The sequence below is a fragment of the Salvelinus fontinalis genome, chromosome 11, assembly GCF_029448725.1.
Source record: "Salvelinus fontinalis isolate EN_2023a chromosome 11, ASM2944872v1, whole genome shotgun sequence".
NCBI lineage: Eukaryota > Metazoa > Chordata > Actinopteri > Salmoniformes > Salmonidae > Salvelinus > Salvelinus fontinalis.
In genome coordinates, this window is record NC_074675.1 from 14,649,378 (window position 1) to 14,721,466 (window position 72,089).

Here is a 72,089-nt window from a genome sequence, read left to right on the forward strand (position 1 = left end):
GGTTAAATAAAGGTGAAATAAAAAAATAAAAAAAATAAAACTCCCAGACGGACAACCTGTTCTGTCTCAATGTGAGACAATGAAGACTGGCAGGAGCTTATGGCAACTCACCATAAGCTATTTGAAATTAACATTGAGTCACCATTAGTTACGTTTCACAGTGGTGGAGACACAGCTGCTATGAGAAGAAACTATTCATCATTGTCTACTTTAGTTTCAACCAGTTACACTGGTCCAGATAAATGTGTCAACGACCATAAGCTCCTGCCAATCTCCATTGTAACGGCTGTGAGAAGAAACGAATGGTGAATGGACTCAAGGGCGTTGCCACAGCAAGTGTTTGTGCGGGTCACAAGTAATACAGGTTGAAACGGATAATATAAATCAATACCAGCTCTCAAATTCATACCTTGACCATCAATGAGATCAAAATGATAGTTTTAACCATGTTTTGAGACAATACAGTGCTGTTGTTTTTATGATTACATTGTTTACAAAAGATGGAGAACAACAAGCTTATATTTTGGATTCTGATGCGGTACAGACGTTGAATTAAGGCAGGGCTCTCCAACCCTATTTCCGGAGAGCTACCCTCCTGTAGGTTTTTGCTCCAACCCCAGTTGTAACTAACCTGATTCAGCTTATCAACCAGCTAATTATTAGAATCAGGTGTGCTAGATTAGGGTTGGAGTGAACACCTACAGGATGATAGCTCTCCAGGAACAGGGTTGGAGACCCGTGAACTAAGGTCATGAGGCATTTATACTGTAAGTTATATTCTGCAAGAAGCAATGGCTATATATCATGAATTAAAAAGTCAAAAAATGTATGTACCAATCACATATTCCCCCTTTAATAATATATATATCCACCATATATTACAAAGAATGACACAAATAACACAAATATCATGTATTATCAGTATTAATTGCACATTCATTTCACAAACTCACCCTCCATCCACACTTCTGCTCCTATGACAAACATTTCTACATGGAAACAGCCCTTCATGTCTATAATACATCTTTAGCAGTAAAGGATATAAACTAATTGAGAGAAAAACGAAACAACATAAGCTTGTTTAGTGACCCGGCCACCTTCAATGTAAACAAACAGCAGCATCCTCCTCCCTGGCCTAGATCCTGAATCTTGGTGCAACAATGGCCACAGCATTACTTTCTTTTCTTCACGTTGGGCCGAACCTCTGCATAGTTCTTGTTGACCTGAGAGAAGCGGATTATTTGCACCTCGTTGTTCTTGGCCTTGAAGTCCTGCCACAGGTATTCCGGAGACAGAATCTTAGTGGGCTTGTTGTAAAGGAGATATCTGTTCAGGTGGCTTTCCTCCTGCCATGCCGCCTCGATGGAGTTGGCGGCATCAACCTCAAGCTGCTCACGGCAGTACTTTGCCAGCTTGTGCACGTCCCTAACATAGCCAGCAATGGTGGCGCCTCCATAGTAGTAGTCTCCTTCCCCCGCGGGGATGTAGGCCCGCGAGGCAGGACGGCGTTCGTAAGGGTAGTGCTCGTGGGTCTGCTCATAGTAACCTGGGTGAATAGTGGCCACCAGCCTGCTCAATGTTTCTGCCCCCCACCGTCCGTGGAACTTCGTGTCCACATCCAAGCAGAAGATGTAGTCCGCCTCCTTGCCTATCTGGTTCTCGATGGTGGTCTGGATCATCTCCATCCTCCTGGAGGAGATCTCCTGCCAGCGGTTGGAGCCAGGGACTGGGATGATGGTTACATTTCTACCGGGAGCGAGGACCACCGCTGGCACGTCTTCCCTTCGGTCAGTGAAGATGTAGTAGCGCACGTTGAAGTCCACCATGAAATGCTTCTCGGCAGTCTCTAGGAAGTCACGCAGGAAGCGCACATACCTAAGATATAAGGAGAACCAAGTAGGTTTCAGTTGCCCGTCTCATATGGCAAGAGGATAACTCAATTTTCTGTAATTATGACATAATGTACAGTCGTGGCCAAAAGTTTTGAGAATGACACAAATATACATTTTCACATAGTCTGCTGCCTCAGTTTGTATGATGGCAATTTGCATATACTCCAGAATGTTATGAAGAGTGATCAGATGAATTGCAAAGTCCCTCTTTGCCATGCAAATGAACTGAATCCCCCAAAAACATTTCCACTGCATTTCAGACATGCCACAAAAGGACCAGCTGACATCATGTCAGTGATTCTCTCGTTAACACAGGTGTGAGTGTTGACGAGGATAAGGCTGGAGATCACTCTGTCATGCTGATTGAGTTCGAATAACAGACTGGAAGCTTCAAAAGGAGGGTGGTGCTTGGAATCATTGTTCTTCCTCTGTCAATCATGGTTACCTGAAAAGAAACACGTGTCGTCACCATTGCTTTGCACAAAAAAGGATTCACAGGCAAGGATATTGCTGCCAGTAAGATTGCACCTAAATCCACCATTTATCGGATCATCAAGAACTTCAAGGAGAGCGGTTCAATTGTTGTGAAGAAGGCTTCAGGGTGCCCAAGAAAGTTCAGCAAGCGCCAGGACCGTCTCCTAAAGTTGATTCAGCTGTGGGATCGGGGCAACACCAGTACAGAGCTTGCTCAGGAATGGCAGCAGGCAGGTGTGAGTGCATCTGCACGCACAGTGAGGCAAAGACTTTTGGAGGATGGCCCTCAGGAAGGGCAGCGAAGAAGCCACTTCTCTCCAGGAAAAACATCAGGGACACACATATTCTGCAAAGGGTACAGGGATTGGACTGCTGAGGACTGGGGTAAAGTCATTTTCTCTGATGAATCCCCTTTCTGATTGTTTGGGGCATCCAGAAAAAAGCTTGTCCGGGGAAGACAAGGTGAGCGCTACCATCAGTCCTGTGTCATGCCAACAGTAAAGCATCCTGAGACCATTCATGTGTGGGGTTGCTTCTCAGCCAAGGGAGTGGGCTCACTCACAATTTTGCCTAAGAACACAGCCATGAATAAAGAATGGTACCAACACATCCTCCGAGAGCAACTTCTCCCAACCATCCAGGAACAGTTTGGTAACGAACAATGCCTTTTCCAGCATGTTGGAGCACCTTGCCATAAGGCAAAAGTGATAACTAAGTGGCTCGGGGAACAAAACAACGATATTTTGGGTCCATGGCCAGGAAACTCCCCAGACCTTAATCCCATTGAGAACTTGTGGTCAATCCTCAAGAGGCGGGTGGACAAACAAAACCCCACAAATTCTGACAAACTCCAAGCATTGATTATGCAAGGATGGGCTGCCATCAGTCAGGATGTGGCCCAGAAGTTAATTGACAGCATGCCAGGGCGGATTGCAGAGGTCTTGAAAAAGAAGGGTCAACACTGCAAATATTGACTCTTTGCATCAACTTCATGTAATTGTCAATAAAGCCGTTGACAGTTATGAAATGCTTGTAGTTATACTTCAGTATTCCATAGTAACATCTGACAAAAATATCTAAAGAAACTGAAGCAGCAAACTTTGTGGAAATTAATATTTGTGTCATTCTCAAAAAATTGGCCACGACTGTATAATCTAAATCAAGATATTTTTCAACTTTGAGGTAGGCCTGCTGAGACTGAGACTCACTAGTTTGGGAAAAGGGTGTAGTGGAGACTAAGGCACTCAAAGGTTGGCAGTCAAAGTGTGGAACTTACAGTGAGGAACATTTAATAACAAAATGTGTGGGTTGTACATTTTTTTAAACATTTCTTCTCAGCTAACCAGAGAAAGTGCAAACTAAATTTGAACCTATTTTTACTGGTCACTCTTGTACATGTCCATGTGACATGTATTTTTATGTACCCGGGAGGTAGAGAAAGGTAAAAAGAAGCGATGGTCTAGCAGGGGCCATGCTCTATGTGTAAGTTACTGTGAGTGTGAGTGAGTGACACAGGGAACAGGGAGGGAGAGACGAGAGCAACCAACCAAGCCGACTGGCGCTATAGTAGACTAATATCTGCCATAGCTAGGTTATTTAGCATCCAATATGATTACGTTGTACCTGTTTTGACAGCATCAAGCTGAGATCTACACCTCAGATGACTTAAAAAATATGGCCGCAGGAAGATGTTTTTCAATTTATCAGGGGGTGTTGCAGCACCCTCAGCACCCCTACTGCCCGTGGCTATGCCTAAGAAACAATAACATATAAAAACAGTTCTGTAGCAATGTGGTTTGTGCAATAGGCTTTAGGCCCAATACATTATCATCACTGCATATTGGCTATGCTTGAATTGCCCTGCCAATGCTGTTCTTCTCAGACCATTTTGAAATTATATTAAAAAATTATAGGTACATGATCGCACTGGCAATATATAATTTGTTGTATTACTTGAGGCACAGCTGAGTGAGCATAATCATTTGCTTTTTATTTATTTATTTTACTGGATTGATAATCTGCATCTGATGGGGCCATTCTGAGGGGAGGGAGGGAGGGAGAGAGCAGCGGTGAGGCTGTCTCTCATCCGACTTATCGTCCCTCCGCTCTCCCTCGCTCCGCTGACAAAAAGGGGACATTCTTCCAGCTGATGGCGAAACTCAAATTGCACTGCATTATTTCTGCCTCATGCACCAATTCATGTTGTTACTCATGGTAGCCTAGTGGTTAAGTAGTTGAAAGGTTACTTGCTCGAATCCCTGAGCAGACTGCGTGGAAAATATGTTGATGTGCCCTTGAGTCTCTCTCTAGTCATGACTTTACAGGTTTCGAAATTTCACAGTATCAACTTTGCTGTGTGCTTGAGGCTTCTTTATACAGCCTAAGGCTCGAGGAAACCATAAAGACATGGTGATATGAGGTATCTGATTGGCCAGCGGTAGACCTATACGTGCACTTGATTTTCTCTCTGGGCCTGCCGGATATGCGGAGTTCTACCTTCAGACACACGAAATGGTTCAAAATGGGAACACAATGAGAAAAAAATAGGAATGGAAGGCTTTATCATTGTTTTTTTACAGAAATGTTTGATGACCGACTACGAATGTTATTCTACATTTGAGGTTCAGTGCTACCAGACATCCTGGTAGGGACGGCTGATGTGTGTGAGACTACTTACTTGCCAACAGCAAAGACGGTTGTGGCAATGCTGAGGTGCATAGGCTTGTAAATGCTGTCAACAATCAAGGGATTAAAGGTGCCTTCCCAGACAATTGGTGCCAACCAAGGGGTAACAGTTACCACATTGGTGCGCCTAAAAAAACAAAAGATATGTTAAAAGCTTGTGAACGCCCAGAGATATTCAATGCATCATAAGCAACTCTTTCATAGTGACTACATTTCCTGTACTTCCAAATGCACCTTCTCCTACTGATACTATGTCTACTACTAACAATAATACATTCATAATAACTTACCCCATTAACAAACTGGGCTGCTTATACAGGAGTCTGAAAAGACCATGCAAAAAATGACATTGTAAAATAGCGTACTGCTTTCAAAATGGCTGCAGTTGGTGAGTTTTGCAAAGAGATGGTATCGGGTGAGATGATTATATTAGAGTAGACCAAAGAAGAGTCTCACCCCTGTGGGGACAGCATGTCCCGGGTCCTACAACTACAGTTTTCCCGCCTGAAATTGACAGGGTCCTGCTGACACAACCTTCAGAGGGGGTTCAATGTTAAAACTGTGTTAATACTGAATGATGGCATCAGGAGAGGTTGTGGAGGGTTAGGGATTCACAAAAAAAGTATACAAAAATAAGTTGTTTGTTTATTATGTCAGTAACACAAATTGTCTTACCCCAAAACTTCTACAATTCTGACATCCATATTTTTCATCTCACTGTTGAAGATAAAAAGTAACATTTTCGGTGACTTAACTAGTATGTCAAATCAAACAGAAAAGAAGAGTAAAATGTAATTATATACATATTTACAATGGTAATGTAATCAGAAAATGTGATCTCAAATTAGATCTTAATCTGTGGTCCTGACTCTCATTGTCATGGGCCCACGGGGCTTTTTTAGAAGGCTACATTTCAGCAATCACCTATAAAATAGATGATGGCATAGTGTCTTTCTGATGGGATTATATACGGGATGGGATTTCTATCAAGATTGGATTATATCATTGACAAAGTTACAAACAAATGAACACTAAAGAAGTTCCGATCTTACCCAAATGATGAGTAACAATATGTTAAAACCAGGGCTCTAAATAGGAGATAGAAAGAGGATTGATTAACACCATGTACATCAGCTATGATATCGACAATGCCCAAAAACATATATGTAAAAAGAAGTGGTATGCAGAGAAGCGTACATTTTGGTTAAATGCCATTATCAGCTCTGTGTTGACACACATACAGAAGAACAATGGTGCGTAATCAGAGTACATACACAACAAGTGGACGTAATTCAACAATGTGAGCAGAGCTAATAACAGAAGTATATTATAATTAAATATCATGATTATCAAAAGTGGACATCACAAAATTCATAGATTTACAAAATGAATGATAATATCATAATCGTGGAACCCATCAGTATGACAACACTCATACATTGTATTCTGATGTTGTTCTGATGTATTCAGAATGAGAACACTTGTATTCTGATGTTATTCTAAGATGAAGTTTCTCCAAAGATCAGATATCACTAATTTGACTTAATAAAAAAGTGTGATTCCAAGAACTGGCAGAGTGATGGAAGGACGGATTTTTGTAAAAAAACGCATTGTTCCTCCCAAAGTTTGCAATTCTATTAAATCAAACTTTGAGTATTTGAAGTAATGCACGACTGTATCCCAAAGCCAGTAGAAGCTGTGCCTTTTACTGTTTCACCAGCAAAAATGTAGAACTACACAGTGCCAGTGGACCATGTAAATATGGGTGTGACCAAAGCTCATGTATAAGGTAAGAAAAGCACCATATATCTATAGAACAACAAACACACTATGGAACAGGTTAAGCACCTTTTTTCTGTTGGAACAGGTTAAGCACATTTTTGTACATTTATTGAAAATGAAATACATAAATATCAATTTACACAAGTATTTACACCCCTGAGTCAAAACTTTGTAGAAGCACCTTTGGCAGCGATTACAGCTGAGAGTCTTTCTGGGTAAGTCTCTAAGGTACATTTTTTTCTAAATTCTTCAAACTCTGTCAAGTTCGTTTCTGATCATTGCTAGACATTTACATTTACATTTAAGTCATTTAGCAGACGCTCTTATCCAGAGCGACAACCATTTTCAGATCTTGCCATAGATTTTCAAATAGATTTAAGTCAAAACTGTAACTCAGCCACTCAGGAACAGTCATGGTTTCTTGGTAAGCAACTCCAGTGTTGTTTTGGGCTTGTGTTTTAGGCTATTGTCCTGCTGAAAGGTATATTCATCTCCCAGTGTCTGGTGGAAAGCAGACAAACAGGTTTTTCTCTAGGATTTTGACTGTGCTTAGCTCCATTCTGTTTCTTTATCCTGAAAACTCCTCAGTCCTTAACGATTACAAGCATACACATAACATGATGCAGCCACCAGTATGCTTGAAAATAAGGAGAGGGGTACTGAGTAATGTGTTATATTGGACTTGCCCCAAATATAACACTTTGTATTTTTGCAGTATTACTTTAGTGCCTTGGTGCAAACTGGATGCATGTTTTGGAATATTCGTATTCTGTACAGGCTTCCTTCTTTTGACTCTGTCCATTAGATGAGTTTGGGGCGTAATTACAATGTTGTTTTCTCTTATCATAGCCATTAAACTCTGTTTTGATGTCACCATTGGCCTCATGGTGAAATCCCTGAGCGGTTTCCTTCCTCTCCGGCAACTGAGTGGTATGCCTGTATCTTTGCAGTGACTGGGTGTATTGATACACCATCCAAAGTGTAATTAAAAATGTCACCATGCTCAAAGGGCTATTCACTGTCTGAATTTTTATTTAATTTTACCCATCAACCAATAGGTGCCCTTTGCGAGGCATTGGAAAACCTCCCTGGTCTTTGTGGTTGAATCTGTTGTTGAAATTCACTGCTCGACTGAGGGACCTTACAGATAATTTTATGCGTATGGTATAGAGATGAGGTAGTCTTTCAAAAATCATGTTAAACAATATTATTGCACACAGAATGAGTCCATGCAATTCATGTCATTTGTTAAGCACATTTTTACTCCTGCACTTATTTAGGCTTCCATTATAATTTTGGGGCAGCAGGTAGCCTAGTGGTTAGAGTGTTGGGCCAGTAACTGAAAGGTTGCTAGATCGAATCCCCAAGCTGACAAGGTAAAAATCTGTCGTTCTGCCCCTGAACAAGGCACTGTTACTAGGCTGTCATTGTAAATAAGAATTTGTTCTTAACTGACTTGCCTAGTTATTATAATTTTTTTAAATAACAGGGTTGAATACTTATTGACTCAAGACATTTCAGCTTTTCCTTGTTAATTATACTGAACAAAAATAAAAATGCAGCAAGAAACAATTTCTAAGATTTTGCTGAGTTACAGTTCATGTAAGGAAATCAGTCAATTTAAATAAATAAATTAGGCACTAATCTAGGGATTTCACATGACTGGGAATACAGATATGCATCTGTTGGTCACAGATACCTTAAAATAATGTAGGGGCGTGGATCCGAAACCCAGTCAGTATCTGGTGTAACCATCATTTGCCTGATGCAGCGTGACATCTCCTTCGCATAGAGTTGATCAGGCTGTTGATTGTGACCTGTGGAATGTTGTCCCACTCCCATCGAATGGCTGTGCGAAGTTGCTGGATATTGTCGGGAACTGGAACACACTTTCGTGTGTACTCACTAACAGGGATGTAAACAAATTTGTGCACAAAATTTGAGAGAAATAAAACATTTTGTGCGTATGGAACATTTCTGGGATCTTTTATTTCTGCTCATGAAACATGGGCCCAACAGTTTACATGTTGAGTTTATATTTTAGTTCAGTGTACTTAACACTTAAAAAATATATCTATATATCAAGTTTGACATTATGGGGTATTGTATGTAGGCCAGTGATAGAAAATCTAAATGTTATACATTTTCAACTCAGGCTGTAACACAACAAAATGTGGAATAGGTCAAGGGGTGTGAATACTTTCTGAAAGCACTATAATTCCTGTTCTAGAGCAGAACAACTTGTTTAGGTTCCACCTCCGAAGAATGATGCAGGCTACTTATAAATACTCAAGAATTGGGGGAAGAAAGAATGCATGTGTTATTTTATAAACACGTTTTTCTACATAGCTGCTGCTGCTTACACTCCCTTTATATTTCTCTCTTAAAACCTCATGTAAATTAGAGGACATTTTTGTGTACAGAGTGCTCTGTGAATCGTGCAACATCAATTACTGTGCACTCCTTGAAAGCTTGTCAGGCTTCACATGCTGCTCTCAACTGAGATGCAGTATGTGAAATAATTTGCATATAAGCCACACGTCACACTTTCTGGTCTATCCAGACAAAGGATCGATTTTCTCTGGCTGTGAACCTCACAGCTCCGTTTGCAATACCGCACATGAAACAGGGGAGATTTTTCTCGCTGTGATGTTCTCAGCATGAAAAAATACAACATAATTTCATAGAATTTAAACAAGATAACTTTCACTAGGTTACGGAGGGGCAAATTTGTATCTCTGAGTCGCTCAGACGCGGGGCAGAAAATTATCAATAGGCAGTTATATGAAATTGTGCCAATTTTGTATTTTCACTAAGGGCTCTATTTTAACAAACATAACCCAAATGGTAAATATTAGCACTAGCGGTAACACTAAAGGTTCGGGGGGTGTCTGGGTTTTGATGAATAAACAAGTTGTGACAAAATTATCTCCAAGGCTCATGACAAAATGTGTAGAATAGCATTATAAAACTGGACATTTTTCTCTCTGCCCCATGGGAAAATGTGTTGGAAAGCAGGAAGTTACCTGGGGCTGTGATGATACCTGCATCTTAGTCAGTTTTCCATGGTAAACACGGATCAGATCGAACGCTTTGGTCTTTAAAAACCTGCTGTCGGCTATCTAAAATAGTATGTGCTATGGCTTACAAAATAAATAAATGTGACTCTGGATGACACAATAATGATGTTCGTTTCCAACATTAGAAATATTAAACATTAGGAAGTGATTCTAATGTTAGTCCATTATAACCTAGTTTGTTAAATAACCTGCCCCATATTTGCTAAATATGTTGAACATGTTTGCGGTCCACATTTTTCAAACTGCATTGCTTCAATACGGAAATGCATGGTTCCATAGGCTATGGAATTCTCACTGATATGGATAGGGGCAAGGCCTACTGTTAATTGCCGTCGACATGCCAATTTCCAAACGTAGTCAATAAACAAGATAAAAATCACTAGGCTAATTGACAGTGTATAATTCTAAACGAAATTCTAATAAAAATGAAACATCTTGTTCTAAAAAGGATCGGATTAGAAGCATGATATCATAATTCGCATCTCTCCTTCAATGAGCATAAGGCAATGTGTGCACACCGCTGGCAGCTGGCACACGTTGGCTTCAACGTGGATATATTCCTTTATGGCATTTGCATTTCAAAAATGCACTGCATGTTCGACCCAAACGTTATAATAAAATGTGCCCACCATCGTCGTTGATATTGCCAGTCTATAGTAATAACTTGACGTCCCTTTAATGACTTCATACAGTTACTGACACCTTATATTCAATGTGCATTGCACATAGACCTAATGAGTCCAAAATCTTCACCGAAGCCACATGGACAAAACGAATTAAAAAAGTGAATGTCTGTTGACTGCTCGTGTTATTTTAATAAAACATTGGTTATAGACTACTAACTAAGCTACTTTGCCCCCTCAGCTTGCAAAATCGATGCCATAACCAATTACGTTACCGCTAAAACCATCTTTATGGTGAGTCTTAAATATCATCAATAGCGCTGCTTGAAATTGGCACGTTGGCGCACCTTGTTAAGCCCACACCTCAAATATTTCCACGCTTCCCAATCAGCAAACCAGTTGATCTAAAACTGGTAAATTACCAACCCTGGCGCCAGCGATGGAAAATAGCAGAGCGCTAGTTTAAACGAAATTGCCAAAGAGCATGCATTTGACACTAGCGCCTCCTTAATGCCAGACGAAAAATAAAGCACTAAGTATGATTATATGTATTTTACAGGTATAAGAAAGGTTTAATATTATAGTAATATATTTAGAAAGCATTTCAATCATTTCAAGCCCAATTCCCCCACTTTTGTTGAATAGGAAAGAAATCATATGATTTTTCATATCTTCATATCTTTATCATACTGTGTACTTGAGCTTGTGTCCTCAAAAGTGACTACACCTCAGAAAATGATAAAAACATTTTTACTAGAAAGATGAGATTTAAATCTTTCTTGCAGTGTAAGCATTACGAGGTACTCGCAAAATTCATAGATTGATATAATGAATGATAATATCGTCATCGTGGAAACCATCAGTATGACGACACTCATACATTGTATTCTGATTTTGTTCTGATGTATTCAGAATGAGAAGACTTGCATTCTGATGTTATTCTATGATGAAGTTTCTCCAAAGATCAGATATCACTAATTTGACTTAATAAAACACGTTAAACGCAACATACCCCAAAAGTAGGATTCCAACAAGTGGCAGAGTGATGGAAGGACGGATTTTTGTAAAAAAACGCATTGTTCCTCCCAAAGTTTGAAATTCTATTAAATCAAACTTTGAGTGTTTGAAGTAATGCACGACTGTATCCCAAAGCCAGTAGAATCTGTGCCTTTTACTGTTTCACCAGCAAAAATGTAGAACTACACAGTGCCAGTGGACCATGTAAATATGGGTGTGACCAAAGCTCATGTGTAAGGTAAGAAAAGCACCATATATCTATAGGACAACAAACACACTATGGAACAGGTTAAGCATGTTGTTTTTATGTTGAAGGGCGTTGAATGGCAGGGATAACATAGGCTGTTCCACTTTTTTTTGTTAAAGTGGCACTCCAGTCTCCTTTTCACCTGATTTGTCACCTGATTTACTTAACAAAATGTATTTTGTTCTATATTGCTTCTATATTGTTCCTCAAGCAAGGGTCGAGGCCGATGACGTAGCTGGAGGAAGTCTTTAAACAACTTTGACTTAAAGGAATGAACTGGAGGGTAATACCACCCATATTTCAACAAACAGTGCCTTCAGAAAGTATTCATACCCCTTGACTTATTCCACATTTTGTTGTGTTACAGCCTGAATTCAAATTGTTTTAAATGAATAAAAATCTCACATCTACACACAATACACCATAATGACGAAGTGAAAATATGTTTTTAGACATTTTTGCAAATGTATTGAAAATGAAATACATAAATATCTCATTTACATAAGTATTCACACCCCTGAGTCAATACTTTGTAGAATCACCTCTAGTGTAGATTTGGCCTTGCGTTTTAGGCTATTGTCCTGTTGAAAGGTGAATTCATGATAAAGATATGAAGATATGAAAAATCATATGATTTCTTTGTGTGTGGTGGAAAGCAGACTGTACCAGGTTTTCCCCTAGGATTTTGACTGTGCTTCGCTACATTCTGTTTCTTTTTTATCCTGAAAAACTCCCCAGTCCTTAACGATTACAAGCATACACATAACATGATATAGCCACCAGTATGCTTGAAAATAAGGAGATGGGTACTGAGTAATGTGTTGTATTGGACTTGTCCCAAACATAACACTTTGTATTTTTGCAGTATTACTTTAGTGCCTTGTTGCAAACTGGATGCATGTTTTGGAATATTCGTATTCTGTACAGGCTTCCTTCTTTTGACTCTGTCCATTAGATGAGTTTGGGGCGTAATTACAATGTTGTTTTCTCTTATCATAGCCATTAAACTCTGTTTTGATGTCACCATTGGCCTCATGGTGAAATCCCTGAGCGGTTTCCCTCCTCTCCGGCAACTGAGTGGGATGCCTGTATCTTTGCAGTGACTGGGTGTATTGATACACCATCCAAGTGTAATTAAAATCCATTAGATGAGTTTTGTGGAGTAACTGCAATGTTGTTTTCTCTTATCATAGCCATTAAACTCTGTTTTGAAGTCACCATTGGACTCGTTGGGCAAAATCCTTAGGTTTTCTTCCTCTCCGGCAACTGAGTGGGACGCCTGTATCTTTTTAGTGATTGATACACCATCCAAAGTGTAATTAATAACTTCACCATGCTCAAAGAGCTATACACTGTCTGCATTTTATTTAATTTTTAACCATCTAATAATAGGTGCCCTTCTTTATGAGGCACCGGTAAACCTTGCTGGTCTTTGTGGTTGAATCTGTTGTTGAAATTCACTGCTCGACGGAGAGACCTTACAGATAATTGTATGTGTGGGGTATAGAAATTAGGTAATCTTTTAAAAACGTTATATACTTTTATTGCACACAGAGTGAGTCCATGCAACTTGTGACTTGTTAAGCTAATTTTTAATCCTGAATTTATTTAGGCTTGCCATAACAAAGGGGTTGAATACTTATTGACTCAAGACATTTCAGCTTTTTATTGTTAAGTATCCTGAACAAATATATAAATGCAACATGCAACAATTTCAAAGATTTTGCTGAGTTAAGGAAATCAGTCAATTGAAATGAATAAATTAGGCCCTAATCTAGGGATTTCATTTGACTGGGAATACAGATATGCTGGTCACAGATACCTTAAAAAAAGTAGGGGCGTAGATCAAAAAAACAGTCAGTATCTGGTGTGACCACCATTTGCCTCATGCACCGCGACACATCTCCTTCGCATAAAGTTGTGCAAGGAGTTGATTGTGGCCTGTGGAATGTTGTCCCACTCCTCTTCAATGGCTGTGCGATGTTTCTGGATATTGGAACACGGTATTGTACACGTCAATCCAGAGTATTCCAAACATGCTCAATGGATGACATATCTGGTGAGCATGCAGGCCATGGAAAAACAAGGACATTTGTGTACAGATCCTTGTGTTGTGTGACAAAACATTTTAAAGTGGCCATTTTATGTCCCCAGCACAAGGTGCACCTGTATAATGATCACGCTGTTTAATCAGCTTTTTGATATGCCACACCTATCACTTGGTTTAGTGTATCATGCAGCCTTCAGGTTCATTACAAATCAAAAACGTCTAACACATCATTGTGATCTCTACAGCGCTGTTGGCTGGCCGTTATTGACCCTGCGTAGGCTTAAACACTTGTTACGGTTGTCATATTCCTCCTCCTCGGACGAGGAGAGGCGAAAAGGATCGGACCAATACGCGGAGTGATTAGTGCTCATTATGATTTAATGAAACGAAAACTGAACACTTACAAAAACAACAAACGTAACCAAACCGAAAACAGTCCAGTGAGGCACGAACACTGACACGAGATGCAAACACCCACAAAAACACACGTGAAACCCAGGCTGCCTAAGTATGATTCTCAATCAGGGACAACGATTGACAGCTGCCTCTGATTGAGAATCATACCCGGTCGAACACAAACATCCCAACATAGAAAATCACACAGACAAACCCACCCAACTCACGCCCTGACCAACTAAATAAATACAAGACAAAGGAAAACAGGTCAGGAACGTGACATAACCCCCCCCCCTTAAGGTGCGAACTCCGGGCGCACCAGCATAAAGTCTAGGGGAGGGTCTGGGTGGGCGTCTGTCCACGGTGACGGCTCTGGCGCTGGTCGTGGTCCCCAACCCACCATAGTCAAACCCCCCTTCCGTGGCCTCCTCCCAATGGCCACCCTCCATAGAAACCCATAGTATTAAAGGGCAGCACCGGACTAAGGGGCAGCTCCAGACTGAGGGGCGGATCCTGGCTGGCTGGCGGCCCTGGCGGATCCTGGCTGGCTGGCGGCCCTGGCGGATCCTGGCTGGCTGGCGGCCTTGGCTGCTCCTGGCTGGCTGGCGGAAGGCTCTGGCTGCTCCTGTCTGGCGGAAGGCTCTGGCTGCTCCTGTCTGGCGGAAGGCTCTCGCTGCTCCTGTCTGGCGGAAGGCTCTGGCTGCTCCTGTCTGGCGGAAGGCTCTGGCTGCTCCTGTCTGGCGGAAGGCTCTGGCTGCTCCTGTCTGGCGGAAGGCTCTGGCTGCTCCTGTCTGGCGGAAGGCTCTGGCTGCTCCTGTCTGGCGGAAGGCTCTGGCTGCTCCTGTCTGGCGGAAGGCTCTAGCGGCTCCTGTCTGGCGTGCGGCTCCTGTCTGGCGGGCGGCTCTGAAGGCTCAGTACAGACGGGCGGCTTTGAAGGCTCGGGACAGACAGACAGCGCTGGGCAGGCAGGCAGCTCAGACAGCGCTGGGCAGGGCAGGCAGGCAGCTCAGACAGCGCTGGGCAGGGCAGGCAGGCAGCTCAGACAGCGCTGGGCAGGGCAGGCAGGCAGCTCAGACAGCGCTGGGCAGGGCAGGCAGGCAGCTCAGACAGCGCTGGGCAGGGCAGGCAGGCAGCTCAGACAGCGCTGGGCAGGGCAGGCAGGCAGCTCAGACAGCGCTGGGCAGGGCAGGCAGGCAGCTCAGACAGCGCTGGGCAGGGCAGGCAGGCAGCTCAGACAGCGCTGGACAGGGCAGGCAGGCAGCTCAGACAGCGCTGGACAAGGCAGGCAGGCAGCTCAGACAGCGCTGGGCAGGCAGGCAGCTCATACACTGGCTGCGCTGGAGAGGAGGAAGGCTCTGACAGCGCTGGACAGGTGGGAGCAACTGGAGAGAGAAGACGGAGAGACAGCCTGGTGCGGGGGGCTGCCACCGGAGGACTGGTACCCGGAAAAACCGGACCGTGAAGGAGGACACGCGCTCTTGAGCACCGAGCCTGCCCAACCTTACCAGGTTGAATGGTCCCCGTAGCCCTGCCAGTGCGGCGAGGTGGAATAGCCCGCACTGGGCTATGCTGGCGAACCGGGGACACCATTTGTAAGGCTGGTGCCATGTACGCCGGCCCGAGGCGACGCACTGGAGGCCAGATGCGTTGGGCCGGCTTCATGACATCCGGCTCGATGCCCAACCTAGCCCTACCAGTGCGGCGAGGTGGAATAGCCCGCACTGGACTAAGCACGCGTACGACGCCCTCTCACTCCACGGTAAGCACGGGGAGTTGGCTCAGGTATCCTACCCGGCCTTGCCACACTCCGCGTGTCCCCCCCCCCCCCAATACATTTTTGGGTCTGACTCTCGGGCTCCCAACCGCGTCGCCGCGCTGCCTCCTCATACCCGCGCCTCTCTGCCTTTGCTGCCTCCAACTCAGCCTTGGGATGGCGATATTCTCCTGGCTGAACCCAGGGTCCTTTGCCGTCCAGGATCTCTTCCCAAGTCCACGAGTCCTGTGTCTTCTGTTGCTGCTGTCGCTGCCCTTTTCCACTCCGCTTGGTCCTTTGGTGGTGGGTGTTTCTGTTACGGTTGTCATATTCCTCCTCCTCGGACGAGGAGAGGCGAGAAGGATCGGACCAATACGCGGAGTGGTTAGTGCTCATTATGATTTAATGAAACGAAAACTGAACACTTACAAATACAAAAACAACAAACGTAACCAAACCGAAAACAGTCCCGTGAGGCACGAACACTGACACGAGATACAAACACCCACAAAAACACACGTGAAACCCAGGCTGCCTAAGTATGATTCTCAATCAGGGACAACGATTGACAGCTGCCTCTGATTGAGAATCATACCCTGCGCCGAACACAAACATCCCAACATAGAAAATCACACATAGACAAACCCACCCAACTCACGCCCTGACCAACTAAATAAATACAAGACAAAGGAAAACAGGTCAGGAACGTGACAACACTGGTATACACTGATTTATAAGGCCATATTGGGTAAAATGCCATTTTACCTGTTATTTTTTAGTCAGGTCGGTAAATAAATATAAATTACGGTCCCATTCTCATTTGCTTCTAACAGTACCAAAAATGAGAACAAGTCATGGTAGAAATAGTTTTAGCTACTTAGCACCATTGTCCTGGAATTCTCTCCTGAACATGTAAAAATGTGATGATCTAGTTTCGTTTGTGGAGTTTAAACACTTGATCGATGTATATATCATAGAAGAGTAATTGTTTTTAGGCCAGCTGTTTTTAGTCAAGACTGTCGTGTTTTTAATGTAAATTGTTTTTGTTGTATTGTATGTGTGTTTATAGTTTTGATTAATGATGTGTTAGTGTATGTAAGTTGTTTTGTCTGAAACGTTGTTCCCCCTGCTGCTATTGGACCAGGTCTCGCTTGGAAAAGAGATGTTATCTCAATGAGAAAAAGCTGTATAAATAAAGGTTAAAAACATTATTATTATTATTATTATTTTTTTTTTTAAATGTGGATGGATTATCTTTTCAAAGGAGAAATGCTCACCAACAGGGATGTAGACAAATTTGTGCACCAAATTTCAGAGAAATAAGCTTTTGTGCATATGGAAGATATCTGGGATCTTTTATTTCAGCTCATGAAACCAACACTTGTTGCATTTATATTTTTGTTCATTGTACATTACCTATAATACAATGAGATCAAGGACAAATACAAACACCTAACACAAATGTAAAAATCACTTCAGTCTGACAAAGATCCAATGAGTTATTTCTTACGAGTTTTCAAACATAGTCTCATGTTGCTCATCCGAGTAAATCCTTTCCCACACTTAATAAAAACTTTAAGTGTATGATGGATAATAAATGTAGCATCATGTACATAATAATATACATATATCATACACATGCTGTATTATTTGTTAATTTAGAAATGATTGAGTCATCACAGACAATTACTGAATGATCATTTATTACAATCAGACCTGGGTTCAAATATGTATTTCGATATCTGGTATTTAAAATACATTTTTCAGTGTATTTGCGTATTTTCAAAAACAAAACAAGTACTTATATTTGAGTATTTGAATGGCTATTTGTAAAAAAAAAAAACTAATAGTAAGAGTATTTTCAAACACTTATTTTAAATACTATTTTCAAATACCTGGGTTAAATGCATGGGAGTGGATTTGAGTCAGTGTATTTTAGTATTTTCAAATACATTAAAATATTCAACTACTTGTCTTCTGAAATAAAAGATAACTGAATATTGGACAATGTAGGTGAAAGTTGAGATATTTGAAATTGTATTTGAACCCAGGTCTGACTACAATGGAAAACAAAGTGTACCCAATTGCACTTCAGCTCAGCATGAACCAGAAGGGAATCAGGTACCTGACTGAGGGACTGAAAATAAAAATAAACATTCCTCAGACAAGGACACTTGAACGGGTGACTATGCAGGAGAAAAGGGAGGACTCCGTTCCAACATGCATCAAGAGCTTGCCCCAAAACACATGAACGATTATTAAAAGGACAACTTGATAGTTGCGTTAAAACATTTTCTTCTTCTTCATTATTTCAGGTACAGAACAGCTACACAACATGCTTACATCATGTTAACCCTACTGTGCTCACAGAGTACAGTACGGTTGGCAGTGCACTAAGTAAAACCTCAGTGTCATTGTGAAGTCTGTGCCCAAAGTTCCTTAACAACCGATCACCTTACCAAGGGGAAAATAACAGAATGGCTACTTAGTCAATAAATGGTGACAACTTTCTCAGGGCGATGTACAATATAATTATATAATATAATGCCAAGAATGTGCAAAGCTGTCATCAAGGCAAAGGGTGGCTACTTTGAAGAATCTCAAATATAACATATTTCCAGTTGTTTAACACTTTTTTGGTAACTACATGATTCCATATCTGTTACTTCATTGTTTTGATGACTTCACTATTATTCTACAATGTAGAACATTTTTAAAATAAAGAAAAACCCTGGAATGAGCAGGTGTGTCCAAACTTTTGACTGGTACTATATATATATATATATAATATATATATTACCGTTCAAAAGTTTGGAGCCACTTAGAAATATCCTAGTTTTTGAAAGAAAATATTTTTTTTGTCCATTAAAATAACATCAAATTGATCAGAAATACAGTGTTGACATTGTTAATGTTGTAAATGACTATTGTAGCTGGAAACGGCAGACTTTTAATGGAATATCTACATAGGCAACAGAGGCCCATTATCAGCAACTATCACTCCTGTGTTCCAATGGCACGTTGTGTTAGCTAATCCAAGTTTATAATTTTAAAAAGCTAGTTGATCATTAGAAAACCATTTTGCAATTATGTTAGCACAGCTGAAAACTGTTGGGTTGATTAAAGAAGCAATAAAACTGGCCTTCTTTAGACTAGTTGAGTATCTGGAGTATCATCATCCACATCATTTGTGGTTTCGATTACAGGCTCAAAATGGCCAGAAACAAAGAACTTTCTTCTGAAACTCGTCAGTCTATTCTTGTTCTGAGAAATGAAGGCTATTCCATGCCAGAAATTGCCAAGAAACTGAAGATCTCATACAACGCTGTGTACTACCCCTTCACAGAACAGCACAAACTGTCTCCTCAAATTAAAGCTGACAGTCTGCACTTTAACCTCATAGTCATTGTATCACTTCAAATCGAAAGTGCTGGAGCCCCTATTTCACATGTGTATGCACACCTTTAGGAAGAGTGTGTGAGTATCCCTGGAAGTTGACACAAGCATATTGATACAACTATCCAGTGGCACTAAGCTATCTAGAATGTTCAAATGTCTAACAATGAAAGTTAAAATAAAGACTCCTTCATACAAATATCTGCCTTCACATAAATATTTTTTTCAGGGTAAGTGCTATCTGGGATACTTGGGATATCCCTACCCTAAACCTTAACCCCTACATAACCCTTACCATAACCATTTTAAATTTAAACTTCAATTGGGACGTCTCAAGGATCCTGGATTGTATGGACCATTTCTCCAGGCCAGGGTTTTCAACAATGGACACATCAATTTACAAAAAATACAAGATTGTGGTTGAGTCCATATTTAAATGAAAAACAACCAAGAACTTAAAAAAGGCTTTGAAAGAGTCAAACAGAGTTTGAAAATGAACATCTATGAAGAAATGTTGTGTTCGAAACAAGACAACTACCTGAACTATGGCCTATGAGTTTTATTTATGGATTCTCAAATTAGACCGCTTCCCACATAGACACGGATGAGGTTTCTCTCCAGTATGAATAAGCATGTCATCTTAGAGCGCTTTTGAGATGAAGTGTTTTTCACAATGAGAGCAGGGGAATGGGAGCTCGCCTGTGTGAGTCATTCGCTGCAACATGAGTATCCAATACATTCTAAACATCTTCCCACAAAGTTGACATCGGTGGGGGCATTTACCCATGTGTGTTCATGAGTGTACCAACAAGGCCCCTGAGGAATAAAATGTATTTCCACAAATGCTACATACAGTAAGTATGATTTCTCCCCTGTATGCATCCTGAGGTGGTGTGTTAGTAATTGCTGTTGGATAAATCTCCTCCCACATATAGAACAGGTGAATGGTCTCTCCCCAGTATGAGTAAGTATAAGGGAAGTTAAAGGTCCCAGATGTCATAAACCCCCTGCCAAAATGTGAGCAAAGATATGGTCTTTCTCCTGTGTGGACACGTTGGTGCACTATTAGAGTACCCTTTGATTTTTGAATTTCTTCTCACACTGGTCGCAATGAAACAGCTTTTCCTCTGTGTGAACACATTTATGTTCTTTCATGTTCCCTTTGGTGGAACACTGTTTGCAGATGTACTTCTTCGTTGTCTTGGCTGAGGAGTTCTTTACCGTTTCATTGGATGGCAATGAGTTCTCAGCTCCTCCAGAGTTCAGAGCAACTCAATATTAGGAACGGGTCCTTCATGTTTTATACACACAGTGTAAGTGAATTTGTCCCAATACTTTTGGTCCCCTAAATGGGGGTACTATAATGTCTAAGAGGTTCACCTGATATGGATGTAAATACCCTCAAATTAGAGCTGACAGTCTGCACTTTAACCTCATAGTCATTGTATCACTTCAAAAGTGCTGGAGTACAGAGCTAAAACAACACAAAATGTATCACTGTCCCAATACTTTTGGAACTCACCGTAAATTCCATGGAGGAATTAAATGCCACTGGGAGAAAGGCAAAGCTGATAGATGTCCACAAATCACTGGACCTTACACACCACTAGCCAGCTTTGTTAGTACAATAATGGTGCTTTTATTGAATCTGTGTTTACCACCAAATCACCTACAGTGCATTCAGAAAGTATTCAGACCCCTCTACTTTTCCCACATTTTGTTACATTACAGTCTTATTCTAAAATGGATACACATTTTTTTAAACTCAGCAATCTACACACAATACCCCATAATGACAGAGCAAAAACAGATATGGAAAAATAATTTAATCCATTTTAGAATAAGGCTGTAACCTAACAAAATGTGGAAAAAGTCAAGGGGTCTGAATACTTTCCGAAGGCACTGTATATAGTGAAGTTAACGAGTGGGAAAAGGCTAAATAGAATTGAGCAATTGTTCAATTACTTTGAATTAATCTACATATATTTTGGGTCTATAGGAAACAACACAAGAGAGTTGGTGCCAGGTGTGTAAACTATAAATATGAGGCAAAAGTACACAATGTCACTTTTTATTTGAGGGTATTGTTTAAGATGTCCTGCTATATTAGAAATGTGGTTTATAATAGTGTTTTTGCCCATTGTTAGTTTTCCAACTGGGTAGCATTGAACTCAGGGAATTATTTCAGGGTAAAATCTAATCTGTTCGCATATAACCAGACATAACTTTAACATTTTACAGAATGGTTACAATATTTAGAACACAAATTTTGCCAATCATCTCTGAAGTAAGTTACACCGCCTGGTATTATGACAAATTAGAAGATCTACAAACATGTCATAATCACCTGAAAATGTAGCAGAGAACTATATAGAGCAGAATCTCCAAAGAACATTTCAACAGCTTAGTGTTGGTTTATCAATACATTTGTCGACCTTTTCTCTCTTTTTCATGCATTCGTTGATGTATTCTCATGTTTCCCCTTTCAGAGAATCTTTTGCCACACTTTACACATGGGTAAGGTTTCTCCCCAGTATGAATTCGCATGTGTTTCACTAGTCTGGTGGAAGTGGAGAAGCCTTTGGGGCACTGTGTACAGGGGTATGGGCGTTCGCCTGTATGACTTCGCTGATGCACTTTCAGTTTACTTGCTAGACTAAAAGTATTCCCACATTGTTCACAATGATACGGTCGTTCCCCTGTGTGGATCCTTGAGTGTACCATCAGTTCCCCTGAGCAAGCGAAGGTCTTTCCACAAATGCTACACAAGTATGGTTTCTCTCCACTGTGCATCCTGATGTGTCTTGTTAGTACTTGCCGTTGAATAAATCTCTTCCCACATATTGTACACCCATAAGGTCGCTCCCCAGTATGAATGCGTATATGAGATTTTAAGATATCCGATGTCCTAAACCCCCTGCCACAATGTGAGCAATCATAAGGCCTTTCTCCTGAGTGAACTCGTTGGTGCTGTTTTAGACTACCCTTCGCTTTGAATCTTTTATCACACTGTTTGCAATGGAACGGCTGCATGTCTGTGTGAACACCCTTATGTCGTTTCAGGTCCGATGGGCTTCTGAAACCCTTTCCACATTTAAAGCAGATGTACTTCTTGGTTGTCTTGATTGAGGGTCTCTGTATTGTTTGACTGGACGGCAGTGAGTTCTCAGCTCCTCCAGAGTCCAGGCTCCTGCTGTCCTCCTCTGTTAGATGTTCCTTCCTGATGTGCTGCTGAAGGTTCACCTCTCTCCTGTGGGAGAATGGTCACTGGGGGCAGGAGAAGACCTGGGAGGGCATGTCACTATCCGGTTCTGCAGGTAAAAAGCACATGGAAGTACACTGAACAAAAATATAAACGCAACATTTAAAGTGTTGGTACCATCTTTCATGAGCTGAAATAAAAGATCCCAGACATTTTCCGTACACACAAAACATTTATTTCTATCAAATGTTGTGCACAAATTTGTTTACATCCCTGTTAGTGAGCAATTATCCTTTGCCAAGATAATCCATCCACCTGACAGGGGTGGCATATCAAGAAGCTGATTAAATAGCATGATCATTACACAGGTGTACCTTGTGCTGGGGACAATAAATGGCCACTCTAAAATGTGCAGTTTTGTCACACAACACAATGCCTCAGATGTCTCAAGTTGAGGGAGTGTGCAATTCGCATGCTGACTGCAGGAATGTCCACCAGAGCTGTGGCCAGAGAATTGAATGTTCACTTCGCTACCATTAGCCGCCTCCAATGTCATTTTAGAGAATTTGGCAGTACGTCCAACCGGCCTCACAACCGCAGACCACATGTATGGCATTGTGTGGGTGAGTTGTTTGCTGATGTCAACGTTGTGAACAGAGGTCCCACGGTGGCGGTGGGGTTATGGTATGGGCAGGCATATGCTATGGACAATGAACACAATTCCATTTTATCAATGGCAATTTTAATATCTGTGACCAACAGATGCATATCTGTATTCACAGTCATGTGAAATCCATAGATAAGGGCCTAATGAATTTCCTGAGGCCAATTGTGAGGCCCATTTATTTTAAAGGTATCTGTGACAAACAGATCCATATCTGTATTCCTAGTCATGTGAAATCCATAGATTTAGGACTCAATGAATTTATTTAAATTGACTGATTTCCTGTAACTCAGTACAATCAATGAAATTATTGCATGTTGCCTTTATATTTTTGTTCAGTATATAAATCAGTGCTGCTATTGTAAGCATTTTCCCCAAAAAAATCTCATTACAATTTCATTAAATTGAAAAAAAATGTAACCTTTTGTTAGGAATTTTGTTAATAAATAGTTAAAACAAATTCTAGCTTTAGATAAAACTATAACTAATTGAACTCTGCACGCCTGGTGAAAAGAGATGTGTGTTGTGGGTTATAGAGTAAGCAGAAAGGGTCATTAAACTATGGTTGAACTGACCCAACTTAGCCCTGAGATGTTTAGATAAGGCTGTGGGTAACTTTTTAGGTCTTCCATTATCTTGAGTTGTCTGCTAAAGTGGTAATAAATTATAGTGAGCCTTCAGGATAATTGATTATATTATGTGTCATGTGTGTGTGCTGTGAAGTTGGAATGAACTTTTGAACCTGTTTTCTATTTGTCAGGACAATGAGACTTATTCTGTAACCTATGACGTCATATCTTGTATATAAACCTGTGTTTATGATCAAATGGCAGCGTACTCCGAGAATAAACACTATTATCTAATTTTAATAAGACTGTATCCTGTCTATTTTATGTTAATAAGTATCTTACAAATTCTTATAAATAGACAGATTGAATTTAATTAATGAGTATATTAGAGGAATTATTTAATTCCACTAACACCTTTGTTTAACTAAATAACAACAAAATCTTATTTACGATGACGGCCTAGGAACAGTGGGCAGAACGACAGACCTTGTCATCTCGGGATTTGATCTAGCAACCTTTCTGTTACTGGCCCAATGCTCTAACCACTAGGCTACCTGCTGCCCCAAATGAAAGAGTGGTCAAATTTAAAATGAAATAGTGGTCGAGTAGAGTGGTCGAGTAGAGTTAATACAAGCTCTATGAAAAGCCCTGTTAAGTAAATAATGCATGCAATACGTTCCTAAATGTTTTAAGTCAAACACAGATCTTATCTCGAGTCATATTGTCGCAAGAGAAGTTGGATTGCAGTGTGTGAGATATTTTAGGAAATGTTTACACGTTTACTTCACAGGCCTCTCCGTCGTGTTTGTAGTAAAATTGTAAGACAGACAACTTCTTTCAAGGTAAAAAAACAAAAATCATTAAGATTGTTACATTTTTGTAAAATTATCCCATTAACGAATTTGGAGTCTCTATGAAGACATTCCAAAGTTAAAATCGGTTTGACAGACATCCCTCTAACCACTACCTTGATAACTACTAGAACAACAAACCCTAATTCACACATTGAACCATTCACCAATGTATTCAGAATGCTTTAGTATATTTCCTGCAATCAAAATCCCAAAGAAATCACTATTGTTTTCAAAAGTCCTATGTGCTGTTTAGCTTTCTTTTTGTTAATTTGTATGTTTACTATGCGTTTCCTTGAAGACACACTCCAAGTAGGATTGTACCAAGCACACAATATGAATGTGTAAATGTGATTTTAAGATCTGTGATGTTCTAACCCCCTGACACAAGGTGAGCAAAAGTAAGGCCCTTCTCCTGTTTGAACTCGTTAGTGGGGGCAGGAGAACACCAGGAAGGGCATGTTGATTTCACAGCGAGGTAAAATGAGTACGGCTACTGTCACAGGCGGGATCTGAACCCGGTTCTCCCACAGGAGAAACCAACACCTTGACAGTGAGAACAAGAGGATACTCTCTGTAAGGCCGAGGGTGAGGCAGGGCTACCTCGTCACGAGACCATGAGCCCGACTCATGTCTGCTACATGTACAGTAGTGCTTCAGCTGAACAAGCAATATAAAGATATACTGAATATTGGTCATCCATGTTGGACTGTGGCCTTCTGTCCTATAGACAGAAGGTCACAACAGTGTTTTCCTTATTTTTTTAAAGTCAGGGGCCCCCTAGTGGTCAGGGGCCCTACGCGTAGTGCGTGGTCTGCATATAGGGCAAGCCGGCCCTGGACCACGGTCAACTGTTACAGTATACTGTCAAACTGTCATAACCCTGGCTAGCTAGCAAAAGATTATTGTAAATGTACTCCAAAACTATTGTGGTGACTGATTACACAGCATCTTCTAAGATGGTTCTCTATTTCAGCTGGTGACTGACAATTATAATAGGTATTTTCAGCATGCAGTGGACAGACCACAGTCAACTCATCCATAATAAATACACCCCCAAAGAAGAACTAAACAAATAACAGCTCAAGCAGATGGGTTTTTCTAGGAGGTCCACTCATTGTTAAATCACAACTTCCCAACAATGTGGTAGTAACATTTTGAAACATGTAGGCTTCCAGGAATTGTGGTAGCAACAGTAACCACTACCCCACCAGTTACAGAAGCAAACCTGGTTTCAACTTCAAATAGCCTACTATTTGAAAAATTTCCATAATGGACCCAATAGAGTAGTCACAAAACTGCAAACCCCGCCCATCTGGCACTCCAGGTAGGCTAAAGCAAACGCTAAACAGATTTCAAAGATTTCAGGTAGTATTTGAACACAGGTCTGAAGGGAATATATTATGAAATACTGAATTGTGTAACTTGTTAAAATCTACAATCTTAATTGCCCATTGGTTACCAAGAATTAGAGCTAAAAATGAATCCATGTCATATGAATTAATATCTTACTTAATTCATCCATTAAATCCTTGGCTTTAGGGTACCAATATTTCCCCCCCAAACAAACAGACTTAACTTTTGGGGAATAGTCAAGTACTTAACTATGATTGCAATGTAGAAATTCTAATAAGAGCAAAGAGTGAAAATGATGTTTCATGCCACGAGAGGTACCGGATCCGGGAAAACATGTTCCTGTTCCAGCAGGATCCGGCTCAAATAAAGCTCTGCTGGTGGAGTAGCTATAGCCACAATGGAAACAGCAGCTAAAAGTAGCCTGACTAGTCTAATGGAAAAAGCACTGTCGCTTAACTTAATATTGTTCCAACTAGTAATAACAGCCAGTTATCAATAACACAGTTTGGCAATCGCCATGAACAGTGCACAGAGGTATGTAATGTACTCTGCTCCGAATGTCCTTACCGTCGACGGCCACTGGACGAGCGTGTAGTGATCGGGGTTTCTGCTGTCCAGAACTGGATTCACCAGCCTCTTCAAGTCGTTCAACGTCCTCATCAGTTCCATTGTAACTGATTTCTGGTCGCCACTCTTCTCCACCCTCCTGTTCTTTCTTCCTAGTGTCATGACCTCGAGCCTCCACTGAAGTTTGTTTCGAGTTTACCAAGGAAGTGAGGGACAGAGTGGACAGGATGGTGTCAGAGTCGTAGAACAAATGATCTGGAAAAGAGGGAGAATCCAAACCAATTTTATTTACTAATACCTAGGAGATGAATACAGTTTGTGCAACATTGAAGGTGAAGACATCTTTAACAAAACAAAGCACATTTCATTGGTGGAAAATGCAATCAAATCTAATGAAGGTCAAAGAATTTACCCCAGCAGAAATAGATAACCTGAAGGCTACCTACCTCTGTTTAGGTGTCCAAGGTGTCTTTGATGCTGTAGCAGTGTCTTCAAGTGCTCAGGGTCAGAGACAGACTGAACACACTCCTCCAGGTCAGAGAAGGCAAGGCTGAGACAAGATGCTGTCTGAGGGTGAGAAAGGAAAACTTACAGAGTGCAGTCCAATCCCAAATCAACCCCTAGCTCCTACCCACTGGAAACTTGATGTTCAGTCAATTTATTAAAGGGGGTTCATTCATTCATTCACAACTGTAAACACAATTTTTTTTTTACATTTTAATTGATAGGATGAAGATGCAGTCATATCAGTACCTGTGTAAAGCTGGGCACCGGCAGCAGCTCCTCTAATCTGGAGAAGAACTCCCACACCAGAATCTGCAGTGCTGTGTCATACTTAGTACCGTACTGCACTGGGAACACCTCCTTTAATTAAAATGTAGAGAGCCATTACACAGTTAGGTGAATGGTCTTGCCTACAACACATGTTACCGTCAAAATACATTAGTTTAATAAAATACTTGTTTTATCCATTTGCACTAATATTCTTGATATTTGTCACAGTACCCAACTTGACACACAACACACGCTTGGGAGCATTACATTTAATTTCAGATGTATGCCTGCCTGCTTGCTCTTCAGGCATTTCCAACACTTTTGCTTGATTATGACACAGAACTACCCAACTGTGAAAAGTTAGATGTTCGATATGATCTCACCTGAAAAAAGTGTTCCCTCTTCACTGGGTCTTCCAGCAGGGTTTGGACCAGCTCCACAGTTTGACTTTGATGCCTCCACTTTCTTGTTTTTTCTCTGAACATGTAATTACACCCCAAAAAAGCAAGTTAAGAACTAAAATTACAAAAAATAAATGTTGTGATAGAGATTTAACAATCCACATACTCTGTGGTGTATTGCACACAACTTACCGCTTTGTGCTTTACTGTGCATGACTGGATTCTATCCAAGTGGCGTTGGATGGTTTGATGGTCCACCATGTCCTCTTTACCACAGCACAACTCAAGAACCAGCTGAAATAGCAGGCACACTTTAATATGGAGGAATGGAAACATTACACATTCAGAGTCAGAGTGTTTAATGTACAGGGTTGCAGGTGTGATTGCAGGGTTCAGAGAAAATCTTAGTCCTGCATGTTGGAGCTCGGAGCCTAAGTGAAATAATATAATGAAAATGATCATAAAAAAACAATAGAAATAGAACTATATACATAATAACAACTGTAGCAGTGATGAATAAATAAAATGTCCATTGGGGTGGAGGCAGAGTAAAGACTGTAGAGGGGAAAGGGGGAAATGACCATAGTGGAGCAGCAGGCAGACTAAATTACCATTGAGGGGGTGTGGGGACCAAGCAAAATAAAAAACTATAACAATTATAATAAAAAAGTAAAATTATACATATTAACACCTAACAGTGATGAATGTATTCTGAACAAAAATATAAAACACAACATGTAGTGTTGGTCCCATGTTTCATGAGCTGAGATAAAAGAACACAGAAATGTTCCTTACGCACAAAAAACGCATTTCTCTCATATTTTGTGCACAAATTTGTTTACGTCCCATTAGTGAGCATTTCTCCTTTACCATGATAATCCATCCACCTGACTGGTGTGGCATATCAAGAAGCTGATTAAATAGCATGATCATTACATGCCGTTTAATCTTGTGATGGGGACAATGAAAGGCCACTCTAAAATTTGCAGTTTTGTCACACAACAAAACAACACAGATGTCTCAACTTTTGAGGGAACGCGCAATTGGCATGCTGACTGCAGAAATTGCCAACAAAGCTGTTGCCAGAGAATTGAATGTTCATTTCTTTACCATAAGCCACCTCCAACGTTGATTTAGAGAATTTGGCAGTACGTCAAACTGGCCTCACAACCATAGATCATGTGTAACCATGCCAGTCCAGGACCTCCAAATCTGGCTTCTTCACCTGTGGGATCGTCTGAGACCAGCCCCCCGTACAGCTGATGAAACTGAGGAGTATTTCTGTCTGTAATAAAGCCTTTTTGTGTGGAAAAACTCATTCTGATTGGCTCGGCCTGGCTCCCCAGTGGGTGGGCCTGGCACCCAAGTGGGTGAGCCTTTGCCCTCCCAGGCTCACCCATGCCTGCGGCCCTGCCCATTCATGTGAAATCCATAGATTATGGCGTCATGAATTTTTTTAATTGACCGAAATATATGAAATCGTTGCATGTTGCGCATATATTTCTGTTCAGTATAATTGGGGTGAGAGCAGAGTAAAAGTAATTTGAGGGGTTGGGGGGGGGGTGAAATATCCATAGGGGGAACAGCAGGTAAGTTAAGTGACCATTGAGTGGGTGGGGAGAAATGTTCATAGGAGAAGTAGTGGGGGGGGAGCAGATAGCTGACCATTTAAAGACAGAGGGGACACAAACTAAGAAGTCTTAAGACAATGACAACAGAAGTTGATCATGAAAATGTGACAAGAACAATCTTCTGTCTACATTCCTGGCCTTCAAGATCCAGGCGCTTATGAGGAATTAAGGTCTGAATCTCACCCCACATTTGCCACTTTTACATCCTCCCCTCAACATTTCCACCTCTCTCACCTTTGCTCTCAGTCCCAGGATGAGTTGGGTCCTCTGCCTGGAGCTCAGCAGCTCTGGAACCATCTCTGTCACCAAAGTCACAAACTCCTCCAGCTTCCCATACTGCATCACATTACGCTGCTCAGCCACTTGCCACATGGATGCTGACATCAAGCGTATTGGTGGAACCAGGAGACACAAGGAGGATAGAGGGAGATTGAGACCTGTCATGAAAACAAAAGGGAGGAATTTGTTAACATAACTTAAGCCATCAAATTAATACAGACCCTTGCAACTAGACAGACATTTTATGAGACTCCTGGTTTCCACAAATCCAGGACGAAGACCGTATAGCCAAGCTAAGGTTGGTTGAAAATTCTCTGTACTACACCACAACAGTACCTATCCTGTAACTCCCAGTAATGGATACCAAAACATCTTTGGTTAAATTACATTATCTGGTGTAACAATCTGTAGCTAAATTGAACTAAGCTCATGAGGCATGTATAAGTTATATTCTTCAAGAATAAATGGGTATACTTAGACAATTAATTTAAAATGACTGAAAATGGATGAAGGGGCGATTCCGCTGTAAACTTTTACAAGTTTGGACATCAGACCGCAGCACTGGAGAGCGCAGTACAATACAGCACAGTAGAATAGAGTTTAGTATTGTATATTTCAGTACAATATACTGTACTCTACTTTTCTTTACTATATTGTACTGTACTGTAGTCTTCTCACTGTACAGTACTGTGCTCTACTCACTGTACTGTATTGCACTGTACTCTACTTACTGTACAGTACTCAGTATTGTACTCTGCACTGTACTATCCATTTGTTCCAATCCAGTCCGTCAGTGTACGTTAACATCAAGGTCAGGGTGGACTGACCAAATATCAACTACTTTTCAACATCCATGGACGTCCAGTGTTGGTCGGTGCTCAGTGGGATAGGATGCTTATTACAGTAAATGGAAAGAGAGGGTGCTCATGGGTAGGTGTCAGTAAGAGCTGGGAGAGGTCACATTAACTGGAGAGTGAGAAAATGAGAGGTGTTGTCCAGAGTCATGACTGTTCTAAGACAACAACAAACAAAAAAACAAAAAACTGTTATCTGAACATAACAGTACGCCAGTGGGAGGTCAGTAGCAGGTGACCCAACTGTGCTTTGTGACCATTATGATTTCCCACTTTAGCCAATTCAGTTGCAGTAATTCTGTTACTGATTTTGGGGTAATTTCATACCAATTTGGTAATAGAATTACAAGTTTTAATCACTTAATAATTCCTTAACACATTGTATATCTGTAAAATCCCTATAACTAATTGGTAAGTCTACCATTACTTGTTACTTCAGTGAACTTTCATTAATTTTGGTAACGGAATTACAAGGCAATATTTCTTAACTTACAGAAGGTAAATAATTTATTCAAAACTAAAATGTTGCCATTAGTTGGTAGGGGTCTTTACGTCAACATTCTTGTGGTTTGATGTATTTCTAATGGTTTCCTGGTAGGCTACATGTTTTCTAAGACACATTCAGTTTATCCAGAAATCAAAGTATTTACTTTATATTTAAGATAGAAAATTGTTGAAAAATGTATCTATCATGCCTTCATTTCCCAAAAATGTAGACTCTTAGCTTTCATTTGACACTGAAATTGATATGCTCCTATTAACGTAACATGTTGGTGCGCATGGGTCCATTTCGATGGAAATGCCCTGTAGCAATCGCAGACCTTTTATGTCGCAACACTTTCAGGTGTTGACTCCACTATGGCCTTTACCCAGTTAGTGCATGCCTAATGTTAGCTATGTGAATTGAACCAAATATTATTTTACATACTGCCCCGCATATTCCTGATCTAAGCTTCAACAGAAATACATTTTGGGTGAAGCATTTCAGGAAAACATGACAAACCTTGAGTTTTTGAATCCATTTCACCAGCAAAACAAGCTGCTGCTGCTGCTGCTGCTGCTACGACCGTATGTTAAAAGGTAGCTAGCTAACTTGGAGGCTGGTAACGTTCGTTAAACATTTTATTGTGTGACGACAGTTCAGTTCATGAGTCTTCAAAATAAAAGTCTCCGTATTGTTTATAGCTAAGACAGACCACATCCTGTCGTTTCCAATGGGGCAAAATAGCATTAAAACTTCTTGCCACTATAGGGGGTGCTGTTTCGCATTAGCATAATTTGCTCTACAGATTAAACTGCCTAGTGCTCAATTCTTGCTCGTACAATATGCATATTATTGTTATTATTGGATAGAAAACACTCTCTAGTTTCTATAGCCGTTTGAATTATGTCTCTGAGTGGAACAGAACTCATTCTACAGCACTTTTCCTGATATGGAGTGAGATTTCAGAAATCTTGGCCTCTGGTCCCAGGTCAGTTTTAAAGTCCCTGCAAATCCTATGAGGATACAAACACTGCCTACGTCTTCCACTAGATGTCAGTAAGTGGTGACAATTTGAATGGAGTCGATTGCGCAATCAGGGCCTCTATAAAAGACAAAAGACAGGCAGTACCTATCTTTTGGACCCTGCGCCCCAACGCAGAATGGACTTTGGACTGGCCTCTTTCCAAGCCTTGGTTTAGCCAGTAAAATATCCCCGGTCATGTTTTTACTCGTTACAGGTGTTAAAAACATCATAAGGTAGTTAATTTAAACCGTTTTATAGCAATTTATATCCGTTTAGTGCGATTTTGAGGCATTGCTTTGTGATGCACTCTGAAGCGCCGGGCACGTTTCGGGGTCCCAGTCGAACGTTAGTGGGCATTTCGACGGACAAGAGGACATCTTTCGGCCAAAAGAAGATTAGACCCAAGAAAGGATACATTGCCCAAGAATCTGATGGAAGATCACCTCATAGTAAGAAATATTTAAGATGATAAATCGTTGTTCTGTCGAAAAATGTTAAACGCATATTCCGCCATTTTTATTGGTATAGCTTCGCTTGGCGAACCCTGTATTGCACAGTAAGGATAATTTTAGAAATGTAATTCAGCGATTGCATTAAGAACTAATTTGTCTTTCGATAGCTGTCCAACTTATATTTTTTTAGTCAAGTTTATGAATAGTTATTCATGAGACAAGATCACTGTCAAATATGGCGCCCGACATTTTCAGGACAGTTTTGCTAGTATTGTCATTGTATAACCACGTTTTCTTGTGGCTAAATATGCACATTTTCGAACAAACTCTATATGTATGTTGTAATATGATGTTACAGGAGTGTCATCGGAAGAATTCTGAGAAGGTTAGTGAATAAAATAATATATTTTGGCGATGATTACGTTATCTCTCTCTTTGGCTTGAATCAATGCTCGTGTAACGTTTGCACATGTGGTATGCTAATATAACGATTTATTGTGTTTTCGCTGTAAAACACTTAGAACATCTGAAATATTGTCTGAATTCACAAGATCTGTGTCTTTCCATTGCTGTGAGCTGTGTATTTTTAAGAAATGTTTTATGGTTAGTAATTAGGTAATACACGTTGCTCTCTGTATTTATTCTAGTCGAGTTGTGATGGTGGGTGCAATTGTAAACTATGATTTATACCTGAAATATGCACATTTTTCTAACAAAACCTATCCTATACAATAAATATGTTATCAGACTGTCATCTGATGAGGTTTTTTCTTGGTTAGTGGCTATCAATATCTTTATTTGGCCGAATTGGTGATAGCACCTGATGGAGTAAGAAACTGATGGAGTTAGAAAATTGGTGTCTTTTGCTAACGTGGTTAGCTAATAGATTTACATATTTTGTCTTCCCTGTAAAACATTTTAAAAATCTGAAATGGTGGCTTTATTCACAAGATCTGTATCTTTCATTTGGTGTCTTGGACTTGTGATTTAATGATATTTAGATGCTACAATTTACTTGTGACGCTATGCTAGCTATGCTACTCAGTGGGGGGGGGGGGGGGGGGGGGGGTGCTCCCGGATCCGGGATGAGTACCAATGAAAGGTTAATGGGCATAACAAGCAAGGAGGAGGGCAGAGCCAAGCACGAGCTAGCGAGATCCAATTGGTGCGTTCTAGTTATCCAATTGGCGCGTTCTAGTTTGAGGACCAAATTCGACCAAACTCGTCGTTTCAACAAAAGATACAACTTTTATTTTTATTTTATATATATATATATATATATATTTTTTTTAATATTTTGTTGTATATATATATTTTTTTGTTTTGTTGTGATTATCACATTTTTTTATTTATTTATTTTTATTAACAACAAATCAATACAGGAAGTACATGAGGGAACACACGTATATATGGATAATATACAATGGACAATTGAGCTAGGGGGTACAATATCACATTACACAAGGACCTTAAGGGACATATATATATTTAGTATTTCAGAAGTTTACATACACTTAGGTTGGAGTCACAAAAACTAGTTTTTCAACCACTCCACAAATTTCTTGTTTACAAACTATAGTTTTGGCAAGTCGGTTAGGACATCTACTTCGTGCATGACACAAGTATTTATTCCAACAATTGTTAACAGACAGATTATTTAACGTATAATTCACTGTATCACAATTCCAGTGGGTCAGAAGTTTACATATACTAACTTGATTGTGCCTTTGGAAATTTCCAGAAAATGATATCATGGCTTTAGAAGCGTCTGATCGGCTAATTGACATCATTTGAGTCAATTGGAGGTGTACCTGTGTATATATTTCAAGGCCTACCTTCAAACTCAGTGCCTCTTTGCTTGACATCATGGTAAAATCAAAAGAAATCAGCCAAGACCTCAGAAAAACAATTGTAGACCTCCACAAGTCTGGTTCATCCTTGGGAGCAATTTCCAAACGCCTGAAGGTACCATGTTCATCTGTACAAACAATAGTACGCAAGTATAAACACCATGGGATCACGCAGACGTCATACCGCTCAGGAAGGAGACGCGTTCTGTCTCCTAGAGATGAACCCACTTTGGTGTGAAAAGTGAAAATCAATCCCAGAACAACAGCAAAGGACCTTGTGAAGATGCTGGGGGAAACGGGTACAAAAGTATCTATATCCACAGTAAAACGAGTCCTATATCGACATAACCTGAAAGGCCGCTCAGCAAGGAAGAAGCCACTGCTCCAATACCGCCGTAAAAAAGCCAGAATACGGTTTGCAACTGCACATGGGGAGAAAGATCGTACTTTTTGGAGAGATGTCCCCTGGTCTGATGAAACAAAAATAGAACTGTTTGGCCATAATGACCATCATTCTGTTAGGAGGAAAAAGTCAGGAAGTTAAAGCTTGCAAGCCGAAGAACACCATCCCAACCGTGAAGCACGGGGGTGGCAGCATCATGTTGTGGGGGTGCTTTGCTGCAGGAGGGACTGGTGTCCTTCACAAAATAGATGGCATCATGACGAAGGAAAATTGTGGATATATTGAAGCAACATCTCAAGACATCAGTCACGAAGTTAAAACTTGGTCGCAAATGGGTCTTCCTAATGGACAATGACTCCAAGCATACTTCCAAAGTTGTGGCAAAATGGCTTAAGGACAACAATGTCAAGTTATTGGAGTGGCCATCACAAAGCCCTGACCTCAATCCCATCGAAAAATTGTGGGCAGAACTGAAAAAGTGTGTGCGAGCAAAGAGGCCTAGAAATCTGACTCAGTTACACCAGCTCTGTCAGGAGGAATGGGCCACAATTCACCCAACTTATTGTGGGAAGCTTTTGGAAGGCTATCCAAAACGTTTGACCCATGTTAAACAATTTAAAGGCAATGCTACCAAATACTAACGGAGTGTATGTCAACTGGGAATGTGATGAAAAAAGCTGAAATAAATCATTCTCTCTACTATTAATCTGACATTTCACATTCTTAAAATAAAGTGGTGATCCTAACTGACCAAAGACAGGGAAGGTTTACTAGGATTGAATGTCAGGAATTGTGAAAAACTGAGTTAAAATGTATTTGGATAAGGTGTATGTAAACTTCTGACTTCAACTGTATACAGTATATAATATACTGTAGTAGACATGCCATCATGTAATTAATGACAGATAATGCTAGATGATCACATCACATATTTGGTTGTGAGGTTCATATGGGGATTTGATTTACGGGGCTGATGCTGATGCAACATCACCTCACTTGAATATGGACTGGTATTGTGTGTGTTTCATAGCATCGAATAAAGTTTATAGGTGCACTTTCAGACTGTGACAAATATAACGAGTCACAACCATGACATGACAATGATGGCGATGATGATGATGATGATGACGATGGAAAACATTTTCTTAATGATGCTTTCTAACCATATTCAAAGATGACCTCCTCTACTGATCAGTGTTCCATGTCACTGTCTCTCCCCCCTCAGCACCTGCAGTAGGTCCCAGCTGTATCAGTACAGTCACTGTGCAGTCTGACTGAGGGAGGTTTTAGTACGACTCTGTATCACTGTGTGAACACTGGACCACTGCTGTGGAAACTCTGACAGTAGTAATCTCCTGCATCTTCAGCCTGGACTCCACTGATGGTCAGAGTGAAGTCACTATGAGATCCACTGCCACTGAATCTAGATGGAGTCCCAGACTGAAGTCTGTTTGAAGAGTGCATCAGGAGTTTAGGAGCTCCTCCAGGTTTCTGTTGGTACCAGGCCATACATGTGTAATCACCAACACAAGCATTAGATACAGTCACACTGGTTTTACAGTTTATAATAACTGTATTTTCTGGGAGAACAGCTTTCACTGTAGGAGTCTGAGTCACAGTGACCTGTCCTCTGGATTCTGAAACAGAGACATTTAGGAGAATTTCATTTCAAACATGTTTTCGTGTACATTTACATTTATCTAATTCTATCAAGTCAGAGATAATATTAAGACTACATATTTCGATAAGAAAGTAATTTTAAAAGCATTAAATAGTAAAATCTTACCCTGAATAAAGAACATCTATCTCCACACAAAGCTCATGATGAAAGTCATTGTTGAAGTTCTGTTGTCATGAAGGACAGCTCTCAGTCATGAAGTGTTAAACTCACAGGACTATAAACACTCCCAGACCACTGAAGCATGTGCTGTCTATGCAAAGTGTCTTATATGTAAATCGTCTTCCTGGACAGTCAGACTTTATTAATAAATGTTGTGTGATGAGACGTAGAAACCTGATAACTATGTAATCACGGACATGGTTTCTTATATAAGTGCTGAATGGGGACTGATATATTGATTAAATACATTAGAGTTCAGGGGCCTTGCTTTAACAAAGTTAAGCATTTTCACTGTAGCTTCCAAAACGTCTTTCAAGCTGCCAGGCATACCCTTGGCAGCAAGAGCCTCTCGGTGGATGCTGCAGTGTACCCAAGTGGCGTCGGGAGCAACTGCTTGCGTTACCACTCCACTCCATTATGTCTCCCTGTCATGGCTTTTTAGCCATCAGTACAGATACCAACATGAGCAGCAGCTATGTTTGGTTACATACGGACCGTTAGTGGAATTCCCACGAGAGAGTAGCGGTTAATGTGATTGGATGTTAATTATTTGACTAGGCTACCTGTATTTGGCATTGTGTTGTTATTTCGCTGAACAGTAGATGGTTTATTTTATTTTTGGCAGTGAAACGAGGCTACTCAGGCGAGAAAAAAACCTCATCCAAATGTATTGTTCCGTTGGAAAATATAAATGGACCGTTTTGAAAATGTGAAGAAAAAGAAATGTACTTTTTTATTTTATAAACAATTATTATTATTATTGTTTTTAAAAATGTGAACCACTTTTTTATTTGGCGTACCCTGACGACAATGCGCGTGTACCCTAGTTTGGGAATACCTGGTGTAGATAGTGTATGTAGACAGTGTAGATAGTGCAGTGTAGATAGTGTATGTAGACAGTGTTGATAGTGCAGTGTAGATAGTGTATGTAGACAGTGTAGATAGTGCAGTGTAGATAGTGTAGTGTAGATAGTGTATGTATATGGTGTAGATAGTGTAGTATAGATAGTGTAATGTAGGTAGTATAGTGTAGATAGTATAGTATAGTGTAGATGTCACTGGCTCTTCCCCCTCGGCACCTGCAGTAGGTCCCAGCTGTAGCAGTACATTTACTGTGCAGTCTGACTGAAGGAGGTTTTTGTACGGCTCTGTATCACTGTGTGAACGCTGGATCACTGTTATAACTCTGACAGTAGTAATATCCTGCATCTTCAGCCTGGACTTCACTGATGGTCAGAGTGAAGTCACTATGAGATCCACTGCCACTGAATCTAGATGGAGTCCCAGACTGAAGTGTTTTAGCACGGTAAATAAGGAGTTTAGGAGCTCCTCCAGGTTTCTGGTGGTACCAGGCTAGTATGGGATATTTGGCATCTGCATAATACACATGACTGCTGGTTTTACACTTCAGAGAGACTGTCTGTCCTGGGAGAACAGTTTCCTCTGTAGGAGTCTGAGTCACAGTGTACTGACCTCTGGATTCTGAAAAAGAGACATTTAAGAACTCATTATTTATGTGATAACATTTGGTCGTATAAATCTCTAATGTCTAATTTTCTCAATTTGAGGCAACATTAAGATTTAACATTTCAATAAGAAAGTGATTTTAGACCAATAAATTGTAAAACCTTACCCTGAATGAAGAACATCAATATCCACACAAAGCTCATGATGAAAGTCATTGTTGAAGTTCTGTTGTCATGAAGTACAGCTCTCAGTCATGAAGTGTTAACTCACAGGGCTATAAACACTCCCAGACCACTGAAGCATGTGCTGCCTATGCAAAGTGTCTTATACTGTATGTAAATAGTCTTCCTGGACAGTCAGACTTTATTAGTAAATGTTGTGTGATGTGATGTAGAAACATGATAACTATGTAATCACTGACATGGTTTCTGATATAAGTGCTGAATGGGGACTGATAAATTGATTATATACATCTACAAATGGAGCATATTGTCATTACTGTGTTATTAGAGCAGATAGTATCGGCTTTATGTCTCCCTCCAGTGGTCAGGATCAGTAACTGCAGTCTGTGTGTGGACTGTGATGCTGCTGACTGACTCTGATCGAAAGAGGAGATCTCCAGAGCTCTGACGTCTCCAGTCTCCTGCTTCACCTTCTGCTCTCTGGAACTACCACAGTGGTGTGAGGGAGGATGTATGGGTAATGTTTAGGGGCTTTAATGTATCTGTTTGAATCATGTTGACTAAATTCTAGCTATTCATAACACAGGTCATCTTTAGGGGTTTTGATCATTGTACATCATCTCTATTCAGATTGGTTGATGGTTTTCCTTGAGTTACTCAACAGAGTCAACATGTAGTTAATAGTCAGGAGAAACATTTAGTGATCAGTTATGATCTAAGGTCTTCTAGACACAGCTCTAGTTTGACTCTATTGTTGTTCAGCTCTACTACACACTGTGTCATTGTACTGGATCATCTCCTCCCCTCAGCACCTGCAGTAGGTCCCAGCTGTAGCAGTACAGTCACTGTGCAGTCTGACTGAGGGAGGTTTTTGTACGGCTCTGTATCACTGTGTGAACACATTTTTACTATTGATGTAGTGGAAACTCTGACAGTAGTAATCTCCTGCATCTTCAGCCTGGACTCCACTGATGGTCAGAGTGAAGTCACTCCCAGATCCACTGCCACTGAATCTAGATGGAATCCCAGACTGACGTTGGTTTGAAGAGTGCATCAGGAGTTTAGGAGCTCCTCCAGGTTTCTGTTGGTACCAGGCCATACAGGTATGAGACCCAGTACAACCATCATATACAGTCACACTGGTTTTACAGTTTATAATAACTGTATTTTCTGGGAGAACAGCTTTCACTGTAGGAGTCTGAGTCACAGTGACCTGTCCTCTGGATTCTGAAACAGAGACATTTAGGAGAATTTCATTTCAAACATGTTTTTGTGTACATTTACATTTATCTAATTCTATCAAGTCAGAGACAATATTAAGACTACATATTTCGATAAGAAAGTAATTTTAAGAGCATTAAGTAGTAAAATCTTACCCTGAATGAAGAACATCAATATCCACAAAAAGCTCATGATCAAAGTCATCGTTGAAGTTCTGTTGTCATGAAGGACAGCTCTCAGTCATGAAGTGGTTAATTCACAGGGCTATAAACACTCCCAGAGCACTGAAGCATGTGCTGCCAATGCAAAGTGTCCTCTCTATGCAAACTTACTTTTTTGGCCCTACTAGGAAACTGTAGTTGAAGAGGTTCTTCTTCTTCTTATTATTATTATTTTTTTTCAGACTACAACCCCCCCAAAAAAAGATGTATTACTGCACTTAATTTATGTTGAAAAAAGGGAGAGGGGTGAAAATGTTCCTAAAATAAAATAATATCTATGTACTCCATAAGTCAAAGTCACCTGTCTAATCAGGTCCCTACACAGTCTCAGGGGGCTGGCAGGGAGAACCATCTTCAGACAGTATTCCCTGCAATGCTTCGGCTGTTACTTCCTGAACACCCTAAAACCTTTCAGCTGCAGATACAATTATGTCCAGTTTCTTGGATTTCTTGTTCATTTGAGCAGTTTAATTTATCACCTGCACAATAAATGCCTCAAAATACACCTTCTACCGGATCAGTGTATCAGGATCCCTCAATGACATTCTCAGGCTCTGGGTCATCCACTGCCGTAGCTTCCTCAGCTCAACTCCTACAACTATTTCCACCTCCTCCGTGTAAGAGACCTGTTGAAGAGGTTTGTGTGAGCAGCAGCATTTTAAAGGTTAGGGCTGATTGTCCAGGCAATCATGGCCCTGATTGGTAAACTAGGTTTAACTGGGCTAAATTAGAGTCTGGCAGGGTGCTGGAAGGTTCTAGCAGGAGAGAGGTCTTGCCCTTGACAGAACCTCACATTGTTTTAGGGGCTTATAACTTTGTTATACCATCTCAATAAATATGGTTGAATCTTTGCTTGAAATTCATTACCTGACAGAGGGATCTTACAGAGACTTTTTTGTTCTGAAATGATGTGAGACACTCTTGTTGCACAGAGTCCATTTAACGTATTATGTGACATGTAAAGGCAATGTTTACATATGAACTACCGCAAAATAGGAGGAATACTAATGCAATCTGGACATATGGGTGTTATCACTTAAGGAATGATTTAACATGAGGGTGGATGAGTTGACATTACTGTCAGCATCACTGATATATTTAGCTCACTGTATTTAAGTTCAGTCAGTGTTCCATGTCACTGTGTCTTCCCCCACAGCACCTACAGTCACACTCAACTAGTGCAGTTACTGTGAAATCTGAGAGAGGTTTTTGTACGTCTCTATATCACTGTGTGAACACCCAGGCACTTACAAGGCGTGCACACTGACAGCAGTAATCTCCTGCATCTTCAGCCTGGACTCCACTGATGGTCAGAGTGAAGTCACTCCCAGATCCACTGCCACTGATTGTAGATGGAGTCCCAGAAATAAGAGTACTTCCTCGATAAATAAGGAGACCATCTGTCCTGGTAGAACAGTTTCCACTGAAGGAGTCTGAGTCACAGTGATCTGTCCTCTGGATTCTGAAAATAATAAATACATTTCTATCCAAGAAATATCACATATAATAATCAATAGTTAGGAAAATAAATATTAACATGAATATACTGTATGTTATACCTTTGTGTAGATTCAATTATTTTTCAACAATAAATTCTGATAATGTTAACTTTGAAAGCAGAAGGCAAATGTCCAGATGAAGATGGTGATAAAAGTCATGGTTGTTGTGGGTTCTGTTGTCATGAAGAACAGCTCTCAGTCACGGAGTGTTAAACTCACAGGGATATAAATGCTGTTAGAACACTGAAGCATGTGCTGCTGTAGTTGAAGAGCTCTTCTTCTTCTTCTGGATTGGGTTGGAGGATTGCATTCAATTTAAGGGTGTATAAACTGCCACCTACTGTACTAAATTGTGAGGCCATCTTCATTACATTATCTTTATTATTCCTGTTCCTAAAAGGAAAAACTTACACACCAACTAACCCTACACCTATATACAACTATTTCATAAAAACACTGTCCCATGAACAGTGGGACAGTAATATCTGCATATATCTGCAGTAATATCTGCAGTAATATCTGGTACACCCAGGTACTTCTCTTCAGCTACCACCTACACATTAAAACCCACTACCCCATTCCACTACTTTGACCCTATCTGCTCCTGCACCATGCCAATGGCCTGGCAAGATGGGACACCACCCCTCAACACACCCTGTAACTCAGCTGAAGTGGGCCTCCTGAGTGGCGCAGCGGTCTAAGACTCTGTGTCGCAGGTTTCTAAGGCACTACATCACAGTGCTTGAGGTGTCACTTCAGACCCGGGTTTGATCCCAGGCTGTGTCACAGCTGTGACTGTGAGACCCATGAGGCGGCGCACAATTGTACCAGTGTCGTCCGGGTTAGGGGAGGGTTTGGCCAGCCTGGATTTCCTTGATTTAGAATGTATTTACATAGAATGTATTAATATAGAATGTATTTATATAGAATGAAGTTATATGGAATGTATTTATTTAGAATGTATTTATTTAGAAGTCCTTTAATATTTATTTAGTCCTATCGTGTGCTGTGTTTTGATTTAATTCTTATTTACTTGTTTGATTGACTTCCTTTGAATTGGTTAACTCCTTTTGAGTGCTCTTCTCATTGAGTGAATGAGGGAATGAGTGTGTTAGTTAGGGACCTGAGCCACGCCCCCCACACCTGAGGAGTATTGGGGTTAATGAGCTGCCCTGCACAAAGGCAGCTCTCAGACAATGTTCAGGACATTCAAGCCAGCAGCGGGAGAGGACAGGTGCCCCAGGCTGTGGTCCACCACACAACTACCACTGCTGTGTCTGGGGAGAAGAGACTGGATGAGTGTGACACTGCTCGGGAAGAGCCGAACGGAACGACCCTGCTTGGGATGAAGAGCCAAACAATGTGTGAGTGTGTACCAATGGTTTCCAGTATGATGACTACTGATGAAGTGAGACCCACGAGGCGGCGCACAATTGACCCAGTGTCGTCCGGGTTGGGGAGGGTTTGGCCGGCCGGGATTTCCTTGTCCCATCGCGCTCTAGCAACTCCTTGTGGCGGGCCGGGCGACTGCCAGCCGACTTCGGTCGCCAGCTGTTACGGTGTTTCCGTGATGACACGTTGGTGTGGCTAGCTTCCGGGTTAAGCGAACAGTGTGTCAAGGAGCAGTGCGGCTTTGCAGGGTTGTGTTTTGGAGGACGCATGGCTCTCGACCTTTGACTCTCCCGAGTCCATAGGGGAGTTGCAGCGATCGGACAAGACTGTAACTTCCACTTGGATATCACAAAATTAGCGACAACAAATATAATAATAACTCTTCTGAAGTCTACTCTCGTATACCCAAATACTTCTCTGCAGCTGCCACCACAAAATATTTTCTCTGTGATTTACGTTCCGTTTCTGTGGTATAGTTGATAACTGATGTTATGAACGCTAAGAGGACAACCTTACTAAAGCATAACTCACATGTTGCTCTATCCCTCTGTGCTGGCACACATCATCTATTATCAGGATACCTCACCTATTGTATTATACTAGTAATGCAGTACTATGAGTCCCTTTTGCATTATACTAGTAATGCAGTACTATGAGTCCCTACTGCGTTATACTAGTAGTTCAGTTTGATCAGTTCCTGTTGTGCATATATATATATATATATACTAGTACTATCAGTCCCTATTTTATTATACCCATACTTCAGTACTATCAGTCCTTGTTGTATTATACTAGTACTTCAGTACTATCAGTCCCTGTTGTGTGTATATATATATATATATACTAGTACTATCAGGGTGGTACTGAGAGTGCTCTGCAGGAAGGTTCTCACTCTTGTGTGAAGGAGGTTTTTGTACGGCGACTTCACCAGAATGAATCACTGTGGTGGACTTTTGGAAGCGGCACAAAACTGGTGCTGATAAAAAAGACATTTAATCACGCTACTGAACAACGTTATGATATGTTATCATCTTCTCCAGAAAAAATACTGAGGCTATATGTTTTTAGAGATTTCTGTGGTACATATGGAGATTGTATCTAGGGGGGATGATGTTGATGTAACATCACCACAATTTTCTTTACTTCTCTACATCTTGTTTTGCATATTGGACTTGTATTATTCAAATATATTTCACTTTTTAGTAGGCTCTTATCATTAGAATGTATTTTATCCTGATTGTGCTTTATTTAATATAGTAAAACAGCAAGTGTTTACTCAGATCCCTAATGTACAGCAACTTTTATGTCACACCACCATTATATTGTTATTCTGATGATGATCAGATATAATGAACTGTCTGTTCACTCATGCTTGGTCTCTCATATAAGTTCCTCTAATCAGTTAGTGAATACTTCCTCTGGTAGTGTAGTCTGTCCTCTGTGACTTTACCACCACTGTTAAATGTGAGATCAACATGTTTAATAAAGGAATATATTAGGAGAAGACTAGGAGAACCTGATACACAGAGGAAGGAAAAATGACTCATATCTGGATTTTAGACACAATTCCATTTTTTTTATTGATCTATAAACAGCTTATATGAAGTGTTTTGTTCTACCTGGAAGATGTTAAAGTGTATCTGTGTTGATTCTGTATGAGTGATCTTCACTGTATGACTAGTAACTCTAGTTATTTAAACACGTTATACTTGTTTGGTTTGTAAATCTGCTGTATCATATTACTTTAGTGTTTCTCCACATATTCTAAACAATCTAACTTTAACATTCATATTTAGAAGGCATTTCCAATTCACTTTATTTTGTTGTGTCCTTTGCTGAAGATAATCTCTTACTGTAGCTGTACTTGATGTAGTTACTTAGTTGATGTGTTCTGTTTGTTCCAGGTAACAGTTCCCCCACCCTCACCGTCCTGCCCCCCTCTAGTGAGGAGCTGTCCAGTACAACAACAGCCACACTGACATGTTTGGCCAACAAGGGTTTCCCCTCAGACTGGACCTTGAGCTGGAAAGTGGACGGGTCCAGCAAGAAGCAGGAGGACAGTACCAGGGTCCTGGAAAAGGATGGTCTGTACAGCTGGAGCAGCACCCTGACTCTCACTGGCCAGGAGTGGACCAAGGCAGGAGAGGTGACCTGTGAAGCCCAGCAGAAATCCCAGACTCCAGTCACCAAGACCCTAAGGAGGGCTGACTGTTCTGGGTAGAACCCCTCAGTCACACACTCCTGTGGAGAGAGGCTGCTGGTTCCTCTGCTTTGACTCTGTTCTGAGATCAGATGTTCTCTGTCTTATTGATCACATGTAGACTAACAGAGGGCTTTGCTTGAGTTCATGTGTCAATCATCTCTGTAGACTGAGGTTGTTTCAGTGTTAGATTTGATGAGTTCTGTTTTATTACTATCAGATACTGTAGGAATGTTTGCTTTGATGAAAATAAAGATTTCGCTTTGGAACAAATATTTTAATTGTCTCTTTGAATAATTAGACTTTAGTTGTACATGTTGAATGATGTAGACATATATTAATGAAGCCTGATTCACAGTTTCTTTTAAAACTATCAGACCTAAATGTCATTGCTTAGTAATTTATGTTCTAACTGCGTTGTCATCAACCAGTAGTTTATTGTAAGGGATGGATCGAAATGTGCAGAATTTGTACCTGGTGGAAAATGGGTTCATGCTTTTTCAATTTAACTCAAGGGAAGGGTTTAGTTTAGTTTTTTCAATTTAGTCCAGGGGAGGGTCATGTAATTTGCATTTCATGAAATGTGTGTATTTCTCAGTGTTTTAGAATTAGTTGCTTATTAGGCTATACAGTATATCGATGTGTATCCGATGCCGCCCCTGATAATCAAGTGCGCCTATAGGCTATTTAGTGTGTTCTCAATCAAATGATCCCTAGCCTAGAGGCTATAGGCTACGAAGTGTCTGCTCAGAGAAGCACAGTGCAAAGTTCTATTTCTAAGATAGCTGTTGGGATGGTGTAAATAAAACTATGCTGCATTACACATCGCAATGGATATTTCAAACCTGAGCCCCGGCCTTCTCTATGCTTGCTGATGAAAAACGTGTTGTGTGCTGGCTAACCAATGGCTGTGCTGTGTAGGCCTATGGTTACAGTTCAGGAGGAGAGTCAAAGGCTTCTTCTGAAAGCAATTTTTGATTAGACCTAGTCAGTGGTATAAAGTACTTAAGAAAAAATACTTTAAAGTACTACTTAAGTAGTTTTTGGCGGTATCTGTACTTTACTTTACTTTTTATATTTATGGCAACTTTTACTTTTACTTCACTACATTCCTAAAGAACATAATGTCCTTTTTACTCCATACATTTTCCCTGACACAAAAAGTACTCCAATTCACACAGTTATCAAAATAACATCTCTTGTCATCCCTACTGCCTCTGACCAGGCGGGTCAAAACATAAATAAGTAAAAGGGAAAGTCACCCAGTAAAATATTATATTGCGTGCAGACTAGCCTATACCCTATGTTCTGTTCAGTTTGATAAGGACAGCGCAAATATGAAAAGGAGGACTGGAAGTCAACTTTGATTTTATTAAAAACATGTTTCTTGCCCATCATGTAGGCTATTCATAAGAGTTATTGACCTCACAATAATCCAGATTCAAGTCATTGACATTGTGCTGAAACTTGAAGCAGCAGTCGCGGCACAATAGTCAGACAGCTCATGGTGCTGAAAGTAGGCAAATTCAAGTAAAATTCAAGTATTAATTTCAATGTCTTCATTTCAATTAGTCTTTACTAACAACAAGAGGGCTTTGTGTTGATGCCTATTTCGTCCTATTTAAGAAATAAGATGTAGGTCTATCCGTTTGACCAGTGAAATTAGGCTATAGGCTGCAATATCCATAGATTTGTCGGTCAATTCCTCGACCCACCATGCACGCTTTAAATAGCCTACAATCTTAGAATCTTTTTTTCCAAAATGGTTATTCTGCTGTCCCCATAGGATAACCCTTTTTGGTTTCATGTAGAACCCTCTGTGGAAATGAGTTTACAAAAAGGTTCTACCTAAAACCAAAAAGGGTTATTCAAAAGGTTATCCTATGTGGACAGCCGAAGAACCCTTTTTAGGTTCTAGATAGCATATTTTTTTCTAAGAGTGTTGTCTACCTCATGTCAGTGAAGGGCTATTAGGGGGCATGAGAGGGTACGCCATATGCCTACCTTTTATTAAAGTAAATTGCAAAAAGCACAGGCCTACCAATTGTTAGTTTAAGTTTTGATGAAAATAAAAAATCTATAAAGTGATCTATGACAGCTCTTTGGTCAGCGATGCTTTATGCTAGAAACAAGCTGAGAAATTGACTTTGCTTGGGAAGTAATACAATTCTGTCACTATCGATTGATTAAACTATGAACATTCTGTACATTAGAAGATGTTTAAACTCAGACAGCTTTTAGGGAAACACTTGTAACCTTCCTTCATTGAGTTAAGCCATGGAAGAACAGTAGCCAGCAGTTAAAGCTTACATTTTGCTACGTCGGAAGACCTACTCAGTCTGGGATGGAAAGGCCAACTTTTGAAAGTACCGTGCTCAGATTCCTAATTACATCTCAGATTGAATTATTTGCATTACAGGGACAGTTTTGTTGCAAACAAGATGTGATTTGGCATAGAGAAACATAATAAGATGCACACATAAGAATATCTCTCTGTCATTTTATAGTCTGTAATTTTGGTAATTTGTATGGTATTAAAAAAACATTCTGCTAATATGTAAAATGATGTAGAATTGCATGCAATTTTTATAAAAGGCAAATTTTTCTCTGACCTGCAAATACCATGCAATGCTTTTATTATAAAGGTCTTTCTCCCCCTACTCTTGTCCACAACCTTCTGGCCTTCAGCCATGTGCGTTATCAACATTCCTGCGTTGCCATGGAGGCCTGATGCTTACAGGGCGAAGAGCACTTTATAAAACTGCACATCTAAAGCTCTGGTCTGTTCAAGAAACGAGGGTAAACGGTAGGCATATTCCCTGCTATCCACTTTATGTTTTAATTATTATTTTGGGTAAAGGGGAGGGTCACTTGTTTAATTTTCAAGCGTTCAGTGAGGGTCATCCATTTTCGTTTTAGAGACGTCCAATTTTCTCCATGTAAGCATAACTTTCCCTCCCTAACACAAGATAATAATAACATTTTCGCAGATTAACAGGTGAGGTCTAGCAACATGTAGTAGATCATAGTCCTTGTTCAGTTTTTGACCCAGTTGACTTCTAGACTTATACAGACAGTGAGCTAATGCTATTGAATATTTGATGTATATCTTGGACTCTTAACAATGTGATGATCACACCTGCATTAAGCTACATTTGATTGAAAAGTTGTCCACATAACATTAAAAGTATCACATCTTCACGATAGTCATAGAGTCTTCTCTACCTCCAATCGCCTGGGAAAAGAGTGAACATCTGGTGACATTAGAGCTCTATTCTGGGACAAGCAGAACCACCCAGCTCTGTCTATGTAAATTTTAGTTTCACTCCCACAGCATCCAGTCTAGCAGATGAACAGTTTCACTGTCTGAAATACCCTGGACTGGGCCAGATGTGAGGGAGTGACTGGTTTTAACCTCTGTAGTGGATTCAGGATGGGAGACATAACAGATATGCCATAATGTAGTTAATGACAGACACAATTTGTTTAATACTTCATGTAGTATGTGTATAAAGTAGTTGGATAGTATACATGTGTCTCATGGTTGAGTCCAGCAGCAGGTCTCATTCACAGGTCTAGCTGTCAGTAACCTACTAAGGACAAAAAGTTAATATTTTTCTGTAGATATTTTGCTGTCCATTTAAATCAGACATTTGGTTGAGGTTCATATGAGGACTTGTTATGGGGGGCTGAAGTGATTGTAACTTTGAAGTAATGAAGAGGTCATAACACTTTTTGTTTGGCTTCTCATGTGGACTGGTAATAGCTCCCATTTGACCTGTGTACCTACATTGTCCAGCAGACAAATGACAACTATCGTCTACACATGACTGTATCTTGTTGACTGTACCTAAGGCCTGTACAGAGCTGGGGGGGAAAAGTGTTCCAGTTCTCTGGCCCTTCCACTTGAAGGAGCTTCAAAGGGACATGAAACTGCAGGAGCTCGTCTCTTTGACTGACTACTGTAGCTAGGGTAAAAACTATGGTGGACAATGAAGTGGGGGGCTGTCAATGTTTTGACCCCTAAATGCACCACATCTCCCCAAATAATTATTGCCTTCTCAATGTGTACATTTAGGGTTTTAAACTGTAGTGCTTTGCATTTTATATTGTAATTGTGTGTAAAACTTTGTGTGACACTATTTTGGCCAGGCCTCTCTTGTGAAATATATGTTTAATCTCAATGAGACTGACCTGGGAAAATAAAGGTAAAATAAATACATAAACATTTTTTTCCAAAATATCAAACTTGTTTAAGTGAACTTTCAGGTCATGACAAATATAATTAGTTACAACCATGATAATGATGATGATGATGATGATGATGATGGGGAACATGTGATCTGAATGATGCTTTCTAACCTTATTCAATGTTTCCTCTACTGATCAGTGTTCCATGTTACTGACTCTTCCCCCTCAGCACCTGCAGTAGGTCCCAGCTGTATCAGTACAGTCACTGTGCAGTCTGACTGAGGGAGGTTTCTGTACGACTCTGTATCACTGTGTGAACCAACGAATGCTACCAGGGTAGTGGAAACTCTGACAGTAGTAATCTCCTGCATCTTCAGCCTGGACTACACTGATGGTCAGAGTGAAGTCACTCCCAGATCCACTACCACTGAATCTAGATGGAGTCCCAGTGAACTTGTTGTTTATCAGATAAATGAGGAGTTTAGGAGCTTCTCCAGGTCTCTGTAGGTACCAGTGAAGGTAAGTACTGTATATAACACTGCTGAGTTTACAGCCAATTTTGACCGTCTCTCCAGTGCCAACAGCTTTCACTGCAGGTGTCTGAGTCAGAGTGTACTGTCCTCTTGATTCTGAATATTGAATAGTGAGAGAAACAAACAAAACGCTTTTTAATATCTTAAATTATGCAATTAATACATTTACCCTGAGATAAGCATGATTACTTACTCAATTATCATTACTTAGATATTCATCATTCTTATACCTTGTATGTAGAAAGCAAGTGTCCAGATGAATATGGTGATAAAAGTCATGGTTGTTGTGGGTTCTGTTGTCATGAAGGACAGCTCTCAGTCATGAAGTGGTAAACTCACAGGGCTATAAATACTACCAGAGCACTGAAGCATGTGCTGTCTATGCAAAGTGTCCAATCTATGCAAACAGGGGTGTATTCATTTCTGCCTGTTCTCTTCTGTTTGTTTCTTTTTTTTTTACAAAAAAACAGGACGTGACCACGACAATACCGATGTCCAAGCAGGGCACAAATTGGGATATAAAGAATAGTTAAACGGACAATAATAAAATAATATAAAAATATTAACATAAAACCAAACAATAAGAGAAAACAACAACATAAAGAAAAAGTAGAATAAAACATAATATTCAGTTACACCACATTAGAAATGGACTTCATTTACATCCATTATGACCTCTAAAGCCCATTAAAACGAGCAATAAAGTATTCGTTTGGTTCTTAAGCGGTAAACGGTTTCAGTAACCTAACGGAACCAAACAGAATCAAACAGTAGCAAAAGGAATAAAACAGGAGGGACCTAGCAGAATTTGTCCAATAAAAACTCACGTATTTGTTTCAAATCTTTATGCAATGCAAAACGTTTTGCTACAGTGCACAATTAATACATACGCCCCAGACTTTCTTCGTCCCACAGAGCCATTGTAATTGAAGAGATTTGTGTGAGCAGGAGCATTTTTAAGCGGTGGGGCTGATTGCCCAGCCAATCATGGCCTTGATTGGTAAACAAGCCTCAGCTGGACTCAATTCAAGGCTGGAAAGGCACTGGAAGGTTTGAGCAGGGCGTTGCAGGAGAGAGGTTTTATGTTGACTGCACCACAGGTCATTTCAGGACAGTGTTTCCCAAACCTCTCTTCAAGTCTCCCCAGACAGTACACTTACAGTATTCGATGTGTTCCAGAATTAGCACAGCTGATTCAAATGGTCACCTATTTAGCAAGCCCCTCATTAGATAAATCATCTGGAATAATTGTGGAATAAAATCAAATATGTGGACTTCCTCAAGTAGGAGAGGTTTGGGAAACACTGTTTTAGGGATTAGGTGTTATAATCATGTTATACCATCTCAATAAATATGGTAGATTTTGACAGAGGGAACTTACAGAGACTGGAGGTTTTATTCTGAGAATTTGTGAGACATTACTATTGAACATATATGGATTCCTTTCAACATATTGTGTGACATGTTGAAGCAATGTTTGCATTTGAACTCTTTTAGGTTGGCCATAACAAAATGGGAGGAATATTTATGTGTCATGACGTTGCCCTGTTGGCGGGAGGTTATTGACCCCCCCCCCCATAAATACCTTTCCCCATTTTTCTCTCCACTCTACAGAATGGACTCTTGGAAAGCTTTTTCGTTAACATAGAGAGTGTATTTGCAACATCAAAAGGTTGGGGAAAATAACAATCTTTATGTAATCCAACCAGTTGAAAGTGTCCGTTGGTACTTAAAGAATATGATGTCAGATCAGTTGTCGTCGGAGACATTATTACTGATGATAGGACGACATAAACGGTATCTTTGGAAGTCTACACATTCTAGTTATCAGATTCACATGGAATTGTTGTGCAAATTAAATGTTTAAATATGAAACTATTTGTGAAAAGATTAAATGTAATTTTAGCTTCTAAATTAGAGAATTGTTTTCATGAGTGAACATTACTTACTCAGTGGCCCTGCCCAAGTGAACAGGCATTGGTTGCGAACTATGAAACACGCCCTTCTCTCCCCCACTACAAAAGCCCATTGGCGAAAGTCAACCTCTTATGTTCCCCTTGACTGCTGTCCATACGTTTAGAAGGGCTAATATCAACTACAGAACAAAGACAACCTCAGAGTGAGCTCTGGTTGTGAATGGTTGAACGACTACAACCTAACGAAATTAACATTGTGTTCCCGATGACGTGAGGACTGAAGTCCATACGCTTTAAAGGGTGAATTTCAACGTGGAGGTGACGATCGCCACGCTGGAAGGATGAATATGACTACACCAGCCAAAATATAGCATGAGCTTATAGTATGGCTAATTGGTATGAACTCTCATTCACTAAAGAAGTGATACATCCTAGACGTCGAGTTATCAGCAGCAGCTGTGGACGTGCGTGGCCTTGGAAGGGATGGAGAATCTCTTCGGAACGACTGGGTGCTACATCGTATCTGTCGTACCACCAGACAACAGGGTACTACAACGTACACGTTCTACCACCAGACGACAGGGCACTACAACGTATCCGTTCTACCATGTTCTTCAAAGGACAGGGATGATATCTGCTGGGCAACCCAGTCTTCCATCTTCGACCAATCTATCGAAGCACAGCTCAGAGTAAATATATTTCTTGCATTTCCTTTTCCGAATGGGCGGTTATTTAGAATGCATAACATTATGTATTTACGATAGCATAGCTTCATAAGGTCCGATAGAGACCCAATCCTTTTGTTCCTCAGTCTTCCCATCTTTATTCAAACCCAACCCCCTTTCTTTGTGTAACCAGTCGTCATATCGGTTTCGCCCCCCTGGGGATGTTTTATTTTATGACATAATTAGTAATCAATGTATGATCCATCCTGTGCATATGTAATTCTGTGTGATTATTTAGGTATTTAATAAATAAATGATTAAACCAAATGTTGTATTTGTCACAACGTCCGCCGGAGTCGGTCCCTCTCCTTGTTCGAGCGGAGCTCGGCGGTCAACGTCACCGGCCTTCTAGCCATCGCATATATTTAGCTCAGTGTATTTTAGTTCCATTGGAGGCTACTCAGAGGAGGAAGGGGAGGACCATCCTCCTCAGTGAATTTCATAAAAATAAAAATAGTTAAACATTTAAAAGTTAACCTTTTTAGATAAAACTATACAAAATCTATGTACATGTCACATTGTTTTTTATAAAAACACATTGTTTTGCAATGAAGGTCTACAGTAGCCTCAACAGCACTCTGTAGGGTAGCACCATGGAATAGCCGGAGGACAGCAAACTTCCGTCCTCCTCTGGGTACATTGACTTCAGTACAAAACCTAAGAGGTTCGTGGTTCTCACCCCTTTCCATAGACTTACACAGTAATTCTGACAACTTCCGGAGGACATCCTCCAACCTATCAGAGCTCTTGCAGCATGAACTGTCATGTTGTCCACCCAATCAGAGGATCAGAGAATGAATCTAGTACTGAAAGCATAAGCTACAGCTAGCTAGCACTGCAGTGCATAACATATGGTGAGTAGTTGACACAAAGAGAGAGAAAAACATAAGTTAAAAAGTTTTGAACAAATTAATGTATTAAAAAATGAAGGAGGAGCAAGAGAGAGAGATCTTATATTTCATATTTTTTTCACTTCCACTTACTTAGCTAGCTAGCAAATGCAACTAGCTAGTTTTGCCTACTCAAGCACCCGGCTTAAACAGAGGGATGCTATGTTAGCTAGCTGGCTATGACTGCCAGTCAGGGAAGAGAGAGTGCTGGCTGATGTGGCTACCCAGGTGCGCCAAATAACCACAAACCTGAAACAAAAACAAAACAGAAACAACCAAAACACAAAAAATAAATGCCTTATTGCGCCATTTATTATTATTTTAAAAACACCCAGCTATACCCCCTGACCCACCTCTGCCCTCCAGGCTGCCCCTCCCTCTCCCACCTCAGCAACCTCAGATCCTAAGGAGCACTTTAAGAGTGAGAGAAAAAGAGACAGAACTGGGGAAGCAAGAGGGACAGCACAGGCAAGTTATCCAAAACAATGACAAAAACTACGGCATTGAGGCACGGGACAAGGCATCGGCAAGGACATTTTCTTTGCCTTTAATAAGACGAATGTCCAAACTGTAGACCTGGAAAAACAGATCCCACCTCATAAGCCTCTGATTTGGGTTCTACAAACCAAAAGGCATAACTGTATAAGAATACAGTCCAGAAGTTGTGATGAAAGCAGAAATCTCCCTTGTTCTAGGAGACAAGGGGACGTGGCAGTACCCTTTTAGAAGATCGAACTTGCTCACAAATTTTGCAGAACCCACTTGATCAACACAATCCTCCATACGAGGAAGAGGAAAGGAATCAGGCTACGTAATGTTGTTAACTTTACGATAGTCTGTGCATGGCCTAAAAGAAGCACCAGGCTTCTTGGCTAACAGATAAGGTGAAGCCCAACTGGAACAAGAATGTTCAGCAATATCGTTATCCAACATGTACTTGACTTCCACATCTAAGTGCCTGCACTTGTCAGGAGAACACGATAGAAGCACTGTCTTATTGGCTGAGCAGCTCCAACATCAACATCATGCTCAATGAGATGAGTACGAGAGAGCGTATCAGAAAACAGCGCAGGATAACTGTCAATACGTTTACCGCAATAGAGCACGCAAATTCCCAGTGGTGGAAAAAGTACTCAGTTGTTATACTTGAGTAAAAGTAAAGATACATCAATAGAAAATTACTCAAGTAAAAGTGAAAGTCGGCCAGTAAAATACTTATTGAGTAAAAGTCTAAAAGTATTTTGTTTAAAATATACTTTACTTAAGTATCAAAGGTAAATGGAATTGCTAAAATTTACTTAAGTATCAGAAGCAAAAGTATAAATAATTTCAAAATCTTTATATTAAGCGAACCAGACGGAACAATTTTCTTTTCTTTTTTTATTGACAGATAGCCAGGGGTAAACTCCAACACTCAGACAGAATTTACAAACGAAACATTTGTGTTTAATGAGTCTGCCATATCAGAGGCAGTAGGGATGACCAGGGATGTTGTCAGGGAAAATGTATGGAGTAAAAAGTATATTATTTTCTTTATGAATATAGTGAAGTAAAAGTAAAAGTTGGCAAATATAAATAGATAGTAAAAATATAAATAGTAACATTAAAGTACAGATATCACCCCAAAACGACTTATGTAGTACTTTAAAGTATTTTTACACCACTGTAAATTCCCCAAAGTTCTGAAATTTTAAATGGCCTTGAAAAACACCATCATCAGGAGCTGAACTCTCCTCCTCATACAACGTATGAGGTGAAAAGGACTCTAGGGCAACTGAGAATGCAGAAAGGACAGAGCCAACTCTAAGTGAACTATCACCTAACTTAACAGGAGTTGATGCCGATGAACGAGAGTAGTAAGGTTTCAACAAATTCACATGAAAAAGTTGGGTGGCCTTCCTGCACTTAGGAGTTGCAATCAGACAGTTCTGTTCAGACACTTTGCGCACCTCCGTGAAAGGACCATTGAACTTAACCTGCAAAGGAGAACCTACAAATAGGTAAAAGAGCGAAAACCTGGTCACCAGAGCTAAATTGTCTACGCTCAGACCGAACGTCATAAATATGCTTAATCTTTACTTGTGCACTTTCCAGTTTCTCTTTTCCCATTTCACCAGCAGAGCACAGTCTATTACGAACACCATTGACATAATCAACTACATTTAGTGGTGGCTCTACTGTTCCCCAGCTGTCCTGCAACACAGCCAGAGGGCCACGCACTGCATGTCCAAAAAACAGATAATTTTGGACTAAATCCTATACTGTCCTGGACAACTTCTCTAGCTGCCAACAGTAACCATGGCAAACCAACACTAGAACTCTTCCAAGTCAAGGTACAGTGCCTTCGGGAAAGTATTCATAGCCCTTGACTTTTTCCACATTTTGTGACGTTACAGATTAAATCGTTTTTTCTTCTTCATAAATCTACACACAATACCCTATAATTTCAAATAAAAAACTGTAGAATTTTTTTTTTTGCACCTTCGGCGGCGGTTACAGCCTCAAGTCTTCTTGGGTATGCCGCTACAAGCTTGGCACAACATTATTTTGGGAGTTTCTTCCATTCTTCTCAGCAGATCCTCTCAAGCTCTGTCAGGTTGGATGGGGAGCGTTGCTGCACAGCTATTTTCAGGTCTCTCCAGAGATGTTCAATTGGGTTCAAGTCCAGAATCTGGCTGGGCCACTCAAGGACATTAAGAGACTTGTCCCGAAGCCACTCCTACATTGGTTGTGTACTTAGGGTATTTGTCCTGTTGGAAGGTGAACCTTCGCCCCAGTCTGAGGTCCTGAGCACTCTGGAGCAGGTTGTCATCAAGGATTTGCCTCGATCCTGATTAGTCTCCCAGTCCCTGCTGCTGAAAAACATCCCCACAGCATAATGCTGCCACCAACATGCTTCACCATAGGATGGTGCCAGGTTTTCTCCAGATGTGACGCTTGGCATCAGACTAAAGGGTTCAATCTTGGTTTCATCAGACTAGAGAATCTTGTTTCTCATGGTCTGAGAATCTTTAGGAGCCTTTTGGCAAACTCCAAGCGGGCTGTCATGTGCCTTTTGCTGAGGAGTGGCTACCATCTGGCCGCTCTACCATAAAGGCCTAATTGGTAGAGTGCTGCAGAGATGGTTGTCCTTCTGGAAGGTTCTCCCATCTCCACAGAGGAACTCTGGAGCTCTGTCAGTATGACCATCGGCTTCAGTTTGCCCGGGCAACCAGCTCTAGGAAGAGTCTTGGTGGTTCCAAACTTTTCCATTTAAGAATGATGGAGGTCACTGTGTTCTTGGGGAACTTCAATGCTGCAGACATTTTTGGTACCCCTCCCCAGTTTTGTGCCTCGACACAATCCTGTCTCTGAGTTCTACGGACAGTTCCATCTACCTCATGGCTTGGTTTTTGCTTGGCATGCACTGTCAACTGTTGGACCTTATATAGACAAGTGTGTGCCTTTCCAAATCATGCCCAGTCAATTGAATTTACCACAGGTAGACTCTAGTCAAGTTTTAGAAACATCTCAATGATGATCAATGGAAACAGGATGCACCTGAGCTCAATTTCGAGTCTCATAGCAAAGGGTCTGAATACTTATGTAAATAAGGTATTTCTGTTTTTAGATTTAAATAAATTAGAAACAATTTCTAAAAACCTGTATTCACTTCTTCATTATGGGGTATTGTGTGTAGATTGCTGAGGAAATGGTTTTATTTAATCCATTTTAGAACAAGGCTGTAACATAACTAAATGTGGAAAATGTCAAGGGGTCTGAATACTTTCCGAATGCACTGTAAGCTTTTAGTTTGACTAATGTATTGCCACTGGGGCCTGCTGGTGTAACTGCTAAACTGCTTACTGACTGTACACTGTGCTGCATGATTGTAGCGGGTTTACTAACGCGTTAGTTATATTAGCTATGTTGACTATGACGTTACTTTAGCTAATATGGTGAGCTAGCTGCGGTTATGATATGAAGGTTTAGCTAGGAAAGTTTTTTTCGCCTGGTCACAGACAGCTGATGTGTTGAACACTGAAGTCCACAAGTGAAGGGAAAATGTGAGAGGAGGAGAGCGCATAGATCCGAGAATAAATACAACGAGCTGTTTGGAATCATAAAACACGGGACGAGATGTTAAAACTGTCCATTGTGCCAATAGATGGTATGCACTCACATGAGATTTGCCGTGATGTTGACAGAGTGGCATGGGAGGTTTATTTCTTAGACTGGGTTAAGATGTCAATTTTGGGACACATCCTCAGTAGTGTGCCTTCGAATCAGTGGGTGTTTCGGCCTTTAATCACTAAACACCCTCATCAAAGGTGGCCAGCTAAAGGGTGATCAAGCCTTAGCTTGTGTCCCATGCCCAATTAAGATTTCCCACGGGACTATGCAAGGCAGGGGCGTCCTCTTCCCTGAGCCAGCCCTACAGCTGACCGCATACCTCATATGCCCTCCTCAAGTTGGAGGGATCTGAATTGGGTTCTCAGGTGGGGGTGGGGGGTCATGAAGTTATAGCCCAGCAAGGGTCCTTCCGTTTGATCCAGATCCACTGGCTGCCTCTTTCAGCTGCTTTAGAAACTGCTCTGACGGTCTGCCGCAGAGCCTGTCCATGGATTCCAAGTTCTTTCAGCAACCTGATGGTGGAAGAAGCCACGAATCCTCTGCATCCCACTTCAACTGGCCAGACTTTTGCATTCCAGCCACGCTGAGTTGCGTCTGCTGCCAACTCTGTGTAACGCAGTTTCTTACGCTCGTAGGCCTCTTCAACAGAGTTTTCCCACGGGACTGTGAGCTCTATGATGTACACAGCCTTTCGTGAAGGGGACCAGAGTACTATATCTGGCCTAAGGTTGGTAGAAGCAATCTCAGGTGGAAAGATTAGTTGCTGGCCAATATCGACAAGCATCTTCCAGTCCCGGGCCATGCCTAGGTGTCCAGTTTCTGGCTTTGTAGGAGGATGCTTGGGCCTTTTCTGTCCCTCCCGGATGAATGTTGTTGTTTTGACGGGATTGCTTGTTTTTGGAGGTAATGAATTGGTTGCACTCCTCTTGGTCTCAAGTGCTGCAGCCAGGCTCTTGAGGACCTGATTGTGCCTCCAGGTGTAGCGGCCTTGTGAGAGGCTGGTCTTGCAACCTGTCATTATATGCCTGAGAGTCGCTGGAGCTGGGCAGAGGGGGCAGGTCGGGTCCTCGCCATACCATTACCGTTTTTTGGTGATGGAAGCACATCATAAACAGCTCTTATGATGAAGCTGATGTTGCTTGCCTCCATTTGCCAAAGCTCACTCCAGTTGATCTTTCTCCTCTCCAGGCCTTCCCACCGCGTCCATTGCCCTTGTTTAGCAAGAGTATGTGGCTACAAAAGGGAACTGTTTGCATGTGATCAGGGGTGTATTCATTCCGCCGATTCTGTTGAAAAACACTTCTTAAACGGAAGGAAACGGAGCGAAACGTGAATAAACATACATTAATTTGTGCAATAGAAACTATTGTTTGCTGTCACGCCTGCTCCCGCTCTTCCTCCCCCTGGCACTCGAGGGCGCCAGGATCCCCAGCATTACACACTCAAGCCACCATCAGTACGCACACCTGCCTTCCCTCCGTCACGCACATCAGCGATCATTGGACTCACATGGACTCAATTACTCGTGTCATTACCTTCCCTATATCTGTCTGTTCCCAAGCTCTGTTCCCTGCTTCGGGATTGATTGTCTCATGTCCGTGTTCCGACGATGTTCCTGTCTTGCTTCCTTGTCTGTTCCCTAATAAATGTCTCCCCGTACCTGCTTCTCCTGTCCGGCGTCAGTCCTTACAGTTTGCCAGAGGCGGGACCAAGTCATTGTTTTACAAGTCACAAGTAAGTCTCAAGTCTTAGTACTCAAGTCCCTAGTCAAGACAGGCAAGTCCGAGTCAAGTCTCAAGTCAAGACCGTCAAATATCAAGTCAAGTCTCAAGTCCTAAACGTTGAGTTTCGAATCCTAAACAAGTCATAATTATTTTTTATTTTTTTATTTTATTTCACCTTTATTTAACCAGGTAAGCTAGTTGAGAACAAGTTCTCATTTACAACTGCGACCTGGCCAAGATAAAGCAAAGCAGTGTGATACAGACAACAACACAGAGTTACACATGGAATAAACAAGCGTACGGTCAACACAATAGGAAAAAAAAGAGAGTCTATATACAGTGTGTGCAAATGGCATGAGGAGGTATGGCAATAAATAGGCCATAGTAGCAAAGTAATTACAATTTAGCAGATTAACACTGAAGTGATAGATGAACAGATGATGATGAGCAGATGATGGTGTGTAAGTAGCGATACCGGTGTGCAAAAGAGCAGCAAAGTAAATAAAAACAATATGGGGATGAGGTAGGTAGATTGGGTGGGCTATTTACAGATGGACTATGTAAAGCTGCAGCTATCGGTTAGCTGCTCAGATAGCTGATGCTTAAAGTTAGTGAAGGAAATGTTAGTCTCCAGCTTCAGCGATTTTTGCAATTCGTTCCAATCACTGGCAGCAGAGAACTGGAAGGAAAGGCGGCCAAATCAGGTGTTGGCGTTGGGGATGATCAGTGAGATATACCTGCTGGAACGTGTGCTACGGGTGGGTGTTGTTATCGTGACCAGTGAGCTGAGATAAGGCGGAGCTTTACCTAGCATAGACTTGTAGATGACCTGGAGCCAGTGGGTCTGGCGACGAATATGTAGCGAGGGCCAGCCGACTGGAGCATACAGGTCGCAGTGGTGGGTGGTATATGGCGCTTTGGTAACAAAATGGATGGCACTGTGATGGACTGCATCCAATTTGCTGAGTAGAGTATTGGAAGCTATTTTATAGATGACATCGCCGAAGTCGAGGATCGGTAGGATAGTCAGTTTTACAAGGGTAAGTTTGACGACGTGAGTGAAGGAGGCTTTGTTGTGAAATAGAAAGCCGATTCTAGATTTGATTTTGTATTGGAGATGTTTGATATGAGTCTGGAAGGAGAGTTTACAGTCTAGCCAGACACCTAGGTATTTGTAATGTCCACGTATTCTAGGTCAGAACCGTCCAGAGTAGTGATGCTAGTCGGGCGGGCGGGTGCAGGCAGCGAACGGTTGAAAAGCATGCATTTGGTTTTGCTAGCGTTTAAGAGCAGTTGGAGGCCACGGAAGGAGTGTTGTATGGCATTGAACCTCGTTTGGAGGTTAGTTAACCTCTAACGAGCCTCAACCCCGGATCCGGGATCACCCCCCACCCCCCCCCCCCCCCCACACTGATTAGCATCGCTAGCATAGCGTCACAATTAAATAGTAGCATCTAAATATCATTAAATCACAAGTCCAAGACACCTAATGAAAGATACAGATCTTGTGAATAAAGCCACCATTTCAGATTTTTAAAATGTTTTACAGGGAAGACACAATATGTAAATCTATTAGCTAACCACGTTAGCAAAGGACACGATTTGTTTACTCCCAAAAGTTTTTTCATGCGTCAGTAGCTATCACTAATTCGACTAAATAAAAAAATATATAGCCACTAACCAAGAAACAACTTCATAAGATGACAGTCTGATAACATATTTATGGTATAGCATAGTTTTTTTTTGGAAAAATTTGCATTTTTCAGGTATAAATCACAGTTCTACATTGCAGCTGCAATCTGAAATAGTGCTGACCCAGCCAGAACAATTACAGAGACCAACGTCATATAACGAATTACTCATCTTAAAACATTTCAGAAAAATACACAGCGTACAGATATTGAAAGCCCAACATCTGGTGAATCCAAACAATATTTCAGATTTATTAAATGTTTTATAACGAAAACAAAATGTAGCGCTAAATTAGCATAGCTATACCAGGCAGATTCGGCTAGGCGCCCACGGCCAGTTCACATGCACAACAGATATGATATAACATCGTAAATTGGGTCTTACTATGGCTGATCTTTCATCAGAATGTTGATCAAAGTGTCCTTTGTCAAGATGAGTCGTTGGTTCCGTTCAGAATTGTTCCTTTCCCACTCCATTTAGCACAGGTACTGGTCGAGTGGCACGGATCTCTCAAACGTAAATAAAATCAGACAACGGAACACCACAAAACTCCCGAAAAAATTCAAATAATCTGATTAAACTATATTGAAAAAACATACATTACGATGATATGGTCACATGTATCAAACAAAATTCGACACGGAGATAGTTTTCATCCATAACGCCAGCAAAACAGTACACAATCGCAGCTCCAACTCGTGCGAATCAGAAAACCGGAAGTTGTCGGTCACGCCAAAGAAATAGGTCTTATTTCACGTCAGTACCAGATAAACAAAGAATTTCTCCTCTGACGTCCTCTTGACACCCAGAGGAAGGCGAATGAAGTGTGTTTCTGGTCATAGGGGTCATGACCATATATAGGCAGAGCGTTGAAGCGAGCATAGATTTCTTGCATTCTACTTCTTGGTCAGGGAAAGTGCTGTCAAATGACTTGTGTATCACTCAGAGACAACGGTTTTAGAAACTAGAGATTGTTTTCTTTCCAATGGTATTATTTATATGCATATAGTAAGAGCAATAATTGAATAAGAGGCAGTTTAATCTGTAGAGCAAATTATGCTAATGGGAAAATAGCACCCCCTGTATTCTCAAGAAGTTAACACAGTGTCCAAAGAAGGGCCAGATGTATACAGAATGGTGTCGTCTGAGTAGAGGTGGATCAGGGAATCACCAGTAGAAAGAGCGACATCGTTGATATATACAGAGAAAAGAGTCGGCCCGAGAATTGAACCCTGTGGTACCCCCATAGAGACTGCCAGAGGTCCGTACATCAGGCCCTCCGATTTGACACACTGAACTCTATCTGCGAAGTAGTTGGTGAACCAGGCGAGGCAGTCATTTGAGAAACCAAGGCTATTGAGTTTGCCAATAAGAATACGGTGATTGACAGAGTCGAAATCCTTGGCCAGGTCGATGAAGACGGCTGCACAGTACTGTCTCTTATCGATGGCGGTTATGATATCCCCCTTTGAAGAGGGGGATGACCTCGGCAGCTTTCCAATCTTTAGGGATCTCGGACGAAATGGACAGAGAGGTTGAACAGACTGGTGATAGGGGTTGCAACAATGGCGGCGGATAATTTTAGAAATAGAGGGTCCAGATTGTCTAGCCCAGCTGATTTGTACAGGTCCAGGTTTTGCAGCTCTTTCAGAACATCTGCAATCTGGATTTGGATGAAGGAGAAGCTGGGGAGGCTCGGCAAGTAGCTGCGAGGGGTGCGGAGCTGTTGGCCGGGGTTGGGGTAGCCAGGAGGAAAGCATGGCCAGCCGTAGAGAAATGCTTATTGAAATTTTTGATTATCATGGATTTATCGGTGGTGACCGTGTCACCTAGCCTCAGTGCAGTGGGCAGCTGGGAGGAGGTGCTCTTGTTCTCCATGGACTTTACAGTGTCTCAAAACATTTTGGAGTTAGAGCTACAGGATGCAAATTTCTGTTTGAAAAAGCTAGCCTTTTGCTTTCCTGACTGACTGTGTGTATTGGTTACTGACTTCCCTGAACAGTTGCATATCGCAGGGACTATTCGATGCTATTGCAGTCCGCCACAGGATGTTTTTGTAATGGTCAAGGCAGTCAGGTCTGGAGTGAACCAAGGGCTATATCTGTTCTTAGTTATACATTTTTTGAAAGGGGCATGCTTATTTAAGACTATCGAGGATCGATAGTCGATCACCATCGAGGCGCAATCGGGCGATGTAGGCTTGTCCACAATCGCCCAATTTTAACACACACACACACACTCTCTGTGTGGTTACAGTAGGCTAACGTATGCCAATGGTTTTAGGAACAGCAGTAAAATCAGGCAGGATTTAGGCTACCAACTGCCTAGCCAGTTGTAGCTCAATCTTGGGTGCAATGATCACGTTCCCGCACTGACTGACTGTGTGGAGGCTCATTGATTTAACGTTATGTTAGCCTACATGATACACTATTAAAGTAATAAAATATATAGCTGTCGGCTATATTAGCCACGATTTATCGTTCTTTGTGCAGCTTCAAATTGTCGCGCCTCCGTCTGTTAGTTTCTTCCCTCATGTTTTGCAAGTTGCAATCCGTTTAATATTGATACATCGTTGTCTTTATATCCGAAAATAATAATTTTACGTATCATCTTTCCAAGGGCTCCATCTGAATTCACCTTCCGACGTTCCTCTGCATTGCCACACACAACTTTTTCTCAGCTGGCACAATTTCATTGGCTGCTGTCCGATTCAAACTGTAATCCATTAAATGAAGAGTTGATGCGCTGCACACTTTTTCTAACGGCATTATTTTTAATATTTGGGCTTGGGGAGGGTATCAAGTCAGGTCGAGTCAAAAGGCTCAAGAGTCCATGTCAAGTCACGATTCATTGGTGTTAAAGTCAAAGTCGAGTTGCGGGTCATCATATTTGTGACTCGAGTCTGACTCGAGTCCAAGTCATGTGACTCGAGTCCACACCTCTGCAGTTTGCAACTGTTGGACTAATGATTACACCATAGGTTAGCTAGATGCAGGCAAGAGGGTGCAAGGCGGTATTGAATGTGTCACTGTCTGTCCATGTGTCACTGTCAGTCACCACAAACCTTTCTCTCGAGCTACGTTGAATTAATAGGCCAGGTTGTAGGAACCTCATGATGGGCATAGGGAAAATGCAAGTAATATTTAGTAGCATAAACCAATCTATGTGAAACTGGGTGAATGTAATATCAATGACAGTCATCCAATATGCTGTAATAGAGATAAGGCCATGCTCATAAAAAAAAGAATCATCCTCCCTCATCTTAAATGGTACCGCCGCCACTGTTTAGTTCAGTCAGTGGTCCATGTCACTGTCTCTTCCCCTTGGCTGAACATCTGGTGACAGTGCTGTTCTATTCTGGGACAAGCAGAACCACCCAGCCCTGTCTATGTAAATCTCAGTTTCACTCCTACAGTTCCCAGTCTACCAGTTAACCAGTTTCCCTCCCTGAAATACCCTGGACTGGGACTGATGTGAGGGAGGTGACTGATGTTAACCTCTATGGTGGATTCAGGGAGGGACACATAAAAGATAAGGCACCAAGTAATTAATGACAGATAAAAAAAAGATTATACTTCACGATGATAGTGTGTAGTGTATGTCTCCACGTAAATGTGTCTCATGTTTGAGCCCAGCATCATGTCTCATTCACAGATCTAACAGCTCATGAAAAGGGTTAATACATGCTAGATGATCACATCAATAACTGGTGGTGAAGTGCATGTAGGGATTTGGTTTGAGGGGCTGATGATGATTTAACATCACTTTTCTTTTACTTCTGTAGATCTTACTCTGCATATGGACTGGTAATGTGTTTCAAAACGTCTAATAACTTTCATACACACTTTCAGTTCATTACCAATATAACAAGATACAACCATGATGATGATATTAATGGCGATGATGATGAGGACGATAATGAGGACGTTGGAGAACGTGTGATTTGTATCATGCGTTCTAACCATATTCAAAGTTGACCTGATCAGTGTTCAATGTCATTGTCTCTTACTGCAGTAGGTCCAACCTGTAGCAGTACAGTCACTGTGCAGTCTGACTGAGGGAGGTTTTTGTACGGCTCTGTATCACTGTGTGAACTCTCCACTACTGTGGTAACTCTGACAGTAGTAATCTCCTGCATCTTCAGTCTGGACACTGATGGTCAGAGTGAAGTCACTACGAGTTCCACTGCCACTGAATCTCGATGGAGTCCCAGACTGAAGTGTTGTAGCACGGTAAATAAGGAGTTTAGGAGCTCCTCCAGGTTTCTGGTGGTACCAGGCTAAAAAGTCATTGTTGTGAACATTACTGCTGGTTTTACAGTTCAGAGAGACTGTCTGTTCTGGGACAACAGCTTTCACTGCCGGAGTCTGTGTCACAACGTACTGTCCTCTGGATTCTGAAAAATATAGTAAAAACATTTATAAGAATGAAATGTTACATATAGTAATGAATAGTTCTGAATATAAATATTAACGTTGATATACTGTACATGTAAACACTGTAGATTTAATTAATTTGCAATAATACATTCTGAAAATGTTAACCTTCTATGTAGAAAACAAGTGTCCAGATGAAGATGGTGATAAAAGTCATGGTTGCTGTGGGTTCTGTTGTCATGAAGGACAGCTCTCAGTCACGAAGTGTTAAACTCACAGGGATATAAATGCTCTTAGAGCAGCGGAGCAGATGCATTATGCAAATTAATGTTTCAAATCTATTTCAGTTTCCAAGTAGGCTCCCATTAGAATATATTTTGTCCTGCATGAGCTTTCCTTTATAACAACTAGGTGGTGCTTATATTTGTCCTATTTCACGCATGTGTGAATTAAAAATGTTTATTTTTTTATATCCCAACTCCCCCTGAGACAGCCTCGGAGAGTGGGGTCACAGCCAAGATCTGCCATTATCAACTGCGACCCTGGAGCAATTAAGGTTAAGTGCCTTGCTAAAGGGAACATCGACAGATGTTTCACCGTGTCGGCCTGGGGATTTGAACTAGCAACCTTTCGGTTACTAGCCCAACACTGTAACCGCTAGCTGCATGTCACCCCTTTAATAACATCAAACAGCAACTTTTTACTAAGATAACTAATGTATGGCAACTTTTATGTCACACCACAATTATATTTTGATTCTGATGATGATCAGATATAATGAACTGTCTGTTCACTCATGCTTGGTCTCTGATGTAAGTTCCTCTAATCAGTTAGTGAACACTTCTCTAAACTAAAGCTGGTAGGATTCCTCTGGTAGTGTTGTCTGTCCTCTGTGACTTTACCACCACTGTTAAATCTGAGATCAACATGTTTAATAAAGGAATATACAACATGATCACTATCACTACTGCTGCTGTTGTCTTTTATATGGACAATATGGAGGAATACTAGCAACACTGATCTGATGCTGGACTGTACCTCCAGACTAGGAGAACACCTGATACACAGAGGAAGGAAAACAATACTAATATCTGGATTTAAGACACAATTCATATTTTTATTACCTAGAAACAGCTAATATGAAGTGTTTGTTCTACCTGGAAGATGTTAAAGTGTATTTGTGTTGATTATGATTCTGTATGAGTGATCTTCACTGTAACAACTGCAACATCACAGCACAGAGAGGTTTTTGTACCAGCAGTAATAGGGATTGTATCACTGTGGTGGACTTTTGGTAGCGGCACCAGACTTGATGTTGGAAGTAAGTAAACAAAAAAAATCTACATTTTATTCACCTTTTGATGTTGTGTTTCAAGTTCTCCATTATTTTTGCCTCAATATTGAGGATAATTTTTTTTTTTTAAGATTTCAAAAACAATACACAAGGCCTACACGTACTATGGCCAATTTGAATACAAAAGTTATTTCATCTAATCAAATTTGACCAATATTTTCTAAAGATTAAAGTGATTAGCCTGCATCTTAGATTAGTTGTATGAATAAACATACTGCACCTTGTAGGAAATATATAGTAAACAGTAGGTTTCTGCTCAATGTTAAGGAAAACGAAATAAAAAACACTTTATTTAAAATTGAATAGATTAAATAATTTCTGAAATGTATTCATACTATAGCTGAGTTAATTATTTGAACCACAGTCTAAAGGAATTAAGAGTGCCAAACATGCAGGAGGTTTTTGCACGAGCAGCAATAGGGATTGTATCACTGTGGTACACTTTTGGTAGCGGCACCAGACTCGATGTTGGAAGTAAGTAACAAGCTCTTTAATATTTCTTTCAGATAATTTTTGGGGGGATTTTTTTTGTGAAACTCCATCTCTATGAAAATGTTGCTTTTTTACATATTTACTTCCGAAAAAAATATATTTTTTCTATTACTTTTGACTAAACCTTCTTTCAAATAAAATGTTATTTAAGTAAAATGTTCAAATGTAGGTGTTAAGTTAAATGTGTGGTTTGATCGATTGCAGAGGATAGTTCTAGTATGATAACTATTTAATAATATGGAATATAGTTGTTGCATTGTGTATTACTGTTTGTGTGCGATTTTTTATTTATATTTGTATTATCTTTAACTCAAATATTTTTGGTTAAATGTAGCTTTTGACAGAGCCTTCTTTCAAATAAATATTTATTGAATCAAAATGATAAATTGTAGGTTTATTTGTATGTCTGATTTGTATAATTGCAGAATATCACTCCTAATTCTGGTATAATAACTAATAGTATTGTATATAGTATTCATCATTGTTGCATTGTGTTCATGGTAGACTTCATTGTTAGTGTGAAGACAAAGGGTCTCAGTTATGGTTGTAACTGACTTCATAATCCAACATGGATGATATGTGATGAAAATACTATGAATATGAGCAGGCTGTTCTGATCAAATCCATTCCTGAACAATATCTGTATAACATGTATAACTGACACCGTATGACTAGTAACTCTAGTTATTTAAACACTTTCTACTTGTTTGGTTCATAAATCTGCTTTATATCATATTACTTTAGTGTTTCTCCACATCTTTTAAACAATCCAACTTCTACATTAATATTTAGATGGCATTTCCAATTCACTTTATTTTGTTGTGTCCTTTGCTGAAGGTAATCTCTTACTGTAGCTGTACTTGATGTAGTTACTTAGTTGATGTGTTCTGTTTGTTCCAGGTAACAGTGCCCCCACCCTCACCGTCCTGCCCCCCTCTAGTGAGGAGCTGTCCAGTACAACAACAGCCACACTGACGTGTCTGGCCAACAAGGGTTTCCCCTCAGACTGGACCTTGAGCTGGAAAGTGGACGGGACCAGCAAGAACCAGAAGACCAGTCTCGGGGTCCTGGAGAAGGACGGTCTGTACAGCTGGAGCAGCACCCTGACTCTCACTGGCCAGGAGTGGACCAAGGCAGGAGAGGTGACCTGTGAAGCCCAGCAGAAATCCCAGACTCCAGTCACCAAGACCTTGAGGAAGGCTGACTGTTTTGGGTAGGACCCCTCAGTCACACACCCCTGTGGAGAGAGGCTGCTGGTTCCTCTGCTTTGACTCTGTTCTGAGATCAGATGTTCTCTGTCTTTTGATCACTGACATGTTGACTAACAGGGGGCTTTGCTTGAGTTCATGTATCAATCCTCTCTGTAGACTGAGATTGTGTCAGTGTTAAATTTGATGAGTTCTGTTCTGAGTTCTGTTTTATTACTATTAGATACTGTAGGAATGATTGCTTTGATGCTTTGATGAATAGATGAAAATAAATATTTCCCTTTGGAACACATATTTCTGTTGTCTTTTTAAATAATTAAACTACAGTCTTAAATGTTGTTGAATGGTATTGACATATATTAATAAAGCCTGATTCACAGTTTCTTTGAAAACTATCAGACCAAAATGTCACTGCTTAGTTATTTATGTTCTCACTTGAAACCACATCATCTTCAACCAGCAAATCAAATCAAATCAAATGTTACTAGTCACATGCGCCGAATACAACAGATGTAGAACTTACAGAGAAATGCTTACTTACGAGAGCCCTAACCAACAACACAGTTAAAAAAAAATATGGATAAGAATAAGAGATTAAAGTAACAAGTAATTAAAGAGCAGCAGTAAAATAACAATAGTGAGACTATATACAGGGGGTAACCGATACAGAGTCAATGTGCGGTGGCACCGGTTCGTTGAGGTAGTACGTACATGTAGGTAGATTTATTAAAGTGACTATGCATAGATGACAACAGAGAGTAGCGGTGGTGTAAAGAGGGGGAGAGGGGGGGCAATGCAAATAGTCTGGGTAGCCATTTGACTAGATGTTCAGGAGTCTAATGGCTTGGGGGTAGAAGCTGTTAAGAAGCCTCTTGGACCTAGACTTGGCTCTCCAGGACATCTTGCCATGCGGTAGCAGAGAGAACAGTCTATGACTAGGTTGGCTGGAGTTTTTTAGGGCCTTTTTAGGGACTTCCTCTGACACCACCTGGTATAGAGGTCCTGGATGGCAGAAAACTTGGCCCCAGTGATGTACTGGGTCGTTCGCACCACCCTCTGTTGAGCCTTGCGGTCGGAGGCCTAGCAGTTGCCATGACAGGCAGTGACGCAACCGGTCAGGATGCTCTCGATGTTGCAGCTGTAGAACCTTTTTAGGATCTGAGGACCCATGCCAAATCTTTTCAGTCTCCTGAGGGGGAATAGGTTTTGTTGTGTCCTCTTCACAACTGTCTTGGTGTGTTTGGACCATGTTAGTTTGATGGTGATGTGGACACCAAGGAACTTGAAGCTCTCAACCTGCTCCAATGCAGCCCCGTCGATGAGAATGGTCCTCTTTTCCTGTAGTCCACAATCATCTCCTTTGTCTTGATCATGTTGAGGGAGAGGTTGTTGTCCTGGCACCACATGGCCAGGTCTCTGACTAACTTCCTATAGGCTGTCTCATCATTGTCGGTGATCAGGCCTACCATTGTTGTGTCGTCGGCAAACTTAATTTATGGTGTTGGAGTCATGCTTGGCCATGCAGTCATGGGTGAACAGGGAGTACAGGAGGGGACTGAGCACACACCCCTGAGGGGTCCCCGTGTTGAGAATCAGCGTGGTAGATGTGTTGTTACCTACCCTTACCACCTGGGGGCTGCCCATCAGGAAGTCCAGGATCCAGTTGCAAAGGGAGGTGTTTAGTCCCAGGGTCCTTAGCTTATTGATGAGCTTTGAGGGCACTATGGTGTTGAAAGCTGAGCTGTAGTCAATGAATAGCATTCTCACATAGTTGTTCCTTTTGTCCAGGTGGGAATGGGCAGTGTGGAGTGCAATAGAGATTGCATCACCTGTGGATCTGTTGGGGCAGTATGCACATTGGAGTGGGTCTAGGGTTGCTGGGATGATGGTGTAGATGTGAGCAATGACCAGCCTTTCAAGGCATTTCATGGCTACAGACGTGAGTGCTATGGGTTGGTAGTCATTTAGGCAGGATTACCTTAGTGTTCTTGGGCACAGGGACTATGGTGGTCTGCTTGAAACATGTTGGTATTACAGACTCAGACAGGGAGAGGTTGAAGGTGTCAGTGAAGAGACTTGCCAGCTGGTCAGTGCATGCTCGCAGTACACGTTCTGGTAATCCTTCTGGCCCTGCGGCCTTAAAAATGTTGACCTGTTTAAAGGTCTTACTCACATCGGCTGCAGAGAGCGTGATCATCCAGTCTTCCGTGACAGTTGGTGCTCTCATGCATGTTTCAGTGTTATTTGCCTCGAAGCGAGCATAGAAGTAGTTTAGCTCATCTGGTAGGCTTGTGTCACTGTGCAGCTCTTGGCTGTCCTTCCATTTGTAGTCTGTAATGGTTTGCAAATCCTGCCACATCCAACTAGTGTCAGAGCCGGTGTAGATCGATTCGATCTTGGTCCTGTATTGATGCTTTGCCTGTTTGATGGTTCATCGGATGGCATAGCGGAATTTCTTATAAGCTTCCGGGTTAGAGTCCTGCTCCTTGAAAGCGGCAGCTCTAGCCTTTAGCTCAGTGCGGATGCTGCCTGTAATCCATGGCTTCTGGTTGGGGAATGTACGTACGGTCACTGTGGGGACGACGTCCACTTATTGATGAACCCAATGACTGACGTGGTGTACTCCTCAATACCATCAGAGGAATCCCAGAACATATTCCAGTCTGTGCCAGTAAAACAGGCCTGTAGCTTAGAATCTGTATCATCTGACTACTTATTGATCTAGTCACTGTTGCTTCCTGCTTTAATTTTAGCTCAAAAGCAGGAATCAGGAGGATATAATTATGGTCAGATTTGCCAATTGGAGGGCAACGGAGAGCTTTGTATGCGTCTGTGTGTGTGGAGTATATGTGCTCCAGAGTTCTTTTTCCCCTGGTTGCACATTTAACTTCTCAGGGATAGGCGTCCCACTAGCAAAGACTGCTGACACCTAGTGGAAGCCATAGGAATTGCAATATGGGAGCTGGACTTACCCTATACTTTCCATTGTAAGAGCATGGGATCTCAATTTTCTTTTTTACGGTTGGTTATTCTTTGGATTTTCTCCTACCATATCTATTGTGTTATAGTCTCATACATTATTTTAACATTTCTACAAACTTCAAAGTGTTTTCTTTCCAATGGTACCAATTATATGCATATCCTGGCTTCAGGGCCTGAGTAACAGGCAGTTAACTTTGGGCACGTCAGTCAGGCAAAAATTGAGAAAAAAGGACCCTAGACTGAAGATAGAAATTAAGTAAAACGGATTTAAGTTTCCTTGCATTAAAGTCCACGGCTACTAGGAGCGCCGCCTATGGGTGAGCGTTTTCTTGTTTGCTTATGGCGGAGTACAGCTCATTCAATGCTGTATTAGTGCCAGCCTCGGACTGAGGTGGTACGTAAACAGCTACGAAGAATACAGATGGAAACTCTCTCGGTATGTAGTGTGGTCTACAGCTTTTTTTTTCTTTTTTTTCTTTTTTTAATTAATTTCACCTTTATTTAACCAGGTAGGCAAGTGCTTCTTCCTTAGCCAGGATTCAGACACGGCTTGAACATCTTGGCAAAGTGTGCTAAAGCAGTGAATAAAACAAACTTAGGTAGGAGGCTTCTAATGTTAACATGCATGAAACCAAGGCTATTACGGTTACAGAAGTCATCAAAAGAGAGCGCCTGGGGAATAGGAGTGGAGCTAGGCACTGCAGGGCCTGCATTCACCTCTACATCACCAGAGGAACAGAAGAGGAGTAGGATAAAGGTACGGCTAAAAGCTATGAGAATTGGTCGTCTAGATATTATCTAGAACTTAGCTTATCATGAGATTCTCTACCGCAGGTGAGCAATAGCTCGAGACCTCCTTAGATATCGTGCACCAGCTGTTATTTACAAAAATACATAGTCCGCCGCCCCTTGTCTTACCAGACTCCGCTGTTCTATCCTGCCAGTACATCGGATAACCAGTATGTTGATATTGTCGTCGTTCAGACACGACTCCGTGAAGGATAAGATGTTACAGTTTTTAATGTCCCGTTGGTAGTTCGATCTTCTGCATAATTCGTCAATTTTATTCTCCTAATATTGCACATTTGCTAGCAGAATGTCACGTTCGTCGTAAC

The 72,089-nt window shown here is 41.0% G+C and overlaps 1 protein-coding gene and 5 gene segments (V, D, J or C); 2 read left to right on the forward strand and 4 right to left on the reverse strand.

Annotated features, from left to right (window-relative positions):
* Positions 1-856: 856 nt before the first annotated feature.
* LOC129864793 (globoside alpha-1,3-N-acetylgalactosaminyltransferase 1-like) lies at positions 857-11,613 on the reverse strand. Its single transcript, XM_055937085.1, has 7 exons — positions 11,549-11,613; positions 6,104-6,139; positions 5,727-5,768; positions 5,508-5,585; positions 5,342-5,374; positions 5,044-5,178; positions 857-1,875 (listed from the first exon to the last, which is right to left on the reverse strand). The coding sequence occupies exons 1-7, from the start codon at positions 11,611-11,613 to the stop codon at positions 1,173-1,175; spliced, it is 1,092 nt and encodes a 363-aa protein (XP_055793060.1). The 3' UTR covers positions 857-1,172.
* Positions 11,614-37,692: 26,079 nt separating this feature from the next.
* Positions 37,693-38,296, reverse strand: LOC129865123 (immunoglobulin kappa variable 1-27-like). The segment is given in 2 exon segments: positions 37,693-38,078; positions 38,230-38,296. Coding segments are annotated over 2 exon segments (378 nt in total).
* Positions 38,297-39,131: 835 nt separating this feature from the next.
* LOC129865121 (probable non-functional immunoglobulin kappa variable 6D-41) lies at positions 39,132-39,692 on the reverse strand. The segment is given in 2 exon segments: positions 39,132-39,472; positions 39,622-39,692. Coding segments are annotated over 2 exon segments (390 nt in total).
* Positions 39,693-42,348: 2,656 nt separating this feature from the next.
* LOC129866060 (Ig kappa-b4 chain C region-like) lies at positions 42,349-44,903 on the forward strand. The segment is given in 2 exon segments: positions 42,349-42,550; positions 44,471-44,903. Coding segments are annotated over 2 exon segments (531 nt in total).
* A 19,741-nt stretch (positions 44,904-64,644) lies between these two features.
* LOC129865122 (Ig kappa chain V region K29-213-like) lies at positions 64,645-65,189 on the reverse strand. The segment is given in 2 exon segments: positions 64,645-64,958; positions 65,107-65,189. Coding segments are annotated over 2 exon segments (387 nt in total).
* A 1,477-nt stretch (positions 65,190-66,666) lies between these two features.
* Positions 66,667-68,284, forward strand: LOC129865120 (Ig kappa-b4 chain C region-like). The segment is given in 2 exon segments: positions 66,667-66,766; positions 67,685-68,284. Coding segments are annotated over 2 exon segments (402 nt in total).
* Positions 68,285-72,089: the final 3,805 nt, after the last annotated feature.

Excerpts from the sequence above, each read along its gene's own strand:
- LOC129864793 (XM_055937085.1), bottom strand. The coding sequence starts at position 11,613 with ATGCGTTTTTTTACAAAAATCCGTCCTTCCATCACTCTGCCACTTGTT. Across the intron at positions 5,586-5,726 it reads AGAATTGTAGAAGTTTTGGG|GTTGTGTCAGCAGGACCCTG; the intron begins GTAAGACAATTT and ends CCCCCTCTGAAG. Across the intron at positions 5,375-5,507 it reads GACATGCTGTCCCCACAGGG|ACTCCTGTATAAGCAGCCCA; the intron begins GTGAGACTCTTC and ends TGGTCTTTTCAG.